This window comes from Stegodyphus dumicola, chromosome 5, assembly GCF_044657685.1.
Source record: "Stegodyphus dumicola isolate Sdum_Otavi_A_Nest chromosome 5, ASM4465768v1".
NCBI classification, from domain to species: Eukaryota; Metazoa; Arthropoda; class Arachnida; order Araneae; family Eresidae; genus Stegodyphus; species Stegodyphus dumicola.
The window spans coordinates 161,772,803-161,844,891 of record NC_140772.1 but is presented as its reverse complement, the minus strand read 5'-3'; the positions used below and the strand labels follow the sequence as shown (position 1 = coordinate 161,844,891).

General features: G+C 34.9%; 1 protein-coding gene across 3 annotated transcripts; it reads right to left on the bottom strand.

The window, feature by feature from the left end:
• Positions 1 to 16,116: 16,116 nt before the first annotated feature.
• LOC118200971 (small ribosomal subunit protein eS10B-like) lies at positions 16,117 to 43,242 on the bottom strand. 3 transcript variants are annotated; one of them, XM_035372969.2, is made up of 5 exons: positions 43,125 to 43,242; positions 35,438 to 35,762; positions 21,048 to 21,104; positions 18,544 to 18,599; positions 16,117 to 16,202 (listed from the first exon to the last, which is right to left on the bottom strand). In XM_035372969.2, exons 2-5 carry the CDS (start codon positions 35,754 to 35,756, stop codon positions 16,164 to 16,166), a joined length of 471 nt encoding a protein of 156 aa, XP_035228860.2. In that variant the 5' UTR covers positions 35,757 to 35,762; positions 43,125 to 43,242; the 3' UTR covers positions 16,117 to 16,163. The 3 variants fall into 3 exon arrangements, with proteins under 3 accessions (XP_035228860.2, XP_035228859.2, XP_035228861.2); XM_035372968.2 differs by having other exon boundaries at positions 43,089 to 43,236; XM_035372970.2 differs by having other exon boundaries at positions 43,129 to 43,191.
• Between the last annotated feature and the right edge of the window lie 28,847 nt (positions 43,243 to 72,089).

Here is a 72,089-nt window from a genome sequence, read left to right as displayed (position 1 = left end):
TACAGCGCGCGGATACCGGGTAAAACCGCGGAACACTGGTAGTTCGGTCAAACATTCGAATCTCTGCGAGCGGGCTGGCTGCATGGGTGTTTTCCTGATTTTCCGCATGTGTATAGTGTATAAAGTGATTTCTGGATGCATATGTGATAAAAGTGGGCGCAGCCTGCTCAAAACCTCTTAACGCTGGTAGTTCGATCCAACTTTCGGTGTCGGCGAACGAGCTGGCTCCCCGGGTGTTTTCTTGCTTTAACTCATGTGTATCGTTTATGCAGTATCCTCTCCATGCTTATGTGTATAAAGCGGGCGCAGCCCGGTCCACAAAATCGCTGAACACTGGTATTTCGGTCCTACTTTCGAATTCCGGAGTACTGTATATAAAATTTGGATGCATACGTGAATACAGCGCGCGGATACCGGGTAAAACCGCTGAACACTGGTAGTTCGCTCAAACTTTCGAATCTCGGCGAGCGGGCTGGCTGCATGGGTGTTTTCGTGATTGTTCGCATGTGTATCGTTTATAAAGTATCTCATGGATGCATACGTGTATAAAGCGGGCACAGAATACTGGTAATGCGGTTCTGGTAATGCGGTAATTTCGAATCCCGACGAACTGGCTGGCTCCATGGGTGTTTTCGTGATTTTACGCATGTGTATAGTGTATGGAGTATCTTCTGGGTGTATATGTGAATAAAGCGGGCAGAGCCCGCGCAAAGCCACATAACACTGGTAATTCGGTCCAACTTTCGAATACCGGCGAACAGGCAGGCTCCATGTTTGTTTTCGTGATTTTACGCATGTGTATCGTTTATGCACCATCTTCAGCATGCATACGTGAATAAAGCGGGCACAGCACGCGCAAAATCGCTGAAAAATTGTATTTCGGTCCAACTTTCGAATCGGCAGCGGGCTGGCTGGAGGGGTGTTTTCGTGATTTTACGCATGTGTACGGTGTACGCAGTATCTTTTGCATGCACACGTGAACACTGTTTTGGGCGGGCTCCCGCCCAAAAGCGCTGAACACTGGTATTTCGGTCCAAATTTCGAATAACCGCGAAAGGGCTGGAAGCATGGGTGTTTTCGTGATTTTCCGCATATGTATAATGTATGCGGTAACTTCTGGATGCATAGGTGAAAAAAGCGGGGGAAGCCCGCGGAATGCCGCTAAAGAATGGTAGTTCGGTTCAACTTTTCAATACCGGCCAAATTTAACATAGGATATCTTTTAAAAACGAACAATGATAAGCGGGCTTCAGCCCGCTCAGCTGGCGGGCTTGCCCGCTAGTCTTCTATACTATTAAAATCTGTGTGCCTCTGTCTGTTTGTGTGTTTGTAACATCATCTCCTCGGGAACGGCTGGGTGTAGAGCTTAGCGGAAGGTACCGTTGGATTCAGAATTCCCGTGGCTCGCCATATTGACCATCGGCATCTTCGTGCGACTTTAATTAGCCGAGATATTAATTAAAAACTGCTTTTCCCCCCTACGTTTCCCTACGTTTTGCACTTTCTTTCACCCGTTTTCCCTGTTTTAGGGATTTGGCCGAGTGCCAAATTCGTTTTTCTCGAATAACTTGGGAACGGCGCCGAGTTGGAATTCGAAACGCATATCTCCGGATTCGAAAAAAATCAACAAATCCATCGATACCGGTCCCATCTTCTTACGACAATAATCCGCGGAGTTATTAATTAAAAACTGCGAAAACAATAATTTCGGCACTCAGTCTTCCGAGTGGCAACAGTCTCGGCAGTCGTCGGAGATAAAAATGCTATGGGAACGCCAAGGCCGTTCGCCACTAACAAACTAAGAATAAAAAATTAAAATAACTTAAAGGAATAAACTGAAATCTAAAATAAAACTAAAAATAGAAACATTCTCTTCATTTAGTTGTCGTTAGTTGAATGTAGATTGGTTTATGCCCTTGATAAGTCGAGTAAATGACGTCATAGATAAAATAAAAAGTTTTGTTTCCCGGTCTGGCAACAGATCAAATAGAATCAAAAGTTTAGTTTCCTGGTTTGGCAACAAAAAATTTATTTACGAATTTTGGATTTGGAAGGAGACCGTCGCAATTTTTTCCAGCATTTCAAATTTCGTAAATATTCTTATTATTACTCATTGCACTTAATCTTTATTTCTTTTTACAGGATATTTGATTGTTTTTTGCATTTATATTTGTAGTTTTAGTAATTTAAAGTAGTATTTTAGACTTTTATATGCTCCTGTTTGTTTAGAACTTGAGAATTCTTCGGAACATTAACTTGGTGACTCTTTTTATATATTTAATGTATTATTTTGTATTTTTTTAAAGATCTATTCATTCGTGTTTTATATTTCTGTTATTGTTGCTCGATAAATTGTATTTACATTTTATATTAGACATAGGTACAGTAAAATATTTTACGGGTTCACACGACTGACATTTTATGAAACGTTTGGAAAAGTTTCTGTGTGCTGCCCTACTGTGTTATCCAAAGAACAACAGTTGCAGTAGTTGATGATAATGTGTGTACAGCCCCAAATAATTGGAGACAAGGATATTTTGGAGTTTGTTCAAAGCTAAAAAAATATCATTGATGCAGATTCCGACAAAGAAAACGAAATGAATAATGCAGTTCTTGTGGATGATTTTGTTTCATTGATTTTTTATTAAATACATGCCTATATGCATATCTGTGCAAATAAAATGTACTCTAATAAACTTAATTTTGTTGAAAATATGTTTTTTTTTTTTTATTTTTTATTTCAATATCCTTTAACACGAAAAAATTCTTCAGTCCCTTCGGTTTCGTGTTAATAATAATGAAAGTGAGAAAAACAATTTTAATCATAGATTTAAAATTATTTTTCTGTTTTTGATTTAAATACAAAATATTTCCACAAATTTCACACAGAAACTATTTTAGACACCAGCAAAGAATTGAGTGGGTGCAGCCCACCCATCTGCAATACTTACTCGGTAGATTTTAAAAATTATTTTCTGTTATTTATTTATTTTGAATGCGATAAAAACAGGCGACTAACTAATTTGGTTTATATGTATGTACATATATATTTTCAAATGTATATACAGGGGATATTGGACACATACAACACTATTGACACAATATGAGCTATATCCACACAATGATGGAACAAGGTGTGCAGCAGATGCAAGACATGGGCATGATTCACATGATATTTGATATACTCGAGGGATAGGACTGTAATGAGCAAATGAGTTTGTTCCACAAAGTTGCGTCTTTTACAAACACCCAACATTCGAATCCCAGTGAATGGGGTGGCTGCATGGGTGTTTTTGTTATTTTCCCCATGCCACTTTCCTTTAAAAAGCCGACAAGAAGGCATCCCTCCCCTTAGGCAGATTGCACTCGAGTGCTTTGCCGTAGCTGAATACGCTACACCACTACATTACACACGGAAGTAAAAATGACACTTCCTGTGGTCGTTGCCTAATTATTCAAAATATTTTGATAATTGTTATCTGTTCTTAGAATTTCCATAGCATTGCACATATTATTATTTAACATTCTGTTATTTACCAGCAATTTTATAATCTGCAAGTTTTGGTTTTACAATTTTTGATTTTTTAAAATTAACACCTTCTTACACAATTTGCAAACGAGTTCAATAGCCAAACATTCCCTTTCATATTACATCTGAAGAACTGTTGTAGCATTATGCAACAAACATTTCGCTGTTCATTAAAATATAGGAACACTTTTCAATCAAATTTTGATTAGAATTTGATGTAGATTGAAAAGTTGTTTTCAACTCAGCTGCCTTTACACTCGCAGTTGTATTCACAATTGATTTTCACGCTGGACTTTTATCATTTGTCATATCCGCTAAATTTTAAGTGTCAGCAATTTTTTCTGCGGTAACAGCATCTACAAATGACCATCTGCCATGAATATTCTTCACACATGCACGAGTTTTATTTTAGAACCGCTGATGCTTTGGGTTTATGATACTACTTGCTAATAGTATGCATTATGATAGCATAAGTAAAAAAAAAAATTACCAGTATAATCAAAATAGAACAAATTCACGACTAAAATATTATCAAGAGTCTTAGAAGACCCTTCGAAGAACATTTTTAGAAGGTAAACAAAGATAACTGACGAAAACTGATCAGCTCGAAAACCCACGCTTGAAAAATGTAAACAAACGCCGCCGAAAGCAGTTACAGTTACGACTAAGATCAAAGGTTTGCTCGCAGTTAAAAGTATTACTTCCGAGCATGAAAAAATTGTAACATAATGCTTTTAAATGTTTTCTACTATTTTAAAGGCATATATTTACTGTTATGAAACATAATTACAAAAGAGATGTTAAGTATAAAATATATAGACAGCAGTTGGAGTTTACCAAAAAGAATTTAAATAAAGGAATTGTAACAACGAGTATACTGTTGGAATATCACACCCGAAAATTTTCGCGATTACACTTCGTACAAGCAGCTGAGCGGTAAAATCGCTGAACACTGGTAGTTCGGTCCAACTTTCTAATCCCGGCGAGCGGGCTGGCTGCATGTGTGTTTTCGTGGTTTTCCGCATGCAGTATCTTCTGCATGCATACGTTAACAAAGCGGGCGCAGCAAATGTAAAATCGCTGTACACTGGTAGTTATGTCCAACTTTCGAATACCACGAAGGCATCCATCCCCTGAAGTAATGGGCTTCAGCCCGCTCAGCTGGCGGGCTTGCCCGCTAGTCTATACTATTAAAATCTGTGTGCCTCTGTCTGTTTGTGTGTTTGTAACATCATCTCCTCGGGAACGGCTTGGTGTAGAGCTTAGCGGAAGGTACCGTTGGATTCAGAATGCCCGTGGCTCGCCGGATTGACCATCGGCATCTTCGTGCGACTTTAATTAGCCGAGATATTAATTAAAAACTGATTTTCTCCCTACGTTTTGCACTTTCTTTCACGGGTTTCCCCTATTTTAGGGATTTGGCCGAGTGCCAAATTCGTTTTTCTCGAATATCTGCGGAACGGCTCCGAGTTGCGATTCGAAACGCATATCCCCGTATTCGAAAAAAAATCAACGAATCCATCGATACCGGTCCCATCTTCGTACGACAATAATCGGCGGAGTTATTAATTAAAAACTGCGAAAACGTTATTTCATTTTTCGGCGTGGCAACCGTCTCGGAATTAGCTGAGATAAAATTGCTTTTTCGAAAGCGCCGGGGGGATGACAATTGCTTCCGCTCGAGATTTGTGCTGGCGAAAGGTCACGTGTCAATTTCTTTTTTCTTAAATATCTATGGAACGGCGCTGAGTTGGAATTCGAGGCAGGTGTCTGCGGATTCCAAAAAATTCTACGAATCCAACGATACCATTCTCATCTTCGTAGGACGTTAGTCATTTGAGATATTAATTAAAAACTGTGAAAACGCTAATTTTCGGGCTCATTTTCCCGATTGCAACAGTTTCTTGAATCGCCGCAGATACAAATCAAGGTTATATTCTAAAGTTGAATAAAGCACGCGATTGCATGTTACCTAACTGTATTTTAAAAATATTTCGTTAATGTAGGCATTTTAAATAAACAGCTGCTTTTCACAATTTTTTTTTAATTTCAGGTTAGGATGATTGTCACGTTAATTCTTTTATTGATATTGAATAAAAGTTATTATATTACATTAAATTTAAATGATGACGTTCTTGAAGTTGTACAACTTTAATCAGCTGGGATATTAATTAAAAAATCTGAAAAAGCTATTTTTTAAAAATATGTTGTTATTTTTTTAATAATAAATTTGATTTTTTGGAATAATATATTTTTTTATGTTATTAGATACGTGCACTTAATTTAGATATTATCTTTTAATGCAAATGATATTTTAAATAAGTTCGCACCAATAAAAATTAAATTCACACTTTTTTTTTAGATTAAAGATTTTTCTTTGCTCCTTTGAGATGGTATACGGTAACTTTCGAATCCCGGTGAGCAGGCAGGCTACACTCATGTTTTTTGTGATTTTACGCATATCTGTTGTGTATGCAGTGTCTTCTGGATGCATAAATGAATAAAGCTGAACTCTGGTAGTTCGGTCCTAATTTCGAATCCCGGCGAACGGGCTGGGTCCATGGGTGTTTGCGTGATTTTACGCATGTGCCTCGTGTACGCAGCATCTTCTGGATGCATAAGTGAATAAAGCGGCCGAAATTCGCTCAAAACCTCTGATTACTGGTAGTTCGGTCCAACTTTCGAATCCAAGCGACCGTGTTGGCTCAATGTGATGTTTTCGGGATTTTTCGCATGTGTAACGTGTATGCGGTATCTTCTGCATGCATACTTGAATAAAGCGGGAGCAGCCCGCGCAAAACTACAGAACACTGGTAGTTCGGTCCAACTTTCGAATTCCGGGGTACTGTACATAAAATTTGGTCGCATACGTGAATACAGCGCGCGGATACCGGGTAAAACCGCGGAACACTGGTAGTTCGGTCAAACATTCGAATCTCTGCGAGCGGGCTGGCTGCATGGGTGTTTTCCTGATTTTCCGCATGTGTATAGTGTATAAAGTGATTTCTGGATGCATATGTGATAAAAGTGGGCGCAGCCTGCTCAAAACCTCTTAACGCTGGTAGTTCGATCCAACTTTCGGTGTCGGCGAACGAGCTGGCTCCCCGGGTGTTTTCTTGCTTTAACTCATGTGTATCGTTTATGCAGTATCCTCTCCATGCTTATGTGTATAAAGCGGGCGCAGCCCGGTCCACAAAATCGCTGAACACTGGTATTTCGGTCCTACTTTCGAATTCCGGAGTACTGTATATAAAATTTGGATGCATACGTGAATACAGCGCGCGGATACCGGGTAAAACCGCTGAACACTGGTAGTTCGCTCAAACTTTCGAATCTCGGCGAGCGGGCTGGCTGCATGGGTGTTTTCGTGATTGTTCGCATGTGTATCGTTTATAAAGTATCTCATGGATGCATACGTGAATAAAGCGGGCACAGAATACTGGTAATGCGGTAATTTCGAATCCCGACGAACTGGCTGGCTCCATGGGTGTTTTCGTGATTTTACGCATGTGTATAGTGTATGGAGTATCTTCTGGGTGTATATGTGAATAAAGCGGGCAGAGCCCGCGCAAAGCCACATAACACTGGTAATTCGGTCTAACTTTCGAATACCGGCGAACAGGCAGGCTCCATGTTTGTTTTCGTGATTTTACGCATGTGTATCGTTTATGCACCATCTTCAGCATGCATACGTGAATAAAGCGGGCACAGCACGCGCAAAATCGCTGAAAAATTGTATTTCGGTCCAACTTTCGAATCGGCAGCGGGCTGGCTGGAGGGGTGTTTTCGTGATTTTACGCATGTGTACGGTGTACGCAGTATCTTTTGCATGCACACGTGAACACTGTTTTGGGCAGGCTCCCGCCCAAAAGCGCTGAACACTGGTATTTCGGTCCAAATTTCGAATAACCGCGAAAGGGCTGGAAGCATGGGTGTTTTCGTGATTTTCCGCATATGTATAGTGTATGCGGTAACTTCTGGATGCATAGGTGAAAAAAGCGGGGGAAGCCCGCGGAATACCGCTAAAAAATGGTAGTTCGGTTCAACTTTTCAATACCGGCCAAATTTAACATAGGATATCTTTTAAAAACGAACAATGATAAGCGGGCTTCAGCCCGCTCAGCTGGCGGGCTTGCCCGCTAGTCTTCTATACTATTAAAATCTGTGTGCCTCTGTCTGTTTGTATGTTTGTAACATCATCTCCTCGGGAACGGCTGGGTGTAGAGCTTAGCGGAAGGTACCGTTGGATTCAGAATGCCCGTGGCTCGCCGGATTGACCATCGGCATCTTCGTGCGACTTTAATTAGCCGAGATATTAATTAAAAACTGATTTTCTCCCTACACTTCCCTACGTTTTGCACTTTCTTTCACGGGTTTCCCCTATTTTAGGGATTTGGCCGAGTGCCAAATTCGTTTTTCTCGAATATCTGCGGAACGGCTCCGAGTTGCGATTCGAAACGCATATCCCCGTATTCGAAAAAAAATCAACGAATCCATCGATACCGGTCCCATCTTCGTACGACAATAATCGGCGGAGTTATTAATTAAAAACTGCGAAAACGTTATTTCATTTTTCGGCGTGGCAACCGTCTCGGAATTAGCTGAGATAAAATTGCTTTTTCGAAAGCGCCGGGGGGATGACAATTGCTTCCGCTCGAGATTTGTGCTGGCGAAAGGTCACGTGTCAATTTCTTTTTTCTTAAATATCTATGGAACGGCGCTGAGTTGGAATTCGAGGCAGGTGTCTGCGGATTCCAAAAAATTCTACGAATCCAACGATACCATTCTCATCTTCGTAGGACGTTAATCAGCTGAGATATTAATTAAAAACTGTGAAAACGCTAATTTTCGGGCTCATTTTTCCGATTGCAACAGTTTCTTGAATCGCCGCAGATACAAATCAAGGTTATATTCTAAAGTTGAATAAAGCACGCGATTGCATGTTACCTAACTGTATTTTAAAAATATTTCGTTAATGTAGGCATTTTAAATAAACAGCTGCTTTTCACAATTTTTTTTTAATTTCAGGTTAGGATGATTGTCACGTTAATTCTTTTATTGATATTGAATAAAAGTTATTATATTACATTAAATTTAAATGATGACGTTCTTGAAGTTGTACAACTTTAATCAGCTGGGATATTAATTAAAAAATCTGAAAAAGCTATTTTTTAAAAATATGTTGTTATTTTTTTAATAATAAATTTGATTTTTTGGAATAATATATTTTTTTATGTTATTAGATACGTGCACTTAATTTAGATATTATCTTTTAATGCAAATGATATTTTAAATAAGTTCGCACCAATAAAAATTAAATTCACACTTTTTTTTTAGATTAAAGATTTTTCTTTGCTCCTTTGAGATGGTATACGGTAACTTTCGAATCCCGGTGAGCAGGCAGGCTACACTCATGTTTTTTGTGATTTTACGCATATCTGTTGTGTATGCAGTGTCTTCTGGATGCATAAATGAATAAAGCTGAACTCTGGTAGTTCGGTCCTAATTTCGAATCCCGGCGAACGGGCTGGGTCCATGGGTGTTTGCGTGATTTTACGCATGTGCCTCGTGTACGCAGCATCTTCTGGATGCATAAAGGAATAAAGCGGCCGAAATTCGCTCAAAACCTCTGATTACTGGTAGTTCGGTCCAACTTTCGAATCCAAGCGACCGTGTTGGCTCAATGTGTGTTTTCGGGATTTTTCGCATGTGTAACGTGTATGCGGTATCTTCTTCATGCATACTTGAATAAAGCGGAGCAGCCCGCGCAAAACTACAGAACACTGGTAGTTCGGTCCAACTTTCGAATTCCGGGGTACTGTACATAAAATTTGGTCGCATATGTGAATACAGCGCGCGGATACCGGGTAAAACCGCTGAACACTGGTAGTTCGGTCAAACATTCGAATCTCTGCGAGCGGGCTGGCTGCATGGGTGTTTTCCTGATTTTCCGCATGTGTATAGTGTATAAAGTGATTTCTGGATGCATATGTGATAAAAGTGGGCGCAGCCTGCTCAAAACCTCTTAACGCTGGTAGTTCGATCCAACTTTCGGTGTCGGCGAACCAGCTGGCTCCCCGGGTGTTTTCTTGCTTTAACTCATGCGTATCGTTTATGCAGTATCCTCTCCATGCTTATGTGTATAAAGCGGGCGCAGCCCGCTCCACAAAATCGCTGAACACTGGTATTTCGGTCCTACTTTCGAATTCCGGGGTACTGTATATAAAATTTGGATGCATACGTGAATACAGCGCGCGGATACCGGGTAAAACCGCTGAACACTGGTAGTTCGCTCAAACTTTCGAATCTCGGCGAGCGGGCTGGCTGCATGGGTGTTTTCGTGATTGTTCGCATGTGTATCGTTTATAAAGTATCTCATGGATGCATACGTGAATAAAGCGGGCACAGAATACTGGTAATGCGGTAATTTCGAATCCCGACGAACTGGCTGGCTCCATGGGTGTTTTCGTGATTTTACGCATGTGTATAGTGTATGGAGTATCTTCTGGGTGTATATGTGAATAAAGCGGGCAGAGCCCGCGCAAAGCCACATAACACTGGTAATTCGGTCCAACTTTCGAATACCGGCGAACAGGCAGGCTCCATGTTTGTTTTCGTGATTTTACGCATGTGTATCGTTTATGCACCATCTTCAGCATGCATACGTGAATAAAGCGGGCACAGCACGCGCAAAATCGCTGAAAAATTGTATTTCGGTCCAACTTTCGAATCGGCAGCGGGCTGGCTGGAGGGGTGTTTTCGTGATTTTACGCATGTGTACGGTGTACGCAGTATCTTTTGCATGCACACGTGAACACTGTTTTGGGCGGGCTCCCGCCCAAAAGCGCTGAACACTGATATTTCGGTCCAAATTTCGAATAACCGCGAAAGGGCTGGAAGCATGGGTGTTTTCGTGATTTTCCGCATATGTATAGTGTATGCGGTAACTTCTGGATGCATAGGTGAAAAAAGCGGGGGAAGCCCGCGGAATGCCGCTAAAAAATGGTAGTTCGGTTCAACTTTTCAATACCGGCCAAATTTAACATAGGATATCTTTTAAAAACGAACAATGATAAGCGGGCTTCAGCCCGCTCAGCTGGCGGGCTTGCCCGCTAGTCTTCTATACTATTAAAATCTGTGTGCCTCTGTCTGTTTGTATGTTTGTAACATCATCTCCTCGGGAACGGCTGGGTGTAGAGCTTAGCGGAAGGTACCGTTGGATTCAGAATGCCCGTGGCTCGCCGGATTGACCATCGGCATCTTCGTGCGACTTTAATTAGCCGAGATATTAATTAAAAACTGATTTTCTCCCTACATTTCCCTACGTTTTGCACTTTCTTTCACGGGTTTCCCCTATTTTAGGGATTTGGCCGAGTGCCAAATTCGTTTTTCTCGAATATCTGCGGAACGGCTCCGAGTTGCGATTCGAAACGCATATCCCCGTATTCGAAAAAAAATCAACGAATCCATCGATACCGGTCCCATCTTCGTACGACAATAATCGGCGGAGTTATTAATTAAAAACTGCGAAAACGTTATTTCATTTTTCGGAGTGGCAACCGTCTCGGAATTAGCTGAGATAAAATTGCTTTTTCGAAAGCGCCGGGGGGGTGACAATTGCTTCCGCTCGAGATTTGTGCTGGCGAAAGGTCACGTGTCAATTTCTTTTTTCTTAAATATCTATGGAACGGCGCTGAGTTGGAATTCGAGGCAGGTGTCTGCGGATTCCAAAAAATTCTACGAATCCAACGATACCATTCTCATCTTCGTAGGACGTTAATCAGCTGAGATATTAATTAAAAACTGTGAAAACGCTAATTTTCGGGCTCATTTTTCCGATTGCAACAGTTTCTTGAATCGCCGCAGATACAAATCAAGGTTATATTCTAAAGTTGAATAAAGCACGCGATTGCATGTTACCTAACTGTATTTTAAAAATATTTCGTTAATGTAGGCATTTTAAATAAACAGCTGCTTTTCACAATTTTTTTTTAATTTCAGGTTAGGATGATTGTCACTTTAATTCTTTTATTGATATTGAATAAAAGTTATTATATTACATTAAATTTAAATGACGTTCTTGAAGTTGTACAACTTTAATCAGCTGGGATATTAATTAAAAAATCTGAAAAAGCTATTTTTTTAAAAATATGTTGTTATTTTTTTAATAATAAATTTGATTTTTTGGAATATATTTTTTTATGTTATTAGATACGTGCACTTAATTTAGATATTATCTTTTAATGCAAATGATATTTTAAATAAGTTCGCACCAATAAAAATTAAATTCACACTTTTTTTTTTTTTTTTTAGATTAAAGATTTTTCTTTGCTCCTTTGAGATGGTATACGGTAACTTTCGAATCCCGGTGAGCAGGCAGGCTACACTCATGTTTTTTGTGATTTTACGCATATCTGTTGTGTATGCAGTGTCTTCTGGATGCATAAATGAATAAAGCTGAACTCTGGTAGTTCGGTCCTAATTTCGAATCCCGGCGAACGGGCTGGGTCCATGGGTGTTTGCGTGATTTTACGCATGTGCCTCGTGTACGCAGCATCTTCTGGATGCATAAGTGAATAAAGCGGCCGAAATTCGCTCAAAACCTCTGATTACTGGTAGTTCGGTCCAACTTTCGAATCCAAGCGACCGTGTTGGCTCAATGTGTGTTTTCGGGATTTTTCGCATGTGTAACGTGTATGCGGTATCTTCTTCATGCATACTTGAATAAAGCGGGAGCAGCCCGCGCAAAACTACAGAACACTGGTAGTTCAATTTTTCCTTTCTTTTAGAACTCCTTTCAAGATAATAATAAATATCAACAATGTGTTCATCCACATTTAATGGTAAAGAAGCTGCCCCTTTTTCAGCTGCTAAATTTAAGAGGTGACAGGTGCACCTCATAATCTGCAAATCTGAATTTGCCTTTCTTAAGATGCCTGCAACACCAGCCTTCAAGCCTACCATTACTGGTGCATTATCGGCACCAAGCGCTAAGCAATTATCCAGAGGGACTGCATTTTATTTTAAAGTTTTAATAATTAGCTGTGCTATATTAAAGCCTGTCGAATGTCCTTCTAAAGTGGGGACAGAAAGTAAACTGCATTCAATTTCTGAAGACTCTGGATTAAAAAAAGAAACAACAATTGGATACAGTTTTGAATTGGTATTATTGCTTCCATCCGTAGAGAGGCAGAACAGAGCTGTTTTAATGCAATCAATAACTGAAGATTTATTTTTCAAAACCAATTTCTTTAACAATTGCACCTGTTTTGGTCCTTGCACTTGAGTATTTCTTAGCGATTTCACTATCGGGAAACATTTTTCTAAATAAAGCTGCAGCGTGATCCGATGCATTCAGTGGCAGGTTGTGCTCCAGTAAAAAGGCAGAGAACAGACATTCTGCATTAATCACTTTTTGGTCTTTTGTTTCCGAAGAAAAATTTAATTTTTCGTTTTTTCAAAAGAACTTATGTTGTTTTTGTGTACGCACATGTTTGAGAACATCTGCCCTTCCACCAAGCGAAATCGAAAAATCGCAACGACAGATGGTACACCTCGCAAATTTATTACACTTCCTTGAAGAAATAATGGAAGGAAAGTCAACTGTGTACGATTTTTGAAACGTGCACGAGTATTTCACCTTTCTCGCAGACATATCAAAAGACGATAATTTCTAAAACTATTTCCTAAAGGCACGTGTACTCGCACAACTCAGGACAAGATGAACGAAATAGCCAAAGAACGGCCAACGGCCTTGAGCTTGCTTTGTGCTCATTGGCTAATGTATGCCAGATGACACGCAGTGGAGCTCGATGCCCATTGGACAACTGGAGAACGAATTTTCTGGATACGTATGCTGTCGATCACAAAGCAGAAATTCTCATCTGATTCGCAAGGTTTCATTTTAGATATAATCTAGAGAAAATTCAGTTGCTTTCAGACGTCCAAAATCACTTTTTTCTTTGTTCATATAACGAAGTATTAAGCCAAGTTCCATAAAAATCGTGAGAAATATTAAGAATAAGAAAAAGTCGGGAGAAATATATTGTAAATCGGGTTGGCGGGAGAGCGGTCGAAAATCGGGAGAGTTGGCAACTCTGCATTTGTAATTAGCTTTTATCATTAGCTCCATAAGAAATGCATTACCGCACAGTGCATACCCAACAAAAATTATATCATTGGAATTATTTAACCATTGCCATGTGTTCTATTCAAATAGTATAAATCTAGAATGAGGTGTAAAAGAAATTAAGCAAACAAAAAAGAAACAGTTTTTCACAGAGGATTCAGTATTTCTCATTCAATTAATTCAGTTCTCACTTCGCAACAAGGAAAAAATGCATAAAGACTAAAAATATCTATATTAAAATAAATTCCAGAAAGGATTAAGCATGATTAAATTTGCAATAATAAATGAAGACATTATCTTTGTTGTTGCAGGCTTAGTCTAAGCTACTATTCCCACTTTTCATGTTATAAAAAATCTGATGTGTACACTACATGACTTCCTTGTATGGAATATTAAATTATACGGATTTTTTCTTGCATTTCATTTAAACATATTGTATTGAATTAAATCTACTTCGTTGATAGCGCATAAACCACAATAGAATAAATGCACTCTTAAAATTCACTGTATTTGTTTACCATAGTGAGTCTGGCGCTAGGTTCATTTAACAGCGTTACATCTCATTCATTTTATAACTCAGAATGCACAAAAATTATATCATTTGAAGAATTATCTAATCTTTGCCACGTGTTCTATTCAAATACTATAATAAATCTAAAATGATGTGTAAAAGAAATTAAGCAAACAAACAGTTTTCACAGACGATTCAGTATTTCTCATTTAATTAATTCAGTTCTCACTTCGCGACAGGGCAAAAATACACAAAAACTCAAAATATCTGTATTAAAAATTACGAAGTAAATCTTAAACACTTATTTCCTCGAAAAAATTCCAGAAAAGATTAAGTTATTTAATTCACAATAATAAATGAAGGCATTATCTTTGTTGTTGCGAAGCTTGGTCTCTCTAGATTGGAAACAAATCTTCTATTCTGCTGTTTCAAATGCCAACAAACATGTCTGCCATGTTATTTAAAAATTAGGCTTAAACACACTTAAACAGCTTTTAAATTGTTGATAATTCTATAAATATTGCTTGCAGATTTTCTAAAGGCAAAAACCTAACCTTAACCAGAAGATAAGAACATAATTCAATCATTTTTAAAGGAAAAAATGCACAATTTACAAACATATAAGAGTATAGAAACTTGAGTCGGGTAACAGTGGATATATTTATATATGTTTAATGCAGCCAATTGCAACTAAAATGAGGTGCACATCTACATGTTATAGCAGTCCTATATACAAAATTTGTTCTGAGGCTACTCGTTTTGGAGTTATGAGAGAGACGTACGTACAGACACCATGAAAAATTCCGTTTCTCAGCAGTTTTATAATTTATTTGGTGGAAAAGAGTCTTATTCTGTCCTTACGTACAGATGCCACACAAAAACATTGTTAAACTGCATTCAAAATGGATATTTTTGTTGAAACATGCTGCCTGAAACCTTTTGCGATTACAATACTTATTACTTTGTACAAGGAAGTAAAAAATGAGAAATGAAACCAGAATAGCACTGTGCATTTGAACTTTTAAAATCTTTGCAAAATTGTTACAAAAAATGTGTGAACACCCGCTGTAGCCGTTTGAAATATAAACAATTATGAACAAGTTGAATACTTATAAATATTCAAATATTTGGGAATCAGTGTATAAAATGGGTTTATTAAATCAGTTCTAATCACTAAAAATCATGAGTTCATTTAGACATTAGACATGGATCTTAACAGATAGTAGTGTAAATGTGATATTTTAGTAAATGAGGAGAAAAGCCCAAGAGAGAATCATTGTTAACTTTCATACTTTTATAGATGCAGGCTAGCAGTAACTGCAAGCAACAATTCACTATGGAACAGATATTGCTAACACATACCATAAACTGCATCTAACAATTAAATTTTAAATTTAGTAAAATTATATCAAATACTGGAATGCGATATGCTTGAAAAATAGTTATCAATTTACAATAATACTTTTTAATGCAAGCAGCCTGCTTGCAATAAAAAGCTTAATAGAAATTTGCCCTAAAATTCCAATATCAAAAATATACACGCATATTCTTAAATAATATGACTGCCAGTTCTATGACTCCTGCTGTACAAACTTCTCATTGACCAATTAATGTGAAACATTTTATAATTTAAAGATTTTATGAACTGTTGCGCTTTTCTACCCCATTATGACGTACAATCATTTAAAATGGGTGTATTCTCCTGCCTTGTGCAGATGGGCTAGTTCTTTGGTAATGTACATATTTGGTTTATATAGTGTTAAATTTGTATTTTATATACTTGTTACAAGTTAATGTTGGAAATTAAATACATCTTTTATTAACATGTTCACTTGAAATGGTATCTAAACTTGAAATTGAATTTTTAAATAGTGCTAGCTGTATAAAAATTTAAAAATACGAGCCCATGATATCCAATAGCCAAATATCATAAGAGAATATTATATACACAATTTTTAATGAAAATTTTATTTTTTTAGATGATCCAATACATATTACTGAGGTGGTTGACGGCCACGGCCAAATCCTCCTTTCTAAATAAGAGAGAAAAAAGTACTTTTAACAAAAAATGGCATATATGGTGAAATGTAAAACATATAAATACAGAAGCATGTTTGGATTAACATTATTATTTAAATACATACATTATTACTCAGCAGAAATGTGTTGCATTTACTCATGTAATTTCTCCTTTCTATCCCTTAATTTTATCTGCTGAAAATCAAGAGGACAAAACTACAGGAATCTTGAGTGAAAAATGTAAAGAAACTTAGTGGAAAATTTGTTCCGAATCTTAATTATAGTGAGAAACACTAGTAAAATTAAACAATTTTTTCTTGTAAAAGAAAAAAAAAATTTTTTTCGCTGTAAAATTCATTCTTCCGACAATAGTCAGACAAATTTAGTAATGTGTTTTTTTTTTTTTTTTTTTAAATGCATCCTTCTTTGTAATAAAGCTGTCTAAAGATATTTGTTTTACCCTATGCTTCAAAATATGGTGAAAACATACTTAAATAAATTTTAAGTATGCACAGATTCTACTTTATTAGGGTAATGCTTATCAGAGTATGATGCAACAGTTTCCCATGCTTTCAGCATTGCCCTTATTTTACTGGAAGGTTTTTGCCTCACTCTTATATCCTCCTCAACTTCTTGTTGTGACACAGAATGCAACTCCATAAGCTCCTTGGTGATTAGCCACTAGCTCACTAATGTCGTTGCTATCTAATTCTAACCCTGTAATCAGACAAAATTTTGTTGATTACAGACACTTGTTCAAATGCCCAGGAGTTGCATTAGACAACATTGTCTGATTCTTCCATGAAATTCTCTTGATGATTCTCTCTCGTGCCTTGTTGATGATTTTGAGGCATGCAACGATGTGAAATTGGTCCTTCTAAAACTCTCAGAGAGATTGGTTCTTTCAGTTTCCTTAAAAGAATGCTTGAAGAGCACTTCAGTGTATATATTAAAATTTGAAATAATGATCAGCTGGTCCAGGGGCTGCAGTAAAGGAATCTTGAGAGGCAGGAACTGGATCTTGATGAATTTAAATCCTTCAAGGGGGTTATCTTCTAGGCCTGAAGGATGTGCAGGAGCATGGTACATTAAAAAGCACAGCATGGAGTGGTAAATTCAAGAATGATTCTAAAACACTTAATTCATCCAATCTGTAAAAAAGGTCATGTGTCATCCAAGCCTCTGTTGTTGAACCTCCACATGATATTTAGCCTCTCTTCTAGATTTTATACTTCTCAAAGACTTACGGATTGTTTGAATGGTAAATGTGTAGTGGTTTAACTTTCAGATCAGCACATGCATTTGGGCAAAACAACAGTGGAGAATGTTTTTCATTAATTTGTGGCCCAGCAAAGCGTTCTCCTTTACTGTTATAAAAGTCCATTTTGGTATCTTTTTCCAGAAGAGACCCATCTCATCACAATTAAAAACCCGCTTTGGCAGATGACCCTTGGCATTCATAAGCTTCTTGAATATCCTGATGATGTTACCAATTGCCTTTATGTCAGAGCTTGCTACATCTCCATGCCTCACAGCGCTGTGGATGTCAATTCTTAAACTTTTCAAACCACCTACAGCTCGTCTTAAATTCTTCTTCATCCGTTAATGATCCGAGATCTTCTAAATGAGATCATCAAAAATTAGCTTTGCCTTATCCCAAATTATATATATATTTTTTTACTTCTCTCTGATCCAAGCGACAATAAGATGCTAGATGAGCATTAAACACAGACTGATAGCCGAGATGCAGGCATGCCTGTACATGTCACTCGTTCTGTGAAAGGTCGCTCATGTGTTAAGAGATGTGTATTAAGCGAAGTTTGTACAATTAAAAGGTATATATCAATTAATCCCTATAATATATACTTACTGCTCATCTTCCTTTCAACAGCCAATAAAAAGAAAACTTTTTTTTACAAACTACAATTGGATTTAAGCAAAAAGCTCATAACCTACTGTGATATAGCAAATAGGATGAGTTAACTAATGCAACTATCAATCCATTTCACATTCTTCTTTCAATATTAAACTTTTGATATTTAATCTCAAGGGCTGATTTTTTTTAACCTTTCTTTCCCATGAGAAAGATAGTAATCAATAATTCCAGAAAATACTTATTATTTTATTTTCAGATTCAGACAGTAAGCTGAAAATAAGTGAATAACTGAAAAGTTTTTAAATCATGTCCTAAAAATCCTAGGGAAATCACACGTGGCAGAGAAATACACAAGTAAATACAGTATTCAATAATTTTATAGTAAAAGATTATTTTGAATTGCTGAAATTTTCTTAAAAATGTTCTTGCATAATGAAGCTTTAATATTAAATATATTAGAAGTAATAAAGAAAACTTACGAATTCCAATTTTGTATCTGTGCCGAGACCAACATCACCTCTCTTATCAGGACCACCTATATAAAAAAAAAATATATATACATATATATATATATATATCTTGCTAGTTCATTAAAATTAATTTCAGCAATATCCCACTAATTAAGTCAAGAAAAAATTATCTGCAATAACCTAGGGATTAAAAAATTCTGTAAATTAAAATTTTTATAGAAGCTGGGGGGGATAAAGCAATTCTCGCATAACTAAGATACAGTTCAATAAGCTCAATTTCAATTTGACATTTACTAAATTTAACTACTATGTATATTGCTATATAACAACAGTAATATTCACATTTAACCCCAAATCATAATTAATTCGGGAGCAGTTGTTAAAAAAAGGGGAGAGGAACAATCATATCATACGAGGCATGATTTTAAAGTAAATACCATACGGAATGAAAAAAGGAACAATTTTTTAACCAGTTTTAATTCTATATGAAAGCCTATTTTTCTATGCAGTTTCTGCCCATATTAAGGCTTTTTACCATATCATAAAACCAGTTTTTAAATTTCCTCATCAACAAAGTCTGTCGTCTAATTTGACAGCCACTGCCAAACACAGTTGTTTTGACCTTGTCATTGTGATGAAGGCTGCCCAGATGTTTCTTCAAAATGTAAGAACAGGTAGTAATCAATAAACATTAGATCAGGACTGTATGAAGCATAAAGTTGTTCCCAGAAAAATGACACCTTTAGTTTGTTTAGCCGTATGTGAACAGGCACTGTCATGCAGCAAGGTGATCCCCCTAAGCATGCCACTCACTAAACTGAGATGCATTTTCAGCCACTTTCACATACCTTTAGCATTAAGAAAACAAATTACCAATTGTATTTTGCAGTCAGCAAGATTCCCAATTGGTGGAGACATTTTAAATATTAAAAATGAATATTATCATGGTCAAAAGTTTTCATAATAGTGACTGTGACTTGCCAATAGAAGTAAGAACCAATAAGTAAATGACACACATATAACATAGACAATTAAACGACTTCGAATGTGGTCACATTGTAGGGTTCCATGAAGCTGGGTGGTCATATCGACCAATAGGCAGCCACCTGCAGCGTACAGACACTGCTGTGGAAATATGTTGGCAGCAATGGTTGCTTCAAGGAAATTGCCAATGAAATGATGGCTGTGGAAGGCCAACAAGCACAAATGCGAGGTAAGATAGGATGATTTTTCGCCAGGTCCGAGCCTCCCCAACGGTATCATTGTCGACTATTCAGCATACTAATACCACGTCTATAGGCGGAATTACACTCACAGAGGCCCTTAAGTCATTTGCCTTTGATCCCACAAAATCAGCGGAGTTTTCTGGAGTGGTGTTGCAGCGGATCATCATGAACTGCCATCAGCCTGGCATCGTATAGTGTTCAACGATGAATCCCACTTCACTTTTGAAGCAAATGACCACCGTGTTTGTGTGGAGAGGACGGGGCCAGTGTCCCAATCAGCCTTTGTTTACAAAGGCATACAGCCATAACCCCTCGTGCGATGGTGTGGGGCACTATTTCTTAAGATAGCAGGTCATCTTTAGTCATCCTTTGTACATCTTTAAAAGCTCAACGATATGTTGATAGCATCCTGCGGCCGGATGCAAAAATGCAAAAATTTTTAAGGAACATTCTAAAAATTGAAATAATTTCCATTCTAAAAATGAAAATATTTGATGGATAATTTCTGCAGAACAGTCAAAATTGTAATTAAGTATCTAACTATGATTGGCTGTTGAATATTTCTTTAGTTCTTTTCAACATATGTGAAATTTTAACGCTCTTTTAATTTGGCTGATATATGACGATATGGATATTCCCCAAGAATTAAGAGACAGGATTTTCAAGAACATTCAGAGAATTAAAATTTCCAATTTAATTTCAGGGTTGTTTATCTTCTCACAGTGGCTTGCCATATATCCTAAATTAAAAGAGCATTAAAATTTCATGTCAAGAAAGATAAATCTTACGTTCAAAAAAGAGCTATGCAGAAATCTTAAATATCTAATCGCAGCTGGATACAATTCTGACTTTCCTTATACAAACACATTACCCACAGAGCTTATTCAAATATGAATTGGATTTCCTTGAAGCTTTTCCCATTCACAAAATTTTTATTTTTCTTGTAAATGATATTAATTTCAACAGCTCATAATAATTTTGAAATTCTTATAGCTTAGTTTTTTTTTTTTTTTTCCTATTTCATAAATGTTTTCTTCTGAAAATGACAGAAATGTGTATGGTCACCTTGGAAATAAGTCAATAGTTTTCATCAAAATCTATACCAAACTAAGGTTGCTAACATTAAATTTTACTCTGGCATTTTTCTGTTCCAACTGATTATAATCTTTAAATTAATGCCAATATCTTGAAATGCAACTGCACAAATCACAGCAAGTTTTTGTTTCAGAGGCTTGAAATGGTAAAAAATTTACATCAACAGTAAAACTAATTACAAAATTCAGTTACCTGGAGCCCATCTGTATCCTTCTCTATCACTAGCTGCTTTTGGTGCAGCATCAGGAGCTGGAAAAGAAACTTTTATAAACACATTTTTTTTTTTTTTTATTTACATGTATAAAATAAAATTCAGAAAAGTAGTTAAAAACAACAAACTGAGCTTTTTAAAAATATACGAGAATCAAGACAAAATTTAAATTTCTGGAGTTCAAAAATGCAGCTTCTGAAAAGTTAGCCAATATAGTGTAGGTAGCTCACAGAATAAACTTCAGTAGCTTGCAAGTACACTATTTACAATTAGTTGTGAAGAACAGTATCCTTATTTGCTTCACAGATTACTTAACCATGTAGAAGTCTAATGTATTGGAAAACTTATAAACAATAATTCAAATATTTTAGTTTTTAATGCACATACTTTGTCTCTATGCAACCGTCATTTTTGTGACTGTTAGTTGCAAATACAGTCAAAAGTCGTTAATCCAGACTCGTAGGGACTTCGGCGATTCCGGATTATAGATCATCAGTTTAAATCTGGTAAGAGGGCATGCAGAAATTATAAAATTAAAAATATGAAACCATAATTTATGAAATAAAGAACAATTATGATCTAAAGGGTATCAAAATTGACAAAAAAAAGCTTAATATTTACTTGTTTACTTTATTAAACATTTCTTTCAATGCAAGTTGTTTAAGTTGCTTCGTTTTATGTGATAATACCTTCTCTTTAATTCTATAAACAGACATAATTTGTTGTTCAGTTACAAATTTCCGCTGTTCAAGTCCTATAAGTGCTGTGTCGAGAATACAGACTAATTTGTCAAATCGAAATTTTTTCGTTTTCAATAACCTCTGTGTCACTTTCTTCACTATCAGAAGCGATATTTTCTGGATCTAGAACCATACTACAGATTTCGCTGTCCGTTAATTGATTGATGATTGGGGCATTGTCATCGCAATGAAAAACTTCTCTTATATCATCTTCATTTATTACCGCTTCTCCACATTTCTTTACAAAATCCAATAACTGAAAAATTTCACCTTTAGTTTGCGATGTCCGAAAACCTTCAAATTCGCGATTATCATCTTCATTCTCCTCACCATGAAATATGGTAGATGGCCATATTATGCCAAGCATTTTTTAACGTACCTGGAGACACATCCTCCCACGATCTTGCAATGCTCCACACGGCAGATTTTATGCTAAAAAATTTCAAAAATTCTTGAATAGTCTTCCCACTGTTCAAGAAATTTAACATAGATTTAAAAAATGCTACTTTATATTTGCATTTCAGCATGTGCACTATTCCCATATCCATGAATGATAGACGTACAATTTGGAGGGAATAATAATACAGATACATTATCTTTCACTAAAACTTTAAGTCAAGTATGCACCAAACAGTTATCAACAATCAGGACTATTTTTGAGTCATCACGTAAACCAACTGAATTCAAATGTCGCAGAGCCTCGGGTATAAAATGATTTTCAAACCAATCATTCTTCAACACTTGTGTCACCCATGCTCTTTTATTTGCGCGATATATAACAGGGAAAATCGTTACTCCTTTAAACTCTCGAAGTTGTGCATGTTTTCCGATTACAAAACGTTTGCACTTGCGCGTTCCTGCAGCATTTGCACATGCTAAAATTGTTAGTATCTCTTTGGAATCTTTGACACCAGTTGGAGCCTTTTCTGTAGAGGTTGCCAAGGTATTTCGCGGCACATATTGCCAGAAAAGACCAGTTTCATCAGCATTGTAAATTTGTTCTGCAGATAACTGTTCACTAGTATTGAATTCATCTACAAATTGTTCAGCAGCTTCAGTATCAGCTGAAGATTTTTCACCTGAAATTTTTAATTGTCTTATACCATGGCGATTTTTAAATTTGGTTAACCAACCTGTCGAATATGTGCACTCTCCGTTTAAGTTCATTTCTTCATGAAATATTTTGGCTTGAGCCATTACCATTGGACCCGTCAATGGCATGCCCTCGCTGCGACCCTGTCTGACCCATTCAATCATCAATTTGTCATGATCGTCACTTTTAGCATAATGAACCCTTTTTCTGTTATTCATTGCAAATGGGGTGTCAGAATCCACAAAAAATTCAAAAAGTTCCTTTTTCTTTTTGCTTATGTCATATACCGTTGACTTTCCAATGTTATACTCCTCGCATAATTTTGAGACGGATATGCCTTTAACCATTTTTTGTTTGATGGACATCGAAACATACTTTCGCTTTGTAGATCCTTTGGAAGCTCCAGCATCAGAAATTCTATTTGTCATAATCGAAAGTTCAAGCTTACTTTTATAAAATTGCTCTAACAGTCTGCAAAAAATAATAAGCCGGATCCAATTCGAAGATTAAGTAACAACGCAATCTGCAACATTAACTGAAATAGATAATTTTAGCTTATACCGGCCGTTAAACATTAAACGCGCATGCATAAACATATGCGCAGAAAGTTTGCAGCTTTGAGGTCCTGATTTTAGATCATTCTGGATTATGGGTGTCCGGATTAACGACTTTTGACTGTACATACTTTTAATCACAAAAGTACTTTATACAAGAAAATATTTATGTTGCTTTTTTTTTTAAATTTTCCAACCAATTTTCAAAAATTATAAAATTAACTTTTTATAGTTAGTAAAACTTCATGCTAATTTTTTAAAAAAATGGTCTCACATATAAGGTGTGATCCATATATTTAATATTAAAGTTCAAGATCATGCTATTTAAAATCCAGGTCTTGTATATTAACTAAAGAGCAAAACATTTACATTTAGACATAAATAAAAATCAAACATAAGTTAAAATCAATAAAACTTCCTCTTAATTAAGTGGCCTTTCTGGTGCTGAAACTTGGTGAAACTGATCAAGAGCTGTGCCAAGATATTTTTTCACCTGAACCAAAAAGGTAAATGTGTACCTAGTATATATATGCAATGAAAGGGTGGTTCGATAACACGAGAGGAAAGATTTGATTATGAATGCAGCACAAATTTGCATTAGATTTTTTCATAATTAGAACTGGCCGAAGAATGTAATGGCAGAACAATTTTGGAGGCATTGAAATATGAACGCTGAGACGTAGAAGCGTAGAAATACTAATTGCGTGGGTACTTGATGCTTAGAGCATCCATTCATTTTTGAAGAAGACGCAGTCGAGCCAAATTAAATTCCTTTTATTTATTTAAATTCTTATTTTGTGGCCACAATACACTTGGCACTCCACTCGTGCCTATTAAAGAACATTTAATATTTTGATATTATTGCCATAGAAGCGAATATAGCAGCTCATACATGATTGCAGTAAAGCATCTGGCGAAGAGGAAAGCACAAGCAAAAGTGAAGCATCAATTCACAGAAAGGAGGGAGGGAGTCAAAAGTTTCAGTTTCTAGTTTTGGTGATTTGTCAAGAGGCATCTGCATTAAGGGTTACCTGAGATCGCATGATTAATTTGAATGACGCAGTTTAGACTTACAGCGCTATTTTTTGGACAGATAGAAGTTCCCAAATGAAATAAAAAAGAGGTTACAGTGAATTAAATTTAGAAGTTTGCTTTCATATTTTTTATCTTACATATATATAACAATCAATTAATCAATACTGTTTAGGAAATAAATTATATATATATATAATATATCAAGCAAGGTAGTAATTACAATTTTGAAAAACTAATTTTGGTCTAGAAAACATCTTGCGCAATATGCTGCAAAATAAGTAAAATATTAAAAAAAAAAAAAAAAAATGTAGTAAGCTCGCCTAAAAGTTACCAAGAGCTGTTGCTCCAAAAAGTTCAACACGTTTTAAAAAATTAATACATATGAAAATCAAACCATTAAACATGTAAAATATTTAAAAAAAAAAAAAAAAAAAAAAAAAAACCAGAATCAGATGAAAAGGTAAGCGGAAAATGGTAAATTAGCCCAACTCAATTTCCAAACTGGCTTTTCAAGGGAAATTTCATTTATTTGAACGTCGAATCAAGCTAACCCCATTACGTGTTTCGCCGAAACAGACAATTGAAACTTTTTCGCTACAAAAATTTTTTTTAAATTTAGACAAAGTGTCTTGGAAATTTTAATAGTCTCAATTCTCTGTTCCAATTTCCCGACGTGCCTGCACAGAATGACACATTAAGGTGTTAAAATATGTTATAACAATACCTATACATCTTAAATCTAGACTAAAATAAAATAAAAACAAAAATAAATAGCGGTCAGCTATTAGTCCTAAATATACAAAAACATACGGGCTGGGCCTGCAAGCTTAAAGATTAACAATTTAATTTTTATATTTTAGAAATCTGTAATGAAAAACTGTAATTAAAATAAAATAAAAGAAAAGGAAATTAATAGGATAACAATCTAAGTGGGTCCTTGCTAAGACCAAGAAAAAGTTGTAACAAAAGAAACAAAAAACTGACCTGTGGCGATGTAAAGCTCTCCCTCTTAAAACTAGTTGATAAGTGGTTGCAATTCCTTTCTGTGTACTTCATCCGAATGACGTATGTAGGGGGGAGCGAAGTTCTGTGGGCATTAGCCAATACGAAGAGATTTTCGTTATCTGCAACTCGTCTCATATTATCGAAGGGGGCCGGAAAACTCGGAAAAACGTGAAAAGATCTCAAAAATGGCGCCTGGCATGTATGGATGGAAAATTTTTTTTCTCGAAGTGAAAATGGCTAATTCAGCTAAAACTACAAAAACTTGGCCATTAAAGCAAGAGTAAAAGGAAAAAAACAGTCATTTGTTAGTCATAATTCTTCAAGCTAGCGGGCAATCAAGCTACTATGAAAAACGAAAAGGCCCGATTTGTTAATAAAAGCAGTAAAATTGGCCATTATAGAAATTTAAAACTATGTACACAATAGTATTTAAAATTAAAGTGCCAAAATTTTGGAGGAAAGAGAATGAATAAACAAGAATTATCTGTACATTTTTACAATAGATTCTCTGAATTAGTCATCCATCTTAAACCGTCCGTGGCTTTAGGCATAAAATATCATTATCTAATTCAAAAAATCTAAAAATAGGTAAGGCTAATGCCAGCTTTTGTAAGGGTATTTTTAATTATTTTATGAGGAATTAGGTTACTTTTTAAAATAGTTACGAAGTATAGTATTTCTTCTTGTAAGTGTTTCGCAGTATTGCATATTCTTTTTATTCTAAGTATTTAACACCTTAATGTGTCATTCTGTGCGGACGCGTCGGGAAATTGGAACAGAGAATTGAGATTATTAAAATTTCCTGTTTTTTTTTTAATGTTTTACATGTTTAATGGTTTGATTTTCATATGTATTAATTTTTTAAAACGTGTTGAACTTTTTGGAGCAACAGCTCTTGGTAACCTTTAGGCGAGCTTACTACATTTATATATATATATCAAAATAACTATATTAGTATTAAATCAAAATATCTTAATTCTTATAGCATAATTCTTAAAGTTTCTAAAAATCATAATTTATAAATCCAGAAAAAATAATATAGCCACTTATTTACAACTTTCAAATGAAAATGTTAAAAAAATCTTTTTTGATAAATAAGAAATAACATCGAAATGCACATTGCATTAATTTCCACGTTTTCATGCACTTCTTCCTGTTATTTTATGAAATTAAACTTGGCGAAACCTATTTCCCCTAATAATAACTGACAAATTTAAAAACATAATTAAAGTATTTTTGGAATTTACATAGGCAATTTGGTACCCCTTCTAGTGATTCACCCTTCACCTTTGTCCTGGCTCTGAAACTGATGATTGAAATTCAAACCAAAATTAAAAGAATGGATTACATTTATAAAGTAAATTGAATTCAAGTTCATGAATTCAATAACAAAGTAAAATGAAATGCAATTTTCTCTAATTCTATGTAAACAAATACATATTCTCAATTATATGCTGAAATTCTAAATCTCAATTTTTTTTCTATATTCCAAAAAATTGGCTACATATACATCTGAAATTACACTTCACTCTGGTGTCTACGGCAGATTTCTGGACTTCTACTGTATATATATTTACTATCTAACCAAAAACGTATTTTTTAGACAGTAATGTGTCACAACAGAGTACAATATGCGTGCTTTTCATAAAAGTGTATGCAAAGAACCTTATAAAATAAGTCCAGTCATTTAAAGAGAGGCTCATGTTTCTTAAAAAACTGCTTTCACAGGCTATGGTAAAATAACTCTTACAATTAAAATAAAAATTAGACATTTTTTTTTTCAATTGTTTTACAACTAGATATTTCTGCAGAATGCAGCATAACTAATTTAGCAGTCATACCATAGTAAGCTTCAATAAGGTTGACTACACTGCTTTGCCTATTTTTATCTAGTTGTAACGAAAGTTTTCCAACAAAAAATGTTCTTAATAAAGATACGGGGGGGGGGGGGGGGGGGGGGAAACATGAAAGGAGTATTGGTACTGCATTTAGGAATGTATGTATCTATGCGTGCATATATGTGTTTGCATGTGTATACATGTACACATAAATCTATATACACATGCACACATACATTTCTGAATTCGGTTGATCTTTGGATTATGGTAACTTGGCGATTTTTTGGCGACCAACTCTGCTACAGTAACTCTCTATTTTTTTTTTTCGCGGCCATTTTGTCTTCACGAAGTAAAGACATGTTTCTTTTCTTTTTATTTACTCAACACTTTTTCCAACAATCTACTAGCCGAATTACACTGATGCTAGAAATTTTATGTAACAAAACTGCTTAATCATGACAAATATTAACTGCAAAATTGGGAAAAAGTGCAGAATCGCAAACTCCTTGCGCATTTTTCAGAATAGCACATACACAAAAACCATTTACACGTCGACTTATATTTACTTAAAAAAAATCCCACAATTGCACAAAAATGGCATTGCACACACTCTTAACTTTATTCATCTACACTGCTATTTTCTCATAAATTACAAAAATTTGTACGAAAATGCAGGAAAATTTTCTACATCTTTAAATTCGATAAAAAGCACATATAGGAAATTACCTGATCGAAAAAAAGTACATACCCTTTCCAAGGATGAACATTTCCATATATAAAATAAATAAAATATCCAAAAGCTTTTACCTCTAAATTATAAACTATTATATTATAAACGTCATTAACGAATTTATACGCAAACATTAAAAATAGTTACAAATACTTAGTGTCAAATATTTAAATTATTTCCATACACGTTTACTTCAACTGAAACGTATACCAAATTCCTACAAACATAAAATTCACAAAATAACTATCATTTAATTAAAATATCACTAAACCATGTACACGTCGACTTATTTTTACTTAAAAAAACATCCCACAATTGCACAAAAATGGCATTGCGCACACTCTTCGCTATATCCATGTACACTGCTTTTTTCTCATAAATTACAAAAATTTCACGAAAATGCATGAAAATACTCAACGTATACTACTCAAACGTATTCCAAAATACTACAAATATATAACTCACAAAATCACGATCATTAAATTAAAATATAATTAAATTAAAAACACTACTTAAAATATAAATAAGCACATACATTAAATTAATAAAAATTAGATTACAATCCTAATTACTTTAAACTAAATCATTGCTAATAACAATTTTCCAATAATACCACATTAATTTATTTACTCCTTACATTTAGAACAATACATAAAAATAATATCCTCAAATGATTAAAAATACTAACTTACCTAATCTTCTTCAGAATCTTCATTACGTGGCTGCAGTACTACTGCTAATTTCTAAATCCAGTAGCCAACTGGAAGTCTATTCACCAAGTAATAAGAAATTAATAAAATTTCACCTATACTCAAACTACTTTCAGCAAACCACGTACCCTTCCTTACACTCCTTTTCACAAAATGTCCATTTTCACCATATTTCTTGCACCGCCATTTAAACTTAACTGTAATATCCTTCCTTTCACACAATTTCAACTTATTATTATTATCAGATAAACGCATTAAAAATTTAGAATTCACTTTACATAGCACCATGCAATCCGAAAATTAATCAGCACTATTTCACACAACACACAGTGAAGGTTTTCCAAATTAACCACCTTTTCCGATTAAAGAACTGTAATTCGTACATTAATGTCACGTTTCACACAACACAGAATATAGCTAAATACGAAATTTCCACATTTTTTCCCTTTTCCAATTAAACAACTGTAATTCATCCATTAATGTCACATGACATATCTCATGATCTCTCATTTCCCTCACACAAAATAATGCGTAATCGGAACTGAGTGCTTCTCACATTATTACCAAAGTCCTAGGTAGTAACCTTTATCGCCTCCAAAATGTCGCAAACTACCAGTTACCATATTCAAAAGATCAGCCCTGAATTCAGTCCCCGTTAACAGGAGATTACCACAATATCATTAGTGCATGTAGCAGGGTTCGTACACATTTCTGCGCACGGAAATTAAGTACATTTAAGGGCTATTAATGAAAAAATTAAGGACCTATGAGCAAATGGGAACTGAATAAATTCAATTAAAAATATTATTCCATGCCTGAATTTCACTTTTGTAATACCATCCTAAAAATAAAATAATAGATCTCTAAGTAGTATGCATTATTACTAAACATGAATCAACTAACATAATTATTAATAAGTTTCAGCATAAAATAAACTTCATGCAGTTTATCAAGTAGCATTAAATATTTTACACTTATAATAGTTGGAAGCATATTTGAAAGAAGATAAGAGACATTTACGTTTAACTAATAGTTAGCTTTATGCTTTTTTTTTTTTTTTTTATACTGTCTTATTTTGTCACATACTTGGTCAGTCTAGAGGTTTAGCAAATAGTAGGGAGATTTTATGCCAAACACCATGGGTTAAAATGAGAAGTGAGATCATAATCAGCATGATTCATAACAAAAGACTGAATGTTGTCCCTCTGCTGCTTGTCTATAGAGAGACCTGCTGATTGGAACAAACCTGAAAGGCCTGATGTAAGCACGGTTGGCAAGTGTTGAAAGTTAGTGAAGCTCTGGGGTTGTAACCCACTTAATATATTTTAAGGTTCTAATAAGCCATTAAAGCACTAGAGGTGATAAGTTGTTTTACATACAAGTCTCAGTAGATGCAAAGAAAATGTTTTACTTGATGGGTGTTGGATGATGTAATCTGAGACAATTACATGGGAAAAACGCTTACTATGAAAAAATTAAAAAGAAGACATTTTAATTAATTACATAACTAATTTTGCTTTTACTAAGAGCTGTTTTGTAAATTATGCTTTATAGCTATATACCTTGTTTATTTTTCAGATTTAAAATATTGTATAAGTTGCCAAAATGAAACTATAATATAACAGAGAAAAATAAAAATGTTTTATTCTAATGTTATTTTTTAAATATAATTCTAATATATTACCATTACTTTAATGAAATTCATCAATGTTACGATGCTTTAAAAAAAATGGTGGAAAAATTCTCAGATCTCGGAATTAAAAATTTTTCTATAGAAACTGATCTTAAAATCACCAAAATGTTGACAAGTTGTCAAATTTAGAACCATTTAATAAAAGAATTCACAACCCCAAAAACCAAGTTGTTTTAAGAGCTCTTTATTAGAAAAAATGAATTTCGAAATACTTATGTTTCACTTCTTGCTTAGAAACTCGAGTATCCCATCATTTATATTATAAATAGAAACAAATTATAACCCATGAACCCAATCAAAAGATAACCATATACGTCAGTGAATTGCCAAAAATATTCCTCCAAAATGCTAATTCACACTCAAAATGGCAGTCGTAAAAACAGACAGAAATTTCAGATCATTAAAATTAAGGACCTTTTACTGATTTTGGCCAAAATTAAAGACTTTTAAGGACCAAAAACTGATTTCAAAAAATTTAAGGACTCTTAAGGACCGTACGAACCCTGATGTAGTAATCACCAGGGCTGTGGAGTTGGTAGTGAACATGACAGACTCAGATTCCTGGAGTTTTAATGACTCTGACTCCTTCATATATATGTAAACATATAAACATGGGTACAGATTATTTTTTTTGGTACAACTCTGATATATGCCCTAATTTTCACCAAATGTGGCGATATGTGTTCTGCGCTGGTTTTTGGCGCGATTGCATGTTGTATGGCAACTCTGTTGACGTTGAAAAATCTTTCGCTGGAGTTCATTGGTTCCCGTCATGCTTTGTGTCTGAGAAGCTAGCGGGGAAAGATTTAATGGTGAAAGTTGTTGAATTGAAGTTCGGCATAAGGAAATATCGTCGTGGCCATCCTGTTGAGGGACAATGGGTATTTGGAGGTGTGAAAAAAAGGTATGGGAGATTATTTTTAGTGGCTGTGCTTGATAGAAGTAGGGATTTGTGATTATTTGTTATTTTATTTATTTGTGAACCATAGTATGAATTTTCTGGATAGTGTGTCTGGCTGTCATATAAATACGATAGTGATTACGTGGCGGTATGTTAAAGGCGGTATGAAATTGGTATTTCTGTTGTTCGAAAAAGCATTAATGCATAAGTGCATTCTATTTTATTCTTGTTTTTATTTTGTAGAATGTTATGTTCATTGTTTTTTTAGTATGAATTTCTGTCGTTATTGTTTTTTTTTTTTTTTTGAATTGTTTGAATTTTATTTTAGTTATTTTGTTGATTAGTGCGTACCGTGTCTAAACTGTGCAATTCGTAGATGTTTTTTAAAGTTGAAACAGAACGCTGTGTACAAGGTATTCTTTGAAATTTATTGTTATGTTAATTTATTAAAGCAAGGTGTGCGTAGTTCGTAAATTCGTTCGTTTCCTAGATGGTGCTATTCGTAGATTTTTTTTAAGTTAAAACATATCGCTGTGTACATGGACTCTTGTCAAATAATTTTGGTTAGAAACTTCACGGTTTTGCTACCTAAATTTTTTGTTTTTGTTTCAGATTTTTAGCTTAAATTGTGTGTTTAAACCGTGTTTTTGGAGACATTTTAGGCTTAAAGTTCGAAATGTAGACAAAAATTTAGATAGCAATATGGCAGCGTGGAGTTTCTCGCCAAAAATATTTGGCGCCTTGAGGGCGCATATCAGAGTAGTTCCTTTTTTTTTAATATAAAAGAAGTAGCAGATGCTACAGATAAAAATTGATGCATAGCAAATTTTTTATATAAGCATTTATTATGAAATGAAAAAACTGGAATTAGTAATTTCTAAGAAACAGTAAAACTTCGGCAAGATCTTTGTTAGAGGACCATAGATCCGATTTGATAAACTTCAGAATTGAGAAGTTTTTCCACACTGACTTGAGTAGGAAGAGAAGAGCTGTTACTGTTACGGCTACTACTTCTTTATCTTTTCAGGATAGACTTTTGTAACTTTTAAAAGAGGTGTCCTGCAAGAGCAATCATATTTATCCATTTCTTCAAAGGCCGTGTATAAATCTTGTTTGTATTTTTTCATTTTTATATCTAAAGGCTCTTGGTTCTTTATTTTCATTCCCTTTGCCTTAGCCTTTTCAATATTATCCAAATATTTCTCAAAATCTAATTCATCAGTGGAAGAAGATGATAGAAACTCAGTCGCAATATCTGCAGTTCGACTGTCCTGATTTGAATACGCCAGTTGTTCTGAGAATAATTTTATTCTTAATGAAAGTTCATAAATGGCTTTCTTTGCCTTTTTAATTTCTTTGTCATCCAACAAAATCCGGCATTTCAGATCTACATATATTAAACCCAGCACGATCTGTTTCTCTTTTCTTCATTGAAGAAATGATTCCTTCTGCAATAAACCATCCATTCCAGAAAGACCAAGCATCACGTTCTTCCAATCTTGCCTCTTGCGAATTCTTCAGAATGTAGCTTTTTTGTGGCTGTATATAGTGTTGAAAGAAGGAATTCCAGTTCTGCAAGATCATTCCATAGTCTTTCTGTTAGTGAAACATTAGGGTTATTTACATCTTCTGAAAAAGTTCTTAATCCGAACAACCACTATATCATCAAATATGTACTTCTCCATTGCGTTGCTCCTTTTCTTGCTTGCTTCCTAAGAATGGCATCAATTTTGGGAGTTCTTGCTGCTTACCTCAATTTACCAATGAACGGCAAATATCACATCCATCCTACTCCCTTATATTTATTTACTAATATGTAAATAAAATAGAAAATAACTATTTATTAATCTATATAGTTCATAAATAAAAATATAAACTGTTTGTCATTATTTTTTTTTTTCCAATTCACTTTAATTTCAAATTCAAACTGTCCAACAAAAACTGGAGTCGGAGCGGACGTTTTTTTTAGCGACTCAGATTCCACAGCTCTAATCACCACCCAAATTTCTGACCTTTGGCCCAGAAACTTGGTGGCTGCGAGTCCAAAAATAGATTAACCTTATTTTGGACCTCCTGCATAGAACGGAAGATGGCAGCACCAGCAAGACAAAACTGCAAGTGCGAAAAAAATAAAAATCTGAAGGAGTGATGTCGGGACTAAATGGGGTATCGCAAAAGATCCCATTCAAGTCTGTAGAGTCTAGCCAGTGAATGCAGACATTAAAATTAGCATTTAATACTCTTTCCTGTATTTACATGAAAACACATAAAAAATTGCTTACATTGAGAAATAACTTTACAAAATACTAGTCAAATTATTCTGAAGTTTTAATTGATGAAATATTAATAAACTTTTAAATTAATAAAATATAAGACAAACTATTTACAAAAAATAAATAAAATAAAATAAAATAAAAATAAAAAGAGAGAAAAGAAAAAATTTTTCAAGTGAACTGAAAGGCAGATACTCCATACGCACATACTGACAAAATGTCCGCATTAAAATCACTAGAAATTTCACTCACTTTTTAGAAAATAAATCATCACTTTCATTCATGTCACTGATTGGCTCATTTACCATGCTTGCTCCATAAATAATGCTTGCTTGCGAAAATAAACTGAAAGGAAAGCTTTCCGAAATAAAGAGGTACATACGCAAAATAGAAGCAACAAAAGCAATGGAAAGCGCAACAGCGCAAAGTGCTATTGTATAAGGAGATTTACTAGATGTATAAGTGTTTTAAGCATAAAATATACTAAAAATTAGTAATCAGGTCTATTTCTTAAAAAAAAAAAAAAAAAAAAAAAAAAAAGGGATTTGAAGGGATATGAGAAACACGAAGGTTTATATCACACGGCGTCGCAAGCCGAGTTGTTTACATCAGTGCTCCGCAACCAGTGTGCCATGAGTAGGATATAGGTGTGCCGCAATCAAATACATGTATATGACATTTTGCAATTTTTTATCATGTATTTAATACACAATGACAATTTTTTTTCCTTAATAATGTCTATTTTAAATGTTTTTATATATTTCACTGTTGTGTGGTTGTGTGTGTGATTGTAAGTGTGTCAGCATTTGAATTTTTTCGGCACTTCCTTGATAAATCGGAACTCTTTGGTGTGCCATGAAATTCCAGAAAGATTTTTTGTGCGTCGCAGGTGAGAAAAGGTTGCGGAGCACTGGTTTACATTACACTTTCCCTCCTCTCTCGCAATAGTGACACCATTACGTAGAATGTGATCAAACTGAAGGTCAGGATCCTAAAACTATATTCAGTTCAAAAGTAATGGATAAAGGACAACATCTAGTAGTCTTTAAAATGTTCCAGGAGTGAGGTGTGAGGGCTGGAGTGAATGACAAAATGCTCTGGCACGCTAGTGTGCCGGCCAGGAAATGAGTGCATTTCTTGCTGGCATGTACGCAAGACTCGGCACAAAAGGGTTAATGTTCTTTCTGAAATATAATTTTAATTATGCTATTACTATTTTAATGATATTTATTAAAGTTATGCTTGTAAAATTAAACTGTTAAAAAAAATTTACAAATTCACATTCATAATTTTATATACAAATTAATCTTAAAATCGTCAAAATACTGGCAAGCTGTCAAATTCAGCACTGTATAACAAATGTATTAATTTTTTAAAAAGAGAAAAGTTGTTTTTAATGTAACTTACAATGAACTCTTCGTACGCAAAAACGAAATCAAAATGTTTATGTTGATCACAGTAGGGTCTTGTGCCCACAAACTTGAGTGTCACATTGTTTAATATAATATTAGAAGTAAGAATAATTAAAAAAAAAAAAAATTCAAATTTATCAATCAATTGCCAAAAAATGTTCCTGGAAACATCATTTTTTACTCAAAATGGCAGTTGTAAAAAATCAGACAAAAATAACAGATAACTAAAATTAAGAATCTTACCGATTTTGCCACTTTTATTTGCCCCCAATTTCGTAAAAGAGAGAGAGAGAGAAAAAAAAAAAAAAAAAAAAACCACCTAGAACTTTTTAAGGACCATATAAACCCTGTTAGCAGTGTAACAAATAAATTGACAATTGAACTTACCTCTTGGCCTTTGCCTTGTAGTTTCCGAGCGTACTTGCCTTTTGAGAGTTGATGGTACAATTTCAGGAGGTAAGTTCAGAACAGTACGAAGATACTGAATGCCTTCATTAGTTAAATACCAATAATAATGACGCCATGCAAATTGTTCTTTAACTAAGCCTTTAGATTTTAATGACTGCAAAGCTTTAATAACATGCAGATTTGGAACATTTTCTAATTCTGGATGCTTGGGTGCATTAAAATCCTTTTTGGCCACAAGTACACCTTCTTTAAATAGATATTCATAGATAGCAATGCGATGACTCTTTGGCATCAACATGTTGTGCTAAAAAATTGCATAATACACTTATTAAATCTTGAAATACAAATCATAGAATATATAATAAAAAATAAAAACTTGATAAAAATGTAGAGAACATCTATAATAATAGAAATAAAGATTTTCAAATACCATATGCACAGATAATAAATCAATATGTATTAAACGTAATACACTGGCAATATAAAATTATGTACTTTACAATACATAATCAAACTCTAATGATTTTCAGTGGTCTGACAAATATTATCAAATGAAGGGTACTTATATCAGAAATGCACCTTCACTCAGTTTAAAACATAATTTATATTATAAAATGCTAAAATTGTTTTAATAACTCTTTACATAACATTTTTACATTTCAGACATATATGCAAATAAACAAATTATTCAAATGAGATCTGAATCAGCTTATCTTTGGAATATAGTAACAGGTAATTTGGTGATGGTTTTTAGAGCAACAAAAGCTGTTAGCTGGGTGATTGAGGATGATTCGCAGTAACTTGAAAATTTCAAGAACTTTACATAAAACCGTCTATTCCAAATAAGTTCATGTTTTTTTACGTAATTAAGATTTTAACCACTTTTTATTAATTTATTTAAGTACAATATCATTCCACTCTCCAACAGGTATCTTATGTTAGTCAAGCCGTAATTCTTTAGACAAATGTTTGTCTGTCCTGTCAACATTTATAGACTGATTCAGCTTATGATAAAGTATGGAGATTATGCACTATTAAAAAATTACAGAACATGGAAATAAATGGCAGGAAGTTATTGTTCATTAAAAATTTATCGCAGCTTTTTCCCCCCTCTTAGATGACATTAGCATTTCTAGATTTAAACAGACTGAAACTGCCCCCCCCACAGAGAAAAGTCATCAGCCCTTTTTAATGTTTTTATTAGTGATTTACCGAACACTCTGGCACCATAGGTGGATTCGGCCCTTTTTGCTGACAATTTGATTATCTGAGTAGTGCTTCTAAAAAGAAGCAGGACGATTAAAATGTGACTCTTAATAGTGCTCTGAAAGAGCTAGAGTATTGACATGAAATGATGTGACAGTAAATTAGGATAAGAGCATGAGCCAGTTCTTCACTATGAAGACAGCATTTTACCCTGAATTTGACATATAAAAGTGTAAATGTTCAACATAATGATTTGACTAAATATTTAGGTTGCATTCTCGATTCATGTAAAATTGAGGGAAACAAGCAGAGCATTTGAAAAATATAGCCGTGAGAAGACGGTCTCAAAATGAATGCCTGGCTCGAGGTGAGGCTGAGACAGAGACATACTGATAACTATTTACAAATTATATGTTCAACCAGTTATTGGTTATTATAACGAGATCCTCATCATGGTTCCAAAAAATGTAATCCAATCTTCAAAGTATTCCAAAACAAAGTGTTACACATAATTACTGGGACAGTGAGATCTACTCCTATTCTTGCAATGCAGCTTAAACCGATTTGGAACCTGTTCTTGATTTTATTCAGAGAAAAGACATCCTATTATACCACAAGCTTGTGCATTTGCCCAATAACTCTTTATGGGGGTACTAGAATAATAAGTTCTAGAAATCTTAAAACTCAAATTGGCTTTATCCAGACTGCTCAGAGAATCTGATGCTTTAAAAATAAGCCAAGGTTAACCCGGCGGAAGGCGCACCAAGAAAAGTTACTAGAACGCGCGCGTGGGGTATCACACACCCCAATATCTTTAAAATACAATAAAAATAGCATTATTTAGTTTTAAAACTTTTTTTTTTTTTTTTTTTGTTCTTGTGTATTATAAATAAGTGAATAATAATTGGGTTTCAAAAAATTAATTCCCGAAATAATCTTAGTTAAAATTAAGATAAATGAAAATAATAAACATCATGCCTCTAAGTTTCATTGCATCTCTAATACACCATGCTTTTTTTATTTCTTCACACTTTGAACGAAATACATTCATGTGTTCTTGGCACAGAATGTTTTCACATTTTAAACATTACACTCACGTTCATCTGTCCTTGGCACGAGGGCAAAAAATTTAACACATCTTTCATACTTAGTTGTTTCTAATTTCATGTATTCGTTTTAATTCTTCATCGAAACTTCTGCTTTTGTTTTGCATGCAGTACGTCAATTTCTTGGAAAATGTATTAATCTCTGATCTTTGTTCAATACTTTTTTCATTAATTGTAATGCTGTCTTTCAAAAACAGACTTCTGTTTCTTGTTGGTGGATTAGCAGTTGAATGTAATATAATTGAAGCATTTATTACAGCAACATTCAGTGCAGGAATGAAAATTACCATTGGCCACCTTCTCGTTATTCTGGCAATTGAATAATTGGCTGACATTTCATCCTCCATATCCACTGCTCCTTTAGTCATATTATTAAAATATATAATTCCTAACGTTTTATTTTCTCCAATAGTATCATCTATAGTATGATCGTTATATAACTATATAATGTTATAATGATCGTTATATAAAGCACAAGAACAGTTTTTCCTTTTTTAGGAACATCAGGAATTAATGTTTTACCTTTTTCGAAACCAAAACAGCATAGAAAATATTCTTAGTTTCATCTTCAATTTCCGAAATGCAATCTTCATCGCTTTCAAATATTTCTAATAAATCTCGCATGCATTGCATTTCCAGTTCATAGGGACTCATTCTTTTTATCATAATGCAGTTAAAAATTTTTAAGAATTGAATGTCAAGTACTTTAAAATCACTTGCGAGTAGAAATATTTACTGTTACACTCTAGAAATAAATTTCTGAACTAAATATTCAGTCAGAAAAACACTGACACGAACAGGCATGTGGGGTGTGTCATACCCCAGTTCCAACAAAATACCGATAAATCTTTTTCTGAAACACACAGGCAAAGAAAAAGCGGTTCTGAAAGTCAACCACAACTAGAAACTCAGCTACTGAAAGCAGCACAAAATTTCAGTTTCACAAGTTAGGAATACTCCACTTTTATGTAGGGTTGGGGTATGATACCCCACGCGCCTTCCCGCGGGTTAAGAACAAAATGAGTGACTCACAATTAAGATCTACTGCAATGGAGATGCGGTGCTGGAGCAGGTGTCCATTACGAGCTATTTAGCTTCTACTTATCAATGGGCCCTCTTACTATGCCTTTCATGGGGAAATCAAAAGCATTGTTGTGGCTATTCAACAACTGTCGATTCGTAGTCACTTTGTAAAGCCAGTCATATCGTCAGATTCCAAAAGTACACTTCAAGCCCTTCTGAATAATCAAAATAGTTCCCAAAGAATCTTAGATTGTATGCCTTTGCTTAAGGCAATGGCACAGAAATTCTTCCCAATGGATTCTAGCCTACTGTTGAATTATGGGCAACGAAAAAGCCTATACATTAGGCTGAAAGAGGAACTTTGAGAATGCAATGAACTAATCAACCCCTTTCTTTTCATACAACTAAATTGTTTTACTCTTAAGAAAATTCTTAAAACAGGATATCATTCAAAGTGCTATGGATAAGAGGTAGACAATTCTGGGAGAAGAGAGAAATTTCATTCCCTAATTTCCAAGCTCTATTTAAACGTATGAACATGAATGTAAGACCACCTCTACAGAAGTGGAGTGGTGAGTTCCCGAAACTGTGTTTTCTTCAACTCCAAACAGCCTATGATTTTTAACATTTAAAAAATTATACTGCACTTTCTCTCGTTATAAGGACACTGTTAGTGAACTAATGGCCCAAGCACCGTTTGTCATTTGTAAAATAAATAAATTTATTAAAATATGCCAATACTTAATTTTGTTTCTTTTCACCCTTTAAGTTTACACTGTAAATTTCATTGTGTTTTTCATAGTTTCTTATTTAGAGGAAAAAACGGAGCTTGTTACTTTTTTTTTATTATTATTATTTTTTTGCAGTTCAATTATTTTATATGTACATACTCATTTGAACATGAAAAGGAATGTATGAACATAAAAATCCCATCTAGATATAAATTTTGAGGATAAACCATTATATAATTCATGAATTCTAATTTTAATAAAACATATATTAATTCTATGAAAAAGATTAGAAATTTTAAATTTTACTCAAGTATAAATCCAAAATTAACTTTCTAGATATCCTATCATAAGTTCTATTACAACAATCTACCCTAATCTGCTTTCAGCATGAAGATTTCAACTTAACTTCTGCAGTATTAATAAACTGTTAGCACTTCTAAATTAAAATTTTATTAACATTCTAGACATCACTACCACAAGCTCTATTACAACAATCTACCATAATCTGCTATTAGCATGATGATTTCAACTTGACTTTTGCAGTACAGTTAAGTCTTTCTAAAGGGTAACAAAATTTACAAAATTATAAAATTAAAAATATGAAACCGTAATTTATAAAATAATGAGCAATTATAATCTAAAGGGTATCAAAATTTACAAAAAAAGAAGTTTAATATTTATTTGTTTACCTTATTAAACATTTCTTTCAATGCGTTCATGTGTAAAGCATACATTACGCATAGTCGAAATTAGAAAATTGCAACCAGAAAACTATTTGATGTACATTCCTGATATTTATAATGACGAGGAATTTGATTAAATCATATCAAACATGGAGTACATCAAGATGAAATACTACATTTAGTAAGGAATTATAAGTCAAATAAAATAAAAACATCTGCCCTGAAGATAAGGATAGTGCTGACAGAACAACTTCCAGTTCACTGCGCACTGCAATGTCCCCCCCCCCCACAGAGCAGCGTGAAATTGATAAACAGATTTCAGAATGGTTAGAGAAACAAAGGATATGCCTTTATCCATTTTTTGCAGCAATTCCCCTTTTTGTTTGATGGACATCGAAACATGCTTTCGCTTAGTAGATCCTTTGGCAGCTCCAGAATCGGAAATTCTTTTTGACATAATCGAAAGTTCAAGCTTACTTTTATAAAATTGTTCTAACAGTCTGCAAAAAATAATAAGCTGGATCCAATTAGAAGATTAAGGAACAATGCAATCTGCAACATTAACTGAAATAGATAATTACATAATTTTAGCTTAGCTTATACATTAAACACGCATGCGCAGAAAGTTTGTAGCTTCGAGGTCCGGATTAAAGACTTGACTGTATTAATAAACTGTTAGCACTTCTAAATTTAAATTTTATCCAAGAACATATACATGCAAGTAATATTTCAGTATAATAAAAATGGCTTTAGAGTAGATTGAAGGGTGCCCTTGTATTATCATGAAGTTGTTGCTTCATTTATGGTAACCTGAGTAGTTTAATGATATGGAAACCCTATTATGACATAATCAGTTGCGCGATTGCCATAAATTTTGAATTATGGGAAAAGATTTGTAAGGGCTGGTGTGTGTTGGTTAGGAAGCACATTGTTTTGTGGTTTAGACAGTAAAATGGCTGAATGTGGCAAGATTAATTTCAAGTTACTGTACAATTTTGAACGAAAGGGGAAAAGAGCATTAATTGACTGTTGTGTAAATGAAGGTTTAGTTAGTAGCCATTATCAGTGTTCTGTTTGTAAGAGGGAAATGCATATGGTTGAACTTCAGAGGACACAGACTCTACGGACATTTTTAACTTTTTTTTGTGAATTTTTGTGGCAATGCCGATATAAGGATTCTACTTCAGATAATTTTAGGAAGTTATTTAATTTTGTGTGCCACAGACTGATGATGCAGAAATTTCTAAATAAGGTAAATGGGTATTTGTTTTGTGTAGTGCTTAGATGCATAAGATCAATTTCCCTTTTATGTTATTTTATTGTATGATTTAAAATGTAGTTTATTGAGATTATGTATATTTTGTTTGGCTCTAATACAGAACTGAGTAACAGAGTCACAATGCCAAGTTTGTGCAATTCTTCGATGTTTTTTTTAAGTGAAAATAGGTTTATGTGTACATGGATAAAGTCAAGGGAGTGCACAATGCCAAGTTTGTGAAAATCTCTGATTTTTTTTAAAGTGAAAATAGGTAGATGTGTACATAGATACTGAGTTTGTGCATTTGTATATTGCCACTACACAAAGCCAAAATAACAAGTCAAAGAATTGCACAAACTCGGCATCCACATACTGCCAAAGATCGCCTACAATATGGTTTAAAAACTTATGTACATAAAAGTGAGGCACTTTCAGCCTCTAAATAACTGAAAAATAGGCTACCATGTAATTTTGTAACTGGTAACATAAAAGCTTTTTTAAACGTTTCAAATGAAAAAAGACGGTAAAATCCTAGTATACGGTGCAGCCTTGGCGCGACTTCCAAAATTACCGCCAACACCAAAAATGATCCTAAGAACTTCTATATATATACTATACACTATATAATATGTGTGTATATACTATGTTTAACTATATATTTTCTTTGAATGACCCGTTAACTACTCATCGTATATGTCCCATTTTTACTGCTCATCATAAAGTCGCCAAATCCCGTGTGCACTGGGTACTAGGATCAAACCAAAAAGACCTCTGCATTTTAAGACGCAAGCAACAAGACTTTCCTTTTTCAACAGCAATTATGTACTAATGAAGATTGGTATTAGTAAAGTTTACTCCGAATGAAATTAATGTCCTATAATTTAATTTTATTGATGAATGAAGTTATTCTATGTGACAAAACTTTTTTCTTAACCTTTTTAAATGTATAAACACAAACAAAGAAAATATTCGCAAATTTTAATACGAGAAAGTAGATTTTCTAGTGAGCAAAAATAAGTCTTCATTCTTATAAAGAATTATATAATACACATTAAAATTTTAGTACACCGAGCAGAAAATCAGTTATGTTATAATGAATCGGAAAAATATTCCTTCCGTAACAGAAAACTAGTACTAATTAACTCCCAAAATTTATAAATTCGGTACACCAAAAACAATAACGATACTTAAATTGCTGTGTAGAAATTGTTGTTATTACTTTGTATTACATTTTATTAATTCAGTACAATGTCCGCAACGAGATTTTATATTCATGCACTTAATCAAAAGTTCTAAACTTGGCACCGTTAAAAACCTGAAAATGACACGGTTTACAATATTCTTATTTAGGGTTAGGAATGATGGACCTCATAAAGACAACACGAAATAATTAGTAATTTTAAGGTATTTCACAGCTGTAACAAATCTATACCATATAAATGAATAAGCAAGCGTCTAAAAGAGATCGTGTTTTAAATCTCTAATCTATTAACTTCAAATAATAATGCAAGACATTTCGTTAACTAGATTATTATTTGCAGTACCATTAATAGCCTTAAAAATACGCACTATTAACACAATTCATAAAATGGAAAATGAATGTATATTCGATTTTATACTTACGCTCTAAATAACAAATTTTATAAGATATACACAAACCTACACACTTTACAGCAAAACTTCAGATCGCCACGAGGAACCTACAATAGATGACGCCATTCGAAGAAGTTAAAATTTTTCGCACTCGCTACCGTCGTGGTCTGTGCAAAAATTTTTAAAAATAAAATTTTCAAAAATTTTTAGAAAATGGTTCTTAATTTTTTAAAGGTCAAACAGAATTAAAAATTTGAAATTATTATTGTGTACCTTGGTTTTTGTCAGTATTTGAATTCAAATTCGTTTGCAATATTCAAACCTCCTTGGTTTACAATGGCGAATAACCTGTTTATGCTACGGCGAAACCTGGTTATGTTATGTTAATAACGTTTTTTCATTCATCCCCTTTCTTGCGTGTTCTCTCCAAGCCGCGGCGTCGACTGCACTCAGAGGTCTCGCGAGAAATTCAGTTGCAAGGTTGCTGAGAAGTTTCGAGTCTTCTAGTAGAGTAGATTGCAACTTCTTTTACTCTTTTCTTCTTGCGCATGACATCTTGTGCTGATGTCAGGTTGAATTTACAGTTAGACCCAGCGCTTGCGCATACAACGAATATGTAGGATTCAGCACACTCACATGAAACTTCTGATCATGACTACACGAAATCCTTAGCAGATCCTCAGTTTATTCACATCCTCAGTATCAAGATAACTTTATCGAATAATGCTAACTCCACCAGGCAAGTTGTACTCGACATTGAAAATGCTTTAAGTGAAACGAATGTTGGATTTTCACCCGAAACAATCAAAGAACTACATCTGCTACTTGCAAAAGCCATCAACCAATTACGAGAACAAGAAAATGCTCAAGCTACTGCAACTATCAACGAACTCAAAAGTTCTAATTAACTTTTACAGAAACAAATAAACGACTTGAAACAATACTGCAAAGCTCATCAAACTGGAGGTGAATTCCGTAAACAACGGAAACGCCAACTAAGAAAGTCTTCAGATTCTGAGAGCGAAAATGACGAACCAAATCTTAAAACAAATAATAAATTTCAACTTCTCCAAACCGATAATGACTCAATGAACTTAGATGATACTGAAGAAGAAGACGAACCCACTTCTAGTCAACCATATATACGTGCCACTATTCCAAAAACTACCAAAAAGAAATTCTCTGAAAATAAAACTCAAAAGAATGAAGTTCCACCCATAATAGTGGATAATATTGTTAAAGCTGCCTAATTTCTTGCAAATTTAAGTAATCAAACTAGAAGAAAGATAATGGGCACTCTTAAAGGAAATAGACTACAAAATGAACCCCCAGATGCTGGCTCTCATCGCTTTATTCGCAAAATCATAGAAGAAACACATCTTAAAGCCCATACATTTCTTCTGCCTGAAGAAAAAGTGATTAAAGTCGTAATCAGAGGCCTGCCAGTGACCATGAACCCCAATTATATTGTCCAAGAACTAACAAACCAAGGAATTACCATAAATCCTATCACTATCATGAGAAACAGAAAGGAAAATAAGCCAATGCCGCTTTTCTTGCTTCACCTCCCTAAGACTGAAGCATCAAGAAAGATTTATCACATCAAGCACATAGGATATATGAATGTCACTGCTGAGGCCTTAAAACGGAGGTCTGGCCCTCCACAATGTTATCGTTGCCAGCAATACTTTTACATCTCACTTTTATGTACTCGTGACTGGGTTTGTGTGCGTTGCGGTGGAAATCATGAGCCTAAAAACTGTCCAGTTGACAAAGATAAGCCTGCCACTTGCTGCCATTGTGGCGGTCCACATCCAGCTAACTTCTCCAAGTGTCCAGCCAGACCGCAAACAAAGCAGAAGTTTACACGCAGCAATCCACCAACCAAAAATCCTTGGAATTTACAAGACAACAGCTTTCCACCTCTCAACGAAGAAAGAGATTCTCCGAAGCCTGAAAATGATAAGGACTCCAACTTATCTGAAACTCCAACCACAAGCTCCACCTTTTCAGAATTATTTAATTTGGGTTCATTAAAAACAATATGGACAGTTATTATAGAAGGCCTCAAAACTATGAAGAAGCAAACTTCGCCTATAGACAAAATAAGTGCAATTGTGGACATTCTTTACAAAATTAGTAATTGCCTTTAACATGCCATGCAGTATTAATCTGAGAAACATCAAAATTCTTTCATGGAATGCTAATGGCCTTTTTAACAAAAGATGAATTTGGCAATCTTCTTCTGGAACTGGAACCTGATGTAATTCTTACACAGGGAACGCATCTGAAACCTGCGCTGAAAGTGCTTTACACAAATTATTCTATTTACCGTACGGATCGAGAAACCGGACGCGGAGGTGGAATTATAACTTTTGTTAAAAGGAGCATCCAACATCAAGTCAAACAAAATTTTTCTACCTCTTTTGAAAGTAATACTATTGAAATTCAAATTGAGCACAAAAAATTCATTATCTCTAATATCTGTATACCTTCTAATAATAGTCTGATCATTTCTGAAATTGAACAGCTACTGGATTTTAACTCTCCTGCTTTAATTGGAGGAGATTTTAACGCTAAGCATCAATGCTGGAATCAAGGAGCTAGCAATAGAAAAGGACGAGAAATTTTTGGCATCATTCAAAATAAAAATTATACCATTCATGCCTCTGATGAACCTCCGCATTACGGCTATAGTAGTTCTTCTACTATTGACTTTTTTCTATCTAACAACCTCGACCATAACTGCCAAATTTCTGTTATTCCAGCTCTCTCATCCGACCAGAATCCCATTCTTTTTGAAATCAACATTAATAGTTACTTACCTTCACTGGGCAAGAGTACTGGCGTTACTGACTGGAAAAAATTCTCACAAATCATTTCAGATACCATTCCTGGAAATCCCAAAATTACCAATGAAGACGATATTCAGTCTGAAATCAAGAAATTTACCACCTTTATCCAACATGCTATCAATTTTTCAACCAATAAATTCATCAGTTCCCATCCTTTTCTTCCTCTTCCAGCCAGCATAAGAGAAAAAATCAAATGCAAAAATCATATTAGGAAAAACTGGCAAAATACAAGAATAAGAATTACAACCTTAATTGACTCATTCACGCTAAACTGACTCTGCGGTTTACCACCCGCGGCTACATCTTATAACGACATTGAACTTGCCACCCTCCATTTTTTTCGACGCCGCTAGTGCGGACCTCACTCTCTTTTTTCCGCCTCCCACACTCCTTCCTCCCTACTCTTCCTCCCCACCTGTTCCTTATCAGAAGTCGAGTAAAAAGATGTTTTTACATTTCGACACTCGAGAATAAAATACAATCTGTGTGTGTGTGTGTGAAAATACAAGAGACCCAAGGCTAAAAACTCAACTGAACGCTCTTCAACGTGAGATCACAAAGGACATTAGAAACTTCAAGACGCAACGCTGGCATAACTTCCTCAATTCTCTAGCAACTGTAGATAATTCTCTTTTTGACATTGCAGAGAAATTTAAGAAACCCTTCAAGCAAATTCCGACACTTCATGGTACCAACGGAATGATTTATTCAGACGAAGATAAAGCTAACACCTTTGCAGATATACTAGAAGAAACGCTTACTCCCAATACTACCCCCTACGACAAAAATCATATCTCCAAAGTTAATGATACTGTTAATACCTTCCTAAAAATCCTAGGTCCTTTGAACTTTACATTCCTTGCCACGCCTAAGCTGGTTGTCGATTATATTAGCTCCTTAAAACACAGAAAAGCTCCTGGTGTTTGATGGTATTTCTACCAAGGCGTTGAAACATCTTCCTATCAATGCCATCACTTGTCTTACTAAGATAATCAACTCTATCGTCAAATTCTCTTACTTTCCTAATATATGGAAATATGCCATCATTGTGGTCTTCTCAAAACCGCATCAAAATTCAACGTTTCCCCATAACTACCGCCTAATCAGCCTTCTCAGTAAAACTTTCTAAAATAGTTGAAAAAGTTATTCTTTATCATCTTAATCAAACTATTCCACAGAGCTCCTACATTCCAGACGAACAGTTTGGCTCCCGTAATCTTCACAGTACTAATCACCAGCTGCTTCGTGTCATAAACTATATTACTGATTGCGAAAGCCTTTGATAGGGTATGGCACCGGGGACTTATAAACAAGCTTATCAGTTAGTTATAAGTTAAACTTCCCCGATCATTGTATTAGACTTATTGCTTCCTATCTCCAAGGCAGAATCTTTGCAGTGAAAATTGGTAGTTCTGTTTCTTCCATGAAAACAATTTTCACTGGAGTGCCTCAAGGATCTATACTTTCTGCATATTTATATAACATTTATATTTACGATATTCCTAAGGACCCACAAATTACTATTTGCTCTTTTCGCTGATGGTACTGCAAGCTTTTACTGTTACTGATGTCCAGATCTTCAACATTACCTCAATCATCTAAAAATTGGCTCAGTCTTTGGAGGATTGCAGTAAATACCGAAAAATCAAAGGCAATAATTTTTCGCAAAGGTCAAACAAATTTCATTCCACCTAGACCTCTTCTGTTTGATGAAGAAATTGACTGGGTTGACGAAGTTAAATATCTGGGAGTCATTCTTGATAAAAAATTCACTTTTCAGAAACATCTCATGGAAACTGAAAAAAATCAATATCACGCTTGCAACTATGCGCCCACTTCTAGGTAGAAGAAGTCATATGTCCGTTTCTAATAAACTCCTCTTATATAAATCTATACTTCGACCAGCATTACTCTATGCTAGTCCTGTCTGGGGCCACGCTGCCAAAACTCACCTTCACCCAAGTTCACCCACGCTGCCACCCAAGTTCTTCAAAACAAAGCACTCAGAGAGATCATCAACGCGCCATGTTTCATTCCAAATTCTTATATTCACCGTGATCTCAAATAGATACAATTCAAGATTATATTCAAAAACTTGCCAAAAATTTCTTCTATTCAGTTCTTACTCATCCTAACAACTGCATTAACTCTCTTAGATGTTCTCGATTTCCTAGAGAAAAGCACAAATATCCATCTGACACTCTCCATCCTTAACATTTTTTACTTATACTAGATTCTTCAGTTCACTGATTTGGACCTTCAACCAGGCACTCACCTTTTTCGTCGACTGATGGCGATCACCCTACATTTACTTTCGTCTTTTGGTTTTACTGATGTCCTTCACGTGATACAGAGTAAAAGGAGGCGCTGCTTTCTGAAACTCAAATTCACTATATGTTCTTAGTTTAGTAGTTCATTCATTCCGGTAGAGTGGTGTCAAGGCCAACTAGATATCTAGTTGGTTTTGGTGGTGTCTGGTTACCCGGGTACCTGTGCATAAGCTCTACCCCATGTAGAAGAGTTAGAAAATTTTGAATGATAAGTAAAAGTAACCTAAATTGAGATTTTACTTATTTTTCTTTTTTTATTTATTATATATATATATATCTTTTTTCATCATATTTTTTAAATTAATTTTTAAATTAAAAATTTTAATTTGATATTAGCTGCTAATATTTAAGCCAGAAAACCGTCGAGCTGGTGAATGAATCTTGCAATGCAACTTGTGAATGAGAGCAAGTGCGACAGCAATGGTGCGAAACATTAAGATATTATGAGTTGCAAATCCAAGGAATTCAAAACAAATAAATAAATAAGAAGAACATACAATACTTATAGGGCAAAAACACAACATACAAAGACATTGCGTACAATATACAATGTTACATTATTCATACATTAAGGATGGCAAGAGGCCTATCTTTGTTGCTCAGATCATTATGATCATAGTCTGGGATTCTAATTACAGGATTGCTGAGAATGCTCTGCTTTTCGTGAAATTTTTTCGCAATTTGTTAATAGTAGGATCTTAAAGCACAAATACCCAGTTCTTCATGTATCCTATTATTTCTAATATACCACTCAGCATTGACAATCTGTCTGAGGGTGGAGTTCTGAGCAACTTGTAGCTTTCCTCTGTACTTATTGCAAGAGTAGCCCCATACGGGACTTGCATAAAAAAGTAGTGGACGCAGAATGGATTTATAAATGAGTAATTTGTTGTCTATAGATAAAACACTGTTTCGAGCAATTAAGGGGTAGATTTTAGTTTTAAGTGCTCTAAACTTCTGAATATTAGCTGTTATTAAAAAAGTATTTCTTAAAAAATACATAACCTAAAAAGGTATTTCTAAAAATAAAGAGAGAAACGAATAGCAGAGCAAAAATACGATGCTTTTATTGGAATTACAAACTATAGCTATTTTTTTGAACGACAGTATCGCGAAGCGCGATCTCCTGATGACGACAACACTCACTGTTGCCAGAACTTATCTAAACTATATATTATATTATTATTATTTTTATTAACATACTTTAATACTTCTCCTTGTAAAAAAAATAATAATAACAAATTAAAAGAAAAATGTCACAAAAGTCCCATCTTATCACAAAGAATTAACAGTCTCGGTTTAAATAAAGGTTTAGTCATTATGTCAGCAACTTGCGCCTCTGTAGGTATCTGCTGCACAATGATTTCGTTTTCTAGAACTTTCTCTCGTATGAAAAAGTGATATCAATGTGTTTTGTGCGTCGATGAAACTCCGGGTTTTGTGACAGTCTCACTGCAGCGGCGTTGTCTACTTGAATTATTGGAGTTTCACGTAACTTGGTTACATCACTAAATAGTCGCTTTAACCAAATTACTTCTCTAGAACATTCAATAGCTGCAATTACTTCTGCTTCAGTCGTCGAAGTTGCAACAACTGATTGCCTTTGGCTAATCCATGATATAGCTCCACCACTATATAATATCACTACTCCACTCGTTGATTTTCCTGTTTCTTGACAGCCTCCAAAATCTGCATCACTATAGCATTCTAGAATTCCTGGTTTGTATTTATTCTTGTATGTAACACCTTTAGTTAGAGAACCTGCTATGTATCTGAATACACGTTTCACTTTTTTCCAATCATCTTTCGAAGGATTTTCTAGGTAACGTGATAGAATGCCAACACAGTAAGCTAAATCTGGTCTTGTGCCTAACATAAGATACATTAACGCTCCTACAGCTTCTCTATAAGGAAAAATTTCTCTGTTTGATTTATCTTCCTTTTTCTTTTCAGCTAGACCTTCCTTCAGGATAGGAGTTGACACTGGCTTGCAATCTTCCATTCCAAATTTTTGAAGAATTTTTCTTGCATAAGCTTGCTGACTAATTTTAATACTTCCATCTTCAAGATGTTTAATTTCAAGTCCAAGAAAGTATATTGCTGGTTTAGTTGTGATTCTGAATCTCGACTTCAATTCTCTGAGAAATTTTTCAGATTCTTGTAGATCTGTTGATGCTACTAAACCATCATCTACATATAAACATACGATTAGCTTCTTGCCGTTATTGTTTCTTATATATAAGCATGGATCAGCTTCACTTGTCTTGAAGCCCAGCTGTGACACAAAATCTCCAAAATATTTATTCCAGCAGCGTGATGATTGTTTGAGTCCATACAAACTGCGTTTCAACTTACAGACTTTCTTCGAACCGTCACTATATCCTTCTGGTTGCTGCATGTATATAGATTCTTCAAGTTTTCCATATAAGAATGCTGAACCGACATCAAACTGAGAAAGATGCATTTTCTCATTGGCTGCGATGCTCAAAACTGAACGAATAGTTCCTAACTTTGTTACTGGACTAAACGTTTGATCATAATCAACTCCAAAACGTTGAGGACATCCTTTGGCAACAAGTCTAGCCTTGAATTTATCAATAGATCCATCAGGATTCCTTTTGATCTTATAAACCCACTTGCATGGTATAGCTTTAGCATCTTTTGGTAATTTTTCTAAACTCCATGTTTCATTCTCTATCAATGATTTCATCTCTGAATCCATAGCTTCTTTCCTATTAACACTTTGCTTACAGTTGATCGCTTCTTCATAAGATTCAGGTTCTTCAGAATCAATAATAAAAGCTTCACTTATCATTATATAATCTTCAAAACACTTTGGCTTTCTCAAGTCAGCTCTATCTCTTAGGAATCTTGACTGTGCATTATTTTGCAAATTAATATCTTCACATTCTTCTCTTTCAGAATGTTCTTCTGATTAATTTCTAGATATTTCTTTGTTGTATTCTTTTTCTGAATTATCTTCTTCACAAAGAAACTTTTCTGACTTATCTTTTTCTGAATTTTGTTGATGTTCAGAGCCCGAAATTAGGCTATCTTGATCTTGAATAGGTAACTGCACCCTTTCTTCACAATTTGTGAGCTTTTCGTTAAATATAACATTCCGTGAACAGATCACACTATTGGTTTCTTTGATCCATAGTCGGTATCTTTCGTCTCCATCATAACCAATTAAATAAGCTTTTGTAGCCTTATTATCCATTTTCCTTCTTCTTTGTTTAGGAATATGGGCATAACACACAGATCCTACTATACGAAGATGCTTAATTCGAGGTTTCTTTTTAAACCATAGCTCATAAGGACTCATGCCTTCTACTGATGATTTGCCAGTTCTGTTTAGTACATATATGGCAGTGTTGACTAGTTCAGCCCATATTGCTGCAGGAAAATGAGCTTCAGAATTTGAGTACTTAAATGTTCTTGCCATTTCGATTATTGTACGTATGTCTCTTTCACTAGAGCCATTTTGTTCAGGAGAATAAGGTGCTGTTAGTCTTTGAGTTATACCTTCAGAATGCAAAATAGCACGCACTTTGTCATTGTCAAACTCGCCTCCATTATCGCTGAGAAATTCTTTGACTGAATGTCCTAAAATTTTAGCGTGTGCAAGCATGTGTTGTAACATATTTACAACAGCAGATTTTTCCTTGATAAAATACCCATAACGAAGCTTTGTGTAGCTATCTTTAAACAAAACTAAGTATCTTTTCTTCTGGAAAGATTCATCAAAAGGTACACAGACATCAGCTGAAATTAATTCACCAGGCTTCCTGGTTGGCTTTCTTATGCCAAATGGTAAACGGTGTGCTTTGCCAAAAATGCATGGTTCACACAATTTTCTTTCAAATGGGATTTTAATTCCTAATTCTTTCTCAAGCATGTTCTTAATGTGACGTTTATCTTGATGTCCCCATCTCTAATGATATAACTCTAACAAGGAATTGTCTGCTTCAGCAGCATGAACTTCTATAATTTTATCAGGCATAATAGGTTCGATAGCTGCCTTGTATAAAGTACCATATACTTTGCGAGTTCCAAAAAGCACTACTTGACCATTAACCTTTAACCAGCATTCTGTAACTGTTGAAATAAATTTACTATTCGGATTTCTATCTTGAGCAGCAAGTAAAGAAAATAAATTTCTGTTTATCTCAGGGACATACCAAATATCTTTAAGGTAAAGTCTTTGGATTTTATTACCAATAGTTGTTTTGACACATACAGTACCTTTACCAAGAGCAACTAAAGTTTCTTTTCCAGCAGCCTTGATGCTACAGGGACTATCAAACTTCATAAAGTCAATAAAGTATGTGAAACAATTCATGATATGTCTTGTAGCTCCACTATCAATCCAGAAAGATGTTTGATCAGTCTTAGCCTCTTCGTCAATGGACATCAGTATTACACTGCCTGTATTTCCTTCATTGGTTTTCGTTAACCTATTCTTGGGTGGTCTTCCATCAGCAATCCACTGTTTACAATCTTTTACCCAGTGTCCTTTCTTTTTGCAATAATTGCAAATATCTTCTTTTCTTGGTTTTCTTCTGAATTTGTCTTTTTTATATTGCTTTTGTTTTTCAGATTTTGACATTACTAATGCCACTTGTTCATTTGTATTGCCTTTCTCATGACTTTTAAATTCTCTTTCATGAGAGCAAAGCTGTGCTGTTAACTCATCAACTGTTCTTTTGTCTTCACCCAAGAGTAACCAACTTGACTTAAACAAATGGTATTGTTCTGGTAAGACATCTAAAATCTTGCAATTGAGTAGCATGTCAGGTAACTTATTTTCATTTTTCTTTTCAAGTCCTGAATTCAACTCATTGCATAAGTTTTTTAATTTGGAAAGATGAGCCGCCATATTATCATTTTCATTCCACTTGAATTGAAAAAATTGCATGCATATATTATACAACTGATTTTCTGATGATGCTTCAAATAACTTATGTAATTCCAACCACACTTCTCTAGCAGTCTGAAATCTCATAACTTTTTGCAGAGTTTCTTCCGTCATGGAATTCGTTAATACCATCATAACACTAGTGTTTTCATTTTGAAACTTCTTAACAGCTTCATTATATTTCTCTTGTTGAGTAATCGGAGCATCTACAGGAAGAATTTCTGGTTTCACTATAGTTCCTTCTACAATTTCTAAAGCACCAGGATGATAATTTAAAACAAATTTTATCCTGTATTTCCATATAAGCCAATCGCTTTCACCTAATAAAGGCTTTACTTGGACCTTAGATAATTCCATACTTTGATTTCTAAACAACTTTCGATTGCTATAACGAAAACAAAACACTTACTTGATTAGGCTTAACGAGTTCCGTTTCTTCGAGAAAACATCAACTCAAAACATTTGACGCAATATGGGAGTTTGCTTGACCTATAACCTAAAAACGTATTTCTTACAAATACATAACCTAAAAAGGTATTTCTAAAAATAAAGAGAAAAACGAATAGCAGAGCAAAAATACGATGCTTTTATTGGAATTACAAACTATAGCTTTTTTTGAACGACAGTATCGCGAAGCACGATCTCCTGATGACGACAACACTCACTGTTGCCGGAACTTATCTAAACTATATATTATATTATTATTATTTTTATTAACATACTTTAATAGTTATATGTGGGTTTCATGAAAGTATCTTACTGAGGATCATCCCAAGATAAGGGACTTGCTTGGCCCAGGGAATAGAGATTCTGTAGAAAAGAAGATTTCTCTTGAATTGTTCCTCCCTAGTAAACAGGATGGTCGATGTTCAATTGAATTTTCCATTGTACAAGCCAAATCTCCAGTGCATGTATGTAATTTTGTAATCGTTGGATAACTGAACCAGCAAATGCACTTTGTGAGAGATTGCTGTGTCGTCTGCATACATAGCTAGTGTTGTGTCATGCGTCGTGGGTATGTCGTTCATGTAAATATTAAAGTAGGTTGGGCCTAGCAGGGACCCTTGTGGGACCCCAGTCCTAATGGGATGTTTTGTGGAGTTTGTTCCAGAGACATGAACGACAAAGTTTCTACCTGCAAGGTAAATATGATATTTATGATGTAACCTGGGAAGCCCAGGTTGTGTAACTTGTAGATGAGGGCCTCCAGCCATACTCTATCAAAGGCCTTGGCTATATCAATAAATATTCCTTCTGTGACTTTACGATCTCTCATTCCTTTTGAAATTAGCTCAACAACTTTGTAAAGCTGATTAGTAGTTCCAAGGTTTTTCTGGAATCCGAATTGGCTGGCTTCACAAAGAAACTTTTCTGACTTATCTTTTTCTGAATTTTGTTGATGTTCAGAGCCCGAAATTAGGCTATCTTGATCTTGAATAGGTAACTGCACCCTTTCTTCACAATTTGTGAGCTTTTCGTTAAATATAACATTCCGTGAACAGATCACACTATTGGTTTCTTTGATCCATAGTCGGTATCTTTCGTCTCCATCATAACCAATTAAATAAGCTTTTGTAGCCTTATTATCCATTTTCCTTCTTCTTTGTTTAGGAATATGGGCATAACACACAGATCCTACTATACGAAGATGCTTAATTCGAGGTTTCTTTTTAAACCATAGCTCATAAGGACTCATGCCTTCTACTGATGATTTGCCAGTTCTGTTTAGTACATATATGGCAGTGTTGACTAGTTCAGCCCATATTGCTGCAGGAAAATGAGCTTCAGAATTTGAGTACTTAAATGTTCTTGCCATTTCGATTATTGTACGTATGTCTCTTTCACTAGAGCCATTTTGTTCAGGAGAATAAGGTGCTGTTAGTCTTTGAGTTATACCTTCAGAATGCAAAATAGCACGCACTTTGTCATTGTCAAACTCGCCTCCATTATCGCTGAGAAATTCTTTGACTGAATGTCCTAAAATTTTAGCGTGTGCAAGCATGTGTTGTAACATATTTACAACAACAGATTTTTCCTTGATAAAATACCCATAACGAAGCTTTGTGTAGCTATCTTTAAACAAAACTAAGTATCTTTTCTTCTGGAAAGATTCATCAAAAGGTACACAGACATCAGCTGAAATTAATTCACCAGGCTTCCTGGTTGGCTTTCTTATGCCAAATGGTAAACGGTGTGCTTTGCCAAAAATGCATGGTTCACACAATTTTCTTTCAAATGGGATTTTAATTCCTAATTCTTTCTCAAGCATGTTCTTAATGTGACGTTTATCTTGATGTCCCCATCTCTAATGATATAACTCTAACAAGGAATTGTCTGCTTCAGCAGCATGAACTTCTATAATTTTATCAGGCATAATAGGTTCGATAGCTGCCTTGTATAAAGTACCATATACTTTGCGAGTTCCAAAAAGCACTACTTGACCATTAACCTTTAACCAGCATTCTGTAACTGTTGAAATAAATTTACTATTCGGATTTCTATCTTGAGCAGCAAGTAAAGAAAATAAATTTCTGTTTATCTCAGGGACATACCAAATATCTTTAAGGTAAAGTCTTTGGATTTTATTACCAATAGTTGTTTTGACACATACAGTACCTTTACCAAGAGCAACTAAAGTTTCTTTTCCAGCAGCCTTGATGCTACAGGGACTATCAAACTTCATAAAGTCAATAAAGTATGTGAAACAATTCATGATATGTCTTGTAGCTCCACTATCAATCCAGAAAGATGTTTGATCAGTCTTAGCCTCTTCGTCAATGGACATCAGTATTACACTGCCTGTATTTCCTTCATTGGTTTTCGTTAACCTATTCTTGGGTGGTCTTCCATCAGCAATCCACTGTTTACAATCTTTTACCCAGTGTCCTTTCTTTTTGCAATAATTGCAAATATCTTCTTTTCTTGGTTTTCTTCTGAATTTGTCTTTTTTATATTGCTTTTGTTTTTCAGATTTTGACATTACTAATGCCACTTGTTCATTTGTATTGCCTTTCTCATGACTTTTAAATTCTCTTTCATGAGAGCAAAGCTGTGCTGTTAACTCATCAACTGTTCTTTTGTCTTCACCCAAGAGTAACCAACTTGACTTAAACAAATGGTATTGTTCTGGTAAGACATCTAAAATCTTGCAATTGAGTAGCATGTCAGGTAACTTATTTTCATTTTTCTTTTCAAGTCCTGAATTCAACTCATTGCATAAGTTTTTTAATTTGGAAAGATGAGCCGCCATATTATCATTTTCATTCCACTTGAATTGAAAAAATTGCATGCATATATTATACAACTGATTTTCTGATGATGCTTCAAATAACTTATGTAATTCCAACCACACTTCTCTAGCAGTCTGAAATCTCATAACTTTTTGCAGAGTTTCTTCCGTCATGGAATTCGTTAATACCATCATAACACTAGTGTTTTCATTTTGAAACTTCTTAACAGCTTCATTATATTTCTCTTGTTGAGTAATCGGAGCATCTACAGGAAGAATTTCTGGTTTCACTATAGTTCCTTCTACAATTTCTAAAGCACCAGGATGATAATTTAAAACAAATTTTATCCTGTATTTCCATATAAGCCAATCGCTTTCACCTAATAAAGGCTTTACTTGGACCTTAGATAATTCCATACTTTGATTTCTAAACAACTTTCGATTGCTATAACGAAAACAAAACACTTACTTGATTAGGCTTAACGAGTTCCGTTTCTTCGAGAAAACATCAACTCAAAACATTTGACGCAATATGGGAGTTTGCTTGACCTATAACCTAAAAACGTATTTCTTACAAATACATAACCTAAAAAGGTATTTCTAAAAATAAAGAGAAAAACGAATAGCAGAGCAAAAATACGATGCTTTTATTGGAATTACAAACTATAGCTTTTTTTGAACGACAGTATCGCGAAGCACGATCTCCTGATGACGACAACACTCACTGTTGCCGGAACTTATCTAAACTATATATTATATTATTATTATTTTTATTAACATACTTTAATAGTTATATGTGGGTTTCATGAAAGTATCTTACTGAGGATCATCCCAAGATAAGGGACTTGCTTGGCCCAGGGAATAGAGATTCTGTAGAAAAGAAGATTTCTCTTGAATTGTTCCTCCCTAGTAAACAGGATGGTCGATGTTCAATTGAATTTTCCATTGTACAAGCCAAATCTCCAGTGCATGTATGTAATTTTGTAATCGTTGGATAACTGAACCAGCAAATGCACTTTGTGAGAGATTGCTGTGTCGTCTGCATACATAGCTAGTGTTGTGTCATGCGTCGTGGGTATGTCGTTCATGTAAATATTAAAGTAGGTTGGGCCTAGCAGGGACCCTTGTGGGACCCCAGTCCTAATGGGATGTTTTGTGGAGTTTGTTCCAGAGACATGAACGACAAAGTTTCTACCTGCAAGGTAAATATGATATTTATGATGTAACCTGGGAAGCCCAGGTTGTGTAACTTGTAGATGAGGGCCTCCAGCCATACTCTATCAAAGGCCTTGGCTATATCAATAAATATTCCTTCTGTGACTTTACGATCTCTCATTCCTTTTGAAATTAGCTCAACAACTTTGTAAAGCTGATTAGTAGTTCCAAGGTTTTTCTGGAATCCGAATTGGCTGGCTTCACAAAGAAACTTTTCTGACTTATCTTTTTCTGAATTTTGTTGATGTTCAGAGCCCGAAATTAGGCTATCTTGATCTTGAATAGGTAACTGCACCCTTTCTTCACAATTTGTGAGCTTTTCGTTAAATATAACATTCCGTGAACAGATCACACTATTGGTTTCTTTGATCCATAGTCGGTATCTTTCGTCTCCATCATAACCAATTAAATAAGCTTTTGTAGCCTTATTATCCATTTTCCTTCTTCTTTGTTTAGGAATATGGGCATAACACACAGATCCTACTATACGAAGATGCTTAATTCGAGGTTTCTTTTTAAACCATAGCTCATAAGGACTCATGCCTTCTACTGATGATTTGCCAGTTCTGTTTAGTACATATATGGCAGTGTTGACTAGTTCAGCCCATATTGCTGCAGGAAAATGAGCTTCAGAATTTGAGTACTTAAATGTTCTTGCCATTTCGATTATTGTACGTATGTCTCTTTCACTAGAGCCATTTTGTTCAGGAGAATAAGGTGCTGTTAGTCTTTGAGTTATACCTTCAGAATGCAAAATAGCACGCACTTTGTCATTGTCAAACTCGCCTCCATTATCGCTGAGAAATTCTTTGACTGAATGTCCTAAAATTTTAGCGTGTGCAAGCATGTGTTGTAACATATTTACAACAGCAGATTTTTCCTTGATAAAATACCCATAACGAAGCTTTGTGTAGCTATCTTTAAACAAAACTAAGTATCTTTTCTTCTGGAAAGATTCATCAAAAGGTACACAGACATCAGCTGAAATTAATTCACCAGGCTTCCTGGTTGGCTTTCTTATGCCAAATGGTAAACGGTGTGCTTTGCCAAAAATGCATGGTTCACACAATTTTCTTTCAAATGGGATTTTAATTCCTAATTCTTTCTCAAGCATGTTCTTAATGTGACGTTTATCTTGATGTCCCCATCTCTAATGATATAACTCTAACAAGGAATTGTCTGCTTCAGCAGCATGAACTTCTATAATTTTATCAGGCATAATAGGTTCGATAGCTGCCTTGTATAAAGTACCATATACTTTGCGAGTTCCAAAAAGCACTACTTGACCATTAACCTTTAACCAGCATTCTGTAACTGTTGAAATAAATTTACTATTCGGATTTCTATCTTGAGCAGCAAGTAAAGAAAATAAATTTCTGTTTATCTCAGGGACATACCAAATATCTTTAAGGTAAAGTCTTTGGATTTTATTACCAATAGTTGTTTTGACACATACAGTACCTTTACCAAGAGCAACTAAAGTTTCTTTTCCAGCAGCCTTGATGCTACAGGGACTATCAAACTTCATAAAGTCAATAAAGTATGTGAAACAATTCATGATATGTCTTGTAGCTCCACTATCAATCCAGAAAGATGTTTGATCAGTCTTAGCCTCTTCGTCAATGGACATCAGTATTACACTGCCTGTATTTCCTTCATTGGTTTTCGTTAACCTATTCTTGGGTGGTCTTCCATCAGCAATCCACTGTTTACAATCTTTTACCCAGTGTCCTTTCTTTTTGCAATAATTGCAAATATCTTCTTTTCTTGGTTTTCTTCTGAATTTGTCTTTTTTATATTGCTTTTGTTTTTCAGATTTTGACATTACTAATGCCACTTGTTCATTTGTATTGCCTTTCTCATGACTTTTAAATTCTCTTTCATGAGAGCAAAGCTGTGCTGTTAACTCATCAACTGTTCTTTTGTCTTCACCCAAGAGTAACCAACTTGACTTAAACAAATGGTATTGTTCTCGTAAGACATCTAAAATCTTGCAATTGAGTAGCATGTCAGGTAACTTATTTTCATTTTTCTTTTCAAGTCCTGAATTCAACTCATTGCATAAGTTTTTTAATTTGGAAAGATGAGCCGCCATATTATCATTTTCATTCCACTTGAATTGAAAAAATTGCATGCATATATTATACAACTGATTTTCTGATGATGCTTCAAATAACTTATGTAATTCCAACCACACTTCTCTAGCAGTCTGAAATCTCATAACTTTTTGCAGAGTTTCTTCCGTCATGGAATTCGTTAATACCATCATAACACTAGTGTTTTCATTTTGAAACTTCTTAACAGCTTCATTATATTTCTCTTGTTGAGTAATCGGAGCATCTACAGGAAGAATTTCTGGTTTCACTATAGTTCCTTCTACAATTTCTAAAGCACCAGGATGATAATTTAAAACAAATTTTATCCTGTATTTCCATATAAGCCAATCGCTTTCACCTAATAAAGGCTTTACTTGGACCTTAGATAATTCCATACTTTGATTTCTAAACAACTTTCGATTGCTATAACGAAAACAAAACACTTACTTGATTAGGCTTAACGAGTTCCGTTTCTTCGAGAAAACATCAACTCAAAACATTTGACGCAATATGGGAGTTTGCTTGACCTATAACCTAAAAAAGTATTTCTTACAAATACATAACCTAAAAAGGTATTTCTAAAAATAAAGAGAAAAACGAATAGCAGAGCAAAAATACGATGCTTTTATTGGAATTACAAACTATAGCTTTTTTTGAACGACAGTATCGCGAAGCACGATCTCCTGATGACGACAACACTCACTGTTGCCGGAACTTATCTAAACTATATATTATATTATTATTATTTTTATTAACATACTTTAATAGTTATATGTGGGTTTCATGAAAGTATCTTACTGAGGATCATCCCAAGATAAGGGACTTGCTTGGCCCAGGGAATAGAGATTCTGTAGAAAAGAAGATTTCTCTTGAATTGTTCCTCCCTAGTAAACAGGATGGTCGATGTTCAATTGAATTTTCCATTGTACAAGCCAAATCTCCAGTGCATGTATGTAATTTTGTAATCGTTGGATAACTGAACCAGCAAATGCACTTTGTGAGAGATTGCTGTGTCGTCTGCATACATAGCTAGTGTTGTGTCATGCGTCGTGGGTATGTCGTTCATGTAAATATTAAAGTAGGTTGGGCCTAGCAGGGACCCTTGTGGGACCCCAGTCCTAATGGGATGTTTTGTGGAGTTTGTTCCAGAGACATGAACGACAAAGTTTCTACCTGCAAGGTAAATATGATATTTATGATGTAACCTGGGAAGCCCAGGTTGTGTAACTTGTAGATGAGGGCCTCCAGCCATACTCTATCAAAGGCCTTGGCTATATCAATAAATATTCCTTCTGTGACTTTACGATCTCTCATTCCTTTTGAAATTAGCTCAACAACTTTGTAAAGCTGATTAGTAGTTCCAAGGTTTTTCTGGAATCCGAATTGGCTGGCTTCACAAAGAAACTTTTCTGACTTATCTTTTTCTGAATTTTGTTGATGTTCAGAGCCCGAAATTAGGCTATCTTGATCTTGAATAGGTAACTGCACCCTTTCTTCACAATTTGTGAGCTTTTCGTTAAATATAACATTCCGTGAACAGATCACACTATTGGTTTCTTTGATCCATAGTCGGTATCTTTCGTCTCCATCATAACCAATTAAATAAGCTTTTGTAGCCTTATTATCCATTTTCCTTCTTCTTTGTTTAGGAATATGGGCATAACACACAGATCCTACTATACGAAGATGCTTAATTCGAGGTTTCTTTTTAAACCATAGCTCATAAGGACTCATGCCTTCTACTGATGATTTGCCAGTTCTGTTTAGTACATATATGGCAGTGTTGACTAGTTCAGCCCATATTGCTGCAGGAAAATGAGCTTCAGAATTTGAGTACTTAAATGTTCTTGCCATTTCGATTATTGTACGTATGTCTCTTTCACTAGAGCCATTTTGTTCAGGAGAATAAGGTGCTGTTAGTCTTTGAGTTATACCTTCAGAATGCAAAATAGCACGCACTTTGTCATTGTCAAACTCGCCTCCATTATCGCTGAGAAATTCTTTGACTGAATGTCCTAAAATTTTAGCGTGTGCAAGCATGTGTTGTAACATATTTACAACAGCAGATTTTTCCTTGATAAAATACCCATAACGAAGCTTTGTGTAGCTATCTTTAAACAAAACTAAGTATCTTTTCTTCTGGAAAGATTCATCAAAAGGTACACAGACATCAGCTGAAATTAATTCACCAGGCTTCCTGGTTGGCTTTCTTATGCCAAATGGTAAACGGTGTGCTTTGCCAAAAATGCATGGTTCACACAATTTTCTTTCAAATGGGATTTTAATTCCTAATTCTTTCTCAAGCATGTTCTTAATGTGACGTTTATCTTGATGTCCCCATCTCTAATGATATAACTCTAACAAGGAATTGTCTGCTTCAGCAGCATGAACTTCTATAATTTTATCAGGCATAATAGGTTCGATAGCTGCCTTGTATAAAGTACCATATACTTTGCGAGTTCCAAAAAGCACTACTTGACCATTAACCTTTAACCAGCATTCTGTAACTGTTGAAATAAATTTACTATTCGGATTTCTATCTTGAGCAGCAAGTAAAGAAAATAAATTTCTGTTTATCTCAGGGACATACCAAATATCTTTAAGGTAAAGTCTTTGGATTTTATTACCAATAGTTGTTTTGACACATACAGTACCTTTACCAAGAGCAACTAAAGTTTCTTTTCCAGCAGCCTTGATGCTACAGGGACTATCAAACTTCATAAAGTCAATAAAGTATGTGAAACAATTCATGATATGTCTTGTAGCTCCACTATCAATCCAGAAAGATGTTTGATCAGTCTTAGCCTCTTCGTCAATGGACATCAGTATTACACTGCCTGTATTTCCTTCATTGGTTTTCGTTAACCTATTCTTGGGTGGTCTTCCATCAGCAATCCACTGTTTACAATCTTTTACCCAGTGTCCTTTCTTTTTGCAATAATTGCAAATATCTTCTTTTCTTGGTTTTCTTCTGAATTTGTCTTTTTTATATTGCTTTTGTTTTTCAGATTTTGACATTACTAATGCCACTTGTTCATTTGTATTGCCTTTCTCATGACTTTTAAATTCTCTTTCATGAGAGCAAAGCTGTGCTGTTAACTCATCAACTGTTCTTTTGTCTTCACCCAAGAGTAACCAACTTGACTTAAACAAATGGTATTGTTCTGGTAAGACATCTAAAATCTTGCAATTGAGTAGCATGTCAGGTAACTTATTTTCATTTTTCTTTTCAAGTCCTGAATTCAACTCATTGCATAAGTTTTTTAATTTGGAAAGATGAGCCGCCATATTATCATTTTCATTCCACTTGAATTGAAAAAATTGCATGCATATATTATACAACTGATTTTCTGATGATGCTTCAAATAACTTATGTAATTCCAACCACACTTCTCTAGCAGTCTGAAATCTCATAACTTTTTGCAGAGTTTCTTCCGTCATGGAATTCGTTAATACCATCATAACACTAGTGTTTTCATTTTGAAACTTCTTAACAGCTTCATTATATTTCTCTTGTTGAGTAATCGGAGCATCTACAGGAAGAATTTCTGGTTTCACTATAGTTCCTTCTACAATTTCTAAAGCACCAGGATGATAATTTAAAACAAATTTTATCCTGTATTTCCATATAAGCCAATCGCTTTCACCTAATAAAGGCTTTACTTGGACCTTAGATAATTCCATACTTTGATTTCTAAACAACTTTCGATTGCTATAACGAAAACAAAACACTTACTTGATTAGGCTTAACGAGTTCCGTTTCTTCGAGAAAACATCAACTCAAAACATTTGACGCAATATGGGAGTTTGCTTGACCTATAACCTAAAAAAGTATTTCTTACAAATACATAACCTAAAAAGGTATTTCTAAAAATAAAGAGAAAAACGAATAGCAGAGCAAAAATACGATGCTTTTATTGGAATTACAAACTATAGCTTTTTTTGAACGACAGTATCGCGAAGCACGATCTCCTGATGACGACAACACTCACTGTTGCCGGAACTTATCTAAACTATATATTATATTATTATTATTTTTATTAACATACTTTAATAGTTATATGTGGGTTTCATGAAAGTATCTTACTGAGGATCATCCCAAGATAAGGGACTTGCTTGGCCCAGGGAATAGAGATTCTGTAGAAAAGAAGATTTCTCTTGAATTGTTCCTCCCTAGTAAACAGGATGGTCGATGTTCAATTGAATTTTCCATTGTACAAGCCAAATCTCCAGTGCATGTATGTAATTTTGTAATCGTTGGATAACTGAACCAGCAAATGCACTTTGTGAGAGATTGCTGTGTCGTCTGCATACATAGCTAGTGTTGTGTCATGCGTCGTGGGTATGTCGTTCATGTAAATATTAAAGTAGGTTGGGCCTAGCAGGGACCCTTGTGGGACCCCAGTCCTAATGGGATGTTTTGTGGAGTTTGTTCCAGAGACATGAACGACAAAGTTTCTACCTGCAAGGTAAATATGATATTTATGATGTAACCTGGGAAGCCCAGGTTGTGTAACTTGTAGATGAGGGCCTCCAGCCATACTCTATCAAAGGCCTTGGCTATATCAATAAATATTCCTTCTGTGACTTTACGATCTCTCATTCCTTTTGAAATTAGCTCAACAACTTTGTAAAGCTGATTAGTAGTTCCAAGGTTTTTCTGGAATCCGAATTGGCTGGCTTCACAAAGAAACTTTTCTGACTTATCTTTTTCTGAATTTTGTTGATGTTCAGAGCCCGAAATTAGGCTATCTTGATCTTGAATAGGTAACTGCACCCTTTCTTCACAATTTGTGAGCTTTTCGTTAAATATAACATTCCGTGAACAGATCACACTATTGGTTTCTTTGATCCATAGTCGGTATCTTTCGTCTCCATCATAACCAATTAAATAAGCTTTTGTAGCCTTATTATCCATTTTCCTTCTTCTTTGTTTAGGAATATGGGCATAACACACAGATCCTACTATACGAAGATGCTTAATTCGAGGTTTCTTTTTAAACCATAGCTCATAAGGACTCATGCCTTCTACTGATGATTTGCCAGTTCTGTTTAGTACATATATGGCAGTGTTGACTAGTTCAGCCCATATTGCTGCAGGAAAATGAGCTTCAGAATTTGAGTACTTAAATGTTCTTGCCATTTCGATTATTGTACGTATGTCTCTTTCACTAGAGCCATTTTGTTCAGGAGAATAAGGTGCTGTTAGTCTTTGAGTTATACCTTCAGAATGCAAAATAGCACGCACTTTGTCATTGTCAAACTCGCCTCCATTATCGCTGAGAAATTCTTTGACTGAATGTCCTAAAATTTTAGCGTGTGCAAGCATGTGTTGTAACATATTTACAACAGCAGATTTTTCCTTGATAAAATACCCATAACGAAGCTTTGTGTAGCTATCTTTAAACAAAACTAAGTATCTTTTCTTCTGGAAAGATTCATCAAAAGGTACACAGACATCAGCTGAAATTAATTCACCAGGCTTCCTGGTTGGCTTTCTTATGCCAAATGGTAAACGGTGTGCTTTGCCAAAAATGCATGGTTCACACAATTTTCTTTCAAATGGGATTTTAATTCCTAATTCTTTCTCAAGCATGTTCTTAATGTGACGTTTATCTTGATGTCCCCATCTCTAATGATATAACTCTAACAAGGAATTGTCTGCTTCAGCAGCATGAACTTCTATAATTTTATCAGGCATAATAGGTTCGATAGCTGCCTTGTATAAAGTACCATATACTTTGCGAGTTCCAAAAAGCACTACTTGACCATTAACCTTTAACCAGCATTCTGTAACTGTTGAAATAAATTTACTATTCGGATTTCTATCTTGAGCAGCAAGTAAAGAAAATAAATTTCTGTTTATCTCAGGGACATACCAAATATCTTTAAGGTAAATTCTTTGGATTTTATTACCAATAGTTGTTTTGACACATACAGTACCTTTACCAAGAGCAACTAAAGTTTCTTTTCCAGCAGCCTTGATGCTACAGGGACTATCAAACTTCATAAAGTCAATAAAGTATGTGAAACAATTCATGATATGTCTTGTAGCTCCACTATCAATCCAGAAAGATGTTTGATCAGTCTTAGCCTCTTCGTCAATGGACATCAGTATTACACTGCCTGTATTTCCTTCATTGGTTTTCGTTAACCTATTCTTGGGTGGTCTTCCATCAGCAATCCACTGTTTACAATCTTTTACACAGTGTCCTTTCTTTTTGCAATAATTGCAAATATCTTCTTTTCTTGGTTTTCTTCTGAATTTGTCTTTTTTATATTGCTTTTGTTTTTCAGATTTTGACATTACTAATGCCACTTGTTCATTTGTATTGCCTTTCTCATGACTTTTAAATTCTCTTTCATGAGAGCAAAGCTGTGCTGTTAACTCATCAACTGTTCTTTTGTCTTCACCCAAGAGTAACCAACTTGACTTAAACAAATGGTATTGTTCTGGTAAGACATCTAAAATCTTGCAATTGAGTAGCATGTCAGGTAACTTATTTTCATTTTTCTTTTCAAGTCCTGAATTCAACTCATTGCATAAGTTTTTTAATTTGGAAAGATGAGCCGCCATATTATCATTTTCATTCCACTTGAATTGAAAAAATTGCATGCATATATTATACAACTGATTTTCTGATGATGCTTCAAATAACTTATGTAATTCCAACCACACTTCTCTAGCAGTCTGAAATCTCATAACTTTTTGCAGAGTTTCTTCCGTCATGGAATTCGTTAATACCATCATAACACTAGTGTTTTCATTTTGAAACTTCTTAACAGCTTCATTATATTTCTCTTGTTGAGTAATCGGAGCATCTACAGGAAGAATTTCTGGTTTCACTATAGTTCCTTCTACAATTTCTAAAGCACCAGGATGATAATTTAAAACAAATTTTATCCTGTATTTCCATATAAGCCAATCGCTTTCACCTAATAAAGGCTTTACTTGGACCTTAGATAATTCCATACTTTGATTTCTAAACAACTTTCGATTGCTATAACGAAAACAAAACACTTACTTGATTAGGCTTAACGAGTTCCGTTTCTTCGAGAAAACATCAACTCAAAACATTTGACGCAATATGGGAGTTTGCTTGACCTATAACCTAAAAAAGTATTTCTTACAAATACATAACCTAAAAAGGTATTTCTAAAAATAAAGAGAAAAACGAATAGCAGAGCAAAAATACGATGCTTTTATTGGAATTACAAACTATAGCTTTTTTTGAACGACAGTATCGCGAAGCACGATCTCCTGATGACGACAACACTCACTGTTGCCGGAACTTATCTAAACTATATATTATATTATTATTATTTTTATTAACATACTTTAATAGTTATATGTGGGTTTCATGAAAGTATCTTACTGAGGATCATCCCAAGATAAGGGACTTGCTTGGCCCAGGGAATAGAGATTCTGTAGAAAAGAAGATTTCTCTTGAATTGTTCCTCCCTAGTAAACAGGATGGTCGATGTTCAATTGAATTTTCCATTGTACAAGCCAAATCTCCAGTGCATGTATGTAATTTTGTAATCGTTGGATAACTGAACCAGCAAATGCACTTTGTGAGAGATTGCTGTGTCGTCTGCATACATAGCTAGTGTTGTGTCATGCGTCGTGGGTATGTCGTTCATGTAAATATTAAAGTAGGTTGGGCCTAGCAGGGACCCTTGTGGGACCCCAGTCCTAATGGGATGTTTTGTGGAGTTTGTTCCAGAGACATGAACGACAAAGTTTCTACCTGCAAGGTAAATATGATATTTATGATGTAACCTGGGAAGCCCAGGTTGTGTAACTTGTAGATGAGGGCCTCCAGCCATACTCTATCAAAGGCCTTGGCTATATCAATAAATATTCCTTCTGTGACTTTACGATCTCTCATTCCTTTTGAAATTAGCTCAACAACTTTGTAAAGCTGATTAGTAGTTCCAAGGTTTTTCTGGAATCCGAATTGGCTGGCTTCACAAAGAAACTTTTCTGACTTATCTTTTTCTGAATTTTGTTGATGTTCAGAGCCCGAAATTAGGCTATCTTGATCTTGAATAGGTAACTGCACCCTTTCTTCACAATTTGTGAGCTTTTCGTTAAATATAACATTCCGTGAACAGATCACACTATTGGTTTCTTTGATCCATAGTCGGTATCTTTCGTCTCCATCATAACCAATTAAATAAGCTTTTGTAGCCTTATTATCCATTTTCCTTCTTCTTTGTTTAGGAATATGGGCATAACACACAGATCCTACTATACGAAGATGCTTAATTCGAGGTTTCTTTTTAAACCATAGCTCATAAGGACTCATGCCTTCTACTGATGATTTGCCAGTTCTGTTTAGTACATATATGGCAGTGTTGACTAGTTCAGCCCATATTGCTGCAGGAAAATGAGCTTCAGAATTTGAGTACTTAAATGTTCTTGCCATTTCGATTATTGTACGTATGTCTCTTTCACTAGAGCCATTTTGTTCAGGAGAATAAGGTGCTGTTAGTCTTTGAGTTATACCTTCAGAATGCAAAATAGCACGCACTTTGTCATTGTCAAACTCGCCTCCATTATCGCTGAGAAATTCTTTGACTGAATGTCCTAAAATTTTAGCGTGTGCAAGCATGTGTTGTAACATATTTACAACAGCAGATTTTTCCTTGATAAAATACCCATAACGAAGCTTTGTGTAGCTATCTTTAAACAAAACTAAGTATCTTTTCTTCTGGAAAGATTCATCAAAAGGTACACAGACATCAGCTGAAATTAATTCACCAGGCTTCCTGGTTGGCTTTCTTATGCCAAATGGTAAACGGTGTGCTTTGCCAAAAATGCATGGTTCACACAATTTTCTTTCAAATGGGATTTTAATTCCTAATTCTTTCTCAAGCATGTTCTTAATGTGACGTTTATCTTGATGTCCCCATCTCTAATGATATAACTCTAACAAGGAATTGTCTGCTTCAGCAGCATGAACTTCTATAATTTTATCAGGCATAATAGGTTCGATAGCTGCCTTGTATAAAGTACCATATACTTTGCGAGTTCCAAAAAGCACTACTTGACCATTAACCTTTAACCAGCATTCTGTAACTGTTGAAATAAATTTACTATTCGGATTTCTATCTTGAGCAGCAAGTAAAGAAAATAAATTTCTGTTTATCTCAGGGACATACCAAATATCTTTAAGGTAAAGTCTTTGGATTTTATTACCAATAGTTGTTTTGACACATACAGTACCTTTACCAAGAGCAACTAAAGTTTCTTTTCCAGCAGCCTTGATGCTACAGGGACTATCAAACTTCATAAAGTCAATAAAGTATGTGAAACAATTCATGATATGTCTTGTAGCTCCACTATCAATCCAGAAAGATGTTTGATCAGTCTTAGCCTCTTCGTCAATGGACATCAGTATTACACTGCCTGTATTTCCTTCATTGGTTTTCGTTAACCTATTCTTGGGTGGTCTTCCATCAGCAATCCACTGTTTACAATCTTTTACCCAGTGTCCTTTCTTTTTGCAATAATTGCAAATATCTTCTTTTCTTGGTTTTCTTCTGAATTTGTCTTTTTTATATTGCTTTTGTTTTTCAGATTTTGACATTACTAATGCCACTTGTTCATTTGTATTGCCTTTCTCATGACTTTTAAATTCTCTTTCATGAGAGCAAAGCTGTGCTGTTAACTCATCAACTGTTCTTTTGTCTTCACCCAAGAGTAACCAACTTGACTTAAACAAATGGTATTGTTCTGGTAAGACATCTAAAATCTTGCAATTGAGTAGCATGTCAGGTAACTTATTTTCATTTTTCTTTTCAAGTCCTGAATTCAACTCATTGCATAAGTTTTTTAATTTGGAAAGATGAGCCGCCATATTATCATTTTCATTCCACTTGAATTGAAAAAATTGCATGCATATATTATACAACTGATTTTCTGATGATGCTTCAAATAACTTATGTAATTCCAACCACACTTCTCTAGCAGTCTGAAATCTCATAACTTTTTGCAGAGTTTCTTCCGTCATGGAATTCGTTAATACCATCATAACACTAGTGTTTTCATTTTGAAACTTCTTAACAGCTTCATTATATTTCTCTTGTTGAGTAATCGGAGCATCTACAGGAAGAATTTCTGGTTTCACTATAGTTCCTTCTACAATTTCTAAAGCACCAGGATGATAATTTAAAACAAATTTTATCCTGTATTTCCATATAAGCCAATCGCTTTCACCTAATAAAGGCTTTACTTGGACCTTAGATAATTCCATACTTTGATTTCTAAACAACTTTCGATTGCTATAACGAAAACAAAACACTTACTTGATTAGGCTTAACGAGTTCCGTTTCTTCGAGAAAACATCAACTCAAAACATTTGACGCAATATGGGAGTTTGCTTGACCTATAACCTAAAAAAGTATTTCTTACAAATACATAACCTAAAAAGGTATTTCTAAAAATAAAGAGAAAAACGAATAGCAGAGCAAAAATACGATGCTTTCATTGGAATTACAAACTATAGCTTTTTTTGAACGACAGTATCGCGAAGCACGATCTCCTGATGACGACAACACTCACTGTTGCCGGAACTTATCTAAACTATATATTATATTATTATTATTTTTATTAACATACTTTAATAGTTATATGTGGGTTTCATGAAAGTATCTTACTGAGGATCATCCCAAGATAAGGGACTTGCTTGGCCCAGGGAATAGAGATTCTGTAGAAAAGAAGATTTCTCTTGAATTGTTCCTCCCTAGTAAACAGGATGGTCGATGTTCAATTGAATTTTCCATTGTACAAGCCAAATCTCCAGTGCATGTATGTAATTTTGTAATCGTTGGATAACTGAACCAGCAAATGCACTTTGTGAGAGATTGCTGTGTCGTCTGCATACATAGCTAGTGTTGTGTCATGCGTCGTGGGTATGTCGTTCATGTAAATATTAAAGTAGGTTGGGCCTAGCAGGGACCCTTGTGGGACCCCAGTCCTAATGGGATGTTTTGTGGAGTTTGTTCCAGAGACATGAACGACAAAGTTTCTACCTGCAAGGTAAATATGATATTTATGATGTAACCTGGGAAGCCCAGGTTGTGTAACTTGTAGATGAGGGCCTCCAGCCATACTCTATCAAAGGCCTTGGCTATATCAATAAATATTCCTTCTGTGACTTTACGATCTCTCATTCCTTTTGAAATTAGCTCAACAACTTTGTAAAGCTGATTAGTAGTTCCAAGGTTTTTCTGGAATCCGAATTGGCTGGCTATGATGATATCATGGCTGTCAAGCTGATCGTTGATGCGTTTAAGAAGAGCAGCTTCAAAGATTTTACTCAGTGAAGACAACAAACTTATAGGCCTGTATGCTCCGGGATTAGTAGACGGCTTGCCAGGTTTCAAGATGGGAATTATTTTTGCAATCTTCCAGGAATTGGGATAATGCTGAAACTGGAGCATCCGGTTAAAAACTTTGCATAATATGAAGATGACTTTCCTGGGAAATTTCTTCAGCATTTCGTTAGTGATCCCATCTAACCCAGGGCTCTTCTTTTTCTTGAGTTTATTGATATAGCCTACTACCTCCGAAGGCATAACTGGAGGGATGTTGTTTATGTTTGAGCTTGTTGTGAAAGTGGAGTGGAAGTTGTGAATAAGGGCTTCTGTTGTAGGGTCATGTATGTTATTTGTGCAAAACTGAGATTCCAGGTGCTGAGCCAATAATTCTGCTTTCTCAATTTCAGTGTAGTGGATCCTTTGAGGGCCTTTAAGGGGCGGAATTTTATTGTGGCATTTGGTATACCTAGAGATTGCCCTCCACAGAGAACTATCTTCTGCAGAGAGAGAGCCTAGGTCACTAGTCCAGTCTTTTTGTGCCTGTGCATGTGTAAGAGATTTGACTGCATTGCATAGTCTGTTAAACAGCTGCTTGTCATCTCTGCAGCGAGTTCTTTGGAATTTCCTTCTCGCAGCATTTCGCTGCTTAACAAGACTTGCAAGTTCCTTACTTCTTTTAACCTTTCCGTGGACAATTTCTTGCTTTGCATTTTTGTGAGCAGAGGTAAATTTTTCGTGAGCTCCTGAATAAAACTATCAATGTTATTCCCCCATTGTATCGCGGGTAATGTGTAATGAATGTTGGTGAGAGCTTTGACAAATTTTTGCCAGTCGATGCGAAAGGCTCGGGTGTCTGATGTGGTATAGTTACTGATGTGGGATTGTGGTCCGACGAGAGTTCATCAAGCACGGAAATATCCAGGGGAATACTGGTATTTACGAGCAAGAAGAAGTCAATAATTCCCGTAGATCCAGAGGTATACCGCGTTGGTGTTTTTGGAGCTGCTATGTATAATCTAACCGTGTTAGCCAAATTAATGATTACACGTCCAGTGCCGTT

Excerpts from the sequence above, each read along its gene's own strand:
- LOC118200971 (XM_035372969.2), bottom strand. The coding sequence starts at position 35,756 with ATGTTGATGCCAAAGAGTCATCGCATTGCTATCTATGAATATCTATTT. Across the intron at positions 21,105-35,437 it reads TACAAGGCAAAGGCCAAGAG|CTCCTGATGCTGCACCAAAA; the intron begins GTAAGTTCAATT and ends TTTCTTTTCCAG. Across the intron at positions 16,203-18,543 it reads CAGATACAAAATTGGAATTC|AAAGGAGGATTTGGCCGTGG; the intron begins GTAAGTTTTCTT and ends TCTCTTATTTAG.